Genomic DNA, 72,089 nt, shown 5'->3' on the forward strand with positions numbered 1-72,089 from the left:
CCGGGAGGCACTAAATAATACACTCTGTACTTTAAAAGACATGTTTTATGCTGCAGGCACATATGATGTTGACTAGACCAGAGTTAATGGAGGCAGATGCAAAGTGAGAAACCCAATTTAATCACTTTATGGCAGAGGGCGATAGTTAGACCCTAAGTTCTTATTCGGCACACACCTAATACCCCAAACAAGTTAACAGCAAGTCAAGCCATCCAGTCTTTTTTTTCTCATTGCATGTTTTTTATTTCAATAATGGAGGATTGTCTATCTCATCTCATCTCATTAGCCGTACCGCTTATCCTCATTAGGGTCGCGGGAGTCTGGAGCCCATCCGAGCCATCTTTGGGCAGTGGGCAGGGTACACCCTGAACTGGTCGCCAGCCAATCGTAGGGCACACAGAGACAGACAACTCATTCGGTCATTCACACCTAGGGACAATTTGGACCGGCCAATCCACCTGAAAATGCATGTTTTTGGAACGTGGGAGGAAACCGGAGTGCCCGGAGGAAACCCACGCAAGCACGGGGAGAACATACAAACTCCGCACAGGAAGTCTGGAGCTGGGTTGTCTATTGACACCTTTATTAATGGGTTGAGCGTATGGGTATCCAGAGTGAGGCATGCAATTATCTTGCCTCATGACAGAGGGCGATAGTGAGAGTAAAGATTTTGATTTGGTATATTCTATTCTATTTGGCGTTCTCTTCATCCCCCAAAAATATAACCTGTTACACTAGCAAGTAAATCATTCCAGTAATTTTTTTTTCATTGCATGGACTTTTTTTTTTTTTTTTTTTCAAAATCGAGCATTACCTATCTATTTGATCGTTAGTTTTCCTTGCCTTATCCCTGATTACACAGGGGTTGGCTCCCATACACACACGAGCAACTGTGTTCAGTAAACGATGTTACGATTGTTCTACACAACTTCTGTGTCGCAACACCGGTCGTTGGGAGTCATTAAGTGATCAACCCCCTCAATTATAACCCCGAATGCCCAGTGCCAAGAAGGGAAGCAGCATTACCTATTTATTGATGTCTATCAATTCCCACTGGTGAACTTGTACCAGATGATCTTCCCTCTCGTCTCAAAGTTACATAGCTACACCTCTAGTTGAAATGTAATTTTTATTGTACACATTTTTACAGCATTGGAAAATGCTAAAAGTGCTTCAGTCCTGTTTGTCCTCCTACAAAAAAACATATTAAATCAAAAATATGTTTCCTTCCCCCACCATTTACAATTTGTAAACATTTTTGTAAAAGTTCAAGGCAGCCACTCGGCAGTGCTAAAGAGCCTTATGCGGTTCATGAGCCACGGGTTGCCGACCCCCACTTTTGACAATAGTTCATATCTTCTGAACAAAAAAGCACAATGCAAATGTTAAAGCTTAAAGGCGTATGGCCAGAGATAGGTCTTAATATGCATACAGTAAGTGTTTCATGAGAGCAAATTATAAAGTCTAAGTAATGTCTGGGTAATACAGTGTAACAGAGGGAACCCCCCCTCCCCCAAGAGACTTTAATGCGCATAGCAAATGCACACGATTTGCAAGGATATGCACTGAACCTGTCACCTTAACTCAGTTCCCAGGCTTGAAATGTATGCATACTCGTCACGCTGTCCAATCAGATTGTTGACTCAACCCGTTTGCAGTCGTGGGACGCGTTTCACTGATAATTGACGGATGAGGCAAGGGAGAAATCATTCTTGGAAAAGCATTTTTGAAAAGTCTGTCAAGGTGTGTTCCAACTGAAAAAAAGAGGGTTGGAAAATAACAAAATAAATGGCTCTTTATGTTGATGGTGTCAAGGTTGTAACCCAGAATATATGCTGTGAGCAAAACTGTTATATCCTGTAAAAGATTAACGTATCCATTTTGTATAGCTGTGGTTCTAAACTGGTCTGATTTAAGACCCGTCATTCCACCCTAACGACAAAATGCAACCTGAACATAAAAGCATAAATCACTTCTTAAACTAAAACATTTAAAGGATTGCGCAGTTTAGAGCAGAGATGGTAGATTATATTCACTTTCCCCCCAAAAAAAATTACCAACAAAACCAAAGTGACCTCATTTACTGTATGTACTCGCACAAAAGCCTATACCACATAAATGGGACCCCCTAAAACTGATTTAGAAGAGCCAAATACTCAAGGAAATTCAAAATATTGACAAAAGAGCTTGTACCTGAACATAATTATTTTTTATGTAGTTAATAAAGATTCACGTAGTTGCAAAAAGCTGAAGGTATAACATTTTAAACCACTTAACGGAGTAGTGCCAAAAACATTGACCTAATATTTTATTATACTCAAATTGTAAGTTTTTCAAAGCAAATTTAAAAAAAACGAACATAACATGTACATATCTTCATGCATATTTATTCATATATAAAAATTGGGACAAAATGGATAAGTCTACAGGTCCTCGGTAAAAAACAGATGTGGACTATGACTTCCAAAAGTTGCCCACAGCTGTTCTCAAAAATAAAAAAGTAACCTTAAACTGTATTCTTGTTTGGGCGAAGGTTGTAGGTCTTCTAAAGGGAAAGTTGGTATTATGTTATATTGATAAAGACAATCTGAAAGGAGTGTTAAAGAGCATAAAGAAGAATAAAAACTACTGGGACTTAAAGTGACTGAATAGCAATATTTTTTCCTAATTCTTATTCCCAGCCTTTCACAAGGTTTTTCGTTTTTTGGGGTACCCATGGAAGCAAAATGGCAATTATGTCAGCATCCTCTATGTGAGGCTCATGCTATGTAAAATAAAAGCATATATGTTGACCTACAAGTATCTGTGTCGTTTAACCTAATCAATATTGTTCTTGCAATGTCTAAAGTTATTTTACCCCAATGAGACGCTAAATAATACACACTGTCCCTATAAGGAAACACTGTCAAGGGTCCTTTATATTTCATTACTCGCCCCAGGTTTAGTCTGAGTCTGATATGTTTTAATAATGTACTGTATATGCACAAAGGGAAATGCTACAAAGCGATACTAGGACAACCGTGAAAAAAAACGTTTAAACATTGTATTTAATTCTCTAATTTTTGGAAGGCGACTACAGTTATATCCCTACTTCGTGAAGAACAGTATATAGGTTTACCCTTATATGAAGCCATATGTGACACTAAATTGTATATAATTAAAAAAATAATTCCAGCAGTATTGATCAGTAGCACTGACCACCATTGTATAGCGTTGGATGCAACAGGAATCGAACCGGGGTCACGGGGGAGTACTGATTCCTAACTACACCAGACCCAAGTCATTAGGTTTTTTTCTCACTATCACAGTTCCAGAGATGCCTGTGGAGAAAAAAAAAAGTTGTCCTGTGAAAGATATGAAAAAAAAGAAAAAAGAAAAATGTGGGACAAGCACTATTTGGTAAATCTGATGATGAATCCGAATCTGAAATACATAACAAAATACGTTTAAATCATGGCTACATGTATTTAACGTTTGTCACATACGATTCTTCATTTGAGCCGAGAAAAGGTTATTCCAAATTATATATTGATTTTTAATACAAATTTAAGTGCGCGGTATACATGAACAATCTTCTTTTTTAATTGTGGCCTCCATATGCTATTGCAACATTCAATGATCTGGGTTTGAAAGGAGAAACGCATGCTATGTGTTCTTTAATTTTGTTGATGTATGGAGAGTCCACAAAAGACATTCTCCGTCTCCTTTTTTTTTGCAGACTTGCAACAACTGAAATCTGATTGCAAATTGGACAAAGACATTTCTATCCTGGTACATGTGCTGCTGCTTTACTTGCTAGTTAATGAATAAAAAATATCCACATTTATTCCCGATTGCCCGTGTCGTCCTTTCACCCCCGAGCATGTGTGCGGTCGCTGAGCGAATATAATGCGCAACGTCGCCTCCAATCCCCATTGGTGTTTTTCAGGACATTACTAAAATTAAAACGGCCACTTTAGAATTTCAAATCAGGTTTCATGGTTTCAATCACGCAAATGGGCTGTAACGATGCGTTACATAAGATTTGGGACGTCTTGGCGTTTACTCACTCGGATCACCCAGAAACGGCGATGACCAACGCTGCTATGTAAAGTGAATGACATCTGATGCTCCGAGTGCCCTCGCAAACAAGACAAACGGGGCCAGTTTGTAGGGGTTGCAAAGATATTATTGTGAGTTAAAACTTTGAACAACCTCCTTTTGATGCGACCACAGCCACTAGTCATTTTGGGTATGTCTCTATAGATTTTGCACAACTTGAAACAGAAATATTTACTCATTCCTCCTTACAAAACAGCTCAGGTTCCTTAAGATTTGATGGTTATCAATTGTACACAGCATGTTTCAGGCCTTTCCACTACAGGATCTAGAGGATCGAGGTCTGGACTTATGCTTGACCATTGTAACACATTTATATTTATATTTTTTAACCATTCCATTGTAGTTATTGCTTTATGTTAAGGGTCATTGTCCTGTTGGATGGTAAACCTACACCCCATTCTCAGGTCTCTTGCAGACTTAAAAATATTTTCTGCCACAATTGCCCTGTATTTAGTTTCATCCAACTACCCATCAATCCTAACAGTCCCTGCTGAAGAAAAGCAACCCCAGAACACGATGCTCCCCCACCATGTTTGACAGTGGGGATGCGTTTTAAGGTGCACAGTGTTACTCTTATGCTTTGAACTTTTGCACAACTTAATCCAGAACTTTCCTGGTGTGATTTTTTGCCATATCTTATCCTTTGTCTGCTTCCACAGACCTCTACCACAGAGCAAGTGCATTTAAACTGAGATTGAATGCACTCGGTTTGTCATTGTTAGTCATTTAGTTAGACATTGGATGATTCAGAAGTCATCAGGGAACTTCTGGAATCAGTTACCTAAGCTGGGTGAACAGGGAGGGGTAACTTTTCATTGTAAATATAATGTAAAATGTTGGAATAATTGGATTCCAATTCAAGATTGTGTCTCACTTCTGGATTATTAAATGATATTATCAGTTGCTTTAGCTGTAGGTTTGAACACTGAAATGTGGCAAATTGACTAAAAATTCTTAGGGGCACAATCTTTTTGCTAGGCATTGTATTTGCTCCAATTGGATTTCTAGTGCATTTTTAAATTTATATTGTTTCACCTGAAAGAAAACCGCATCATCTAAGAGTAGACTGTATATTTGCATAGTAAACAGTTACAAACTGGACGCAAGTGAGACGCAGTTTCAAGCCAAGGCCGGGTCGCTATGGCAACATGCACTTGGCGCATACAGATAATAAAAAGAAAAGGGTCTTAAGCTGTGTATATGAATGTGCATTGCAAAAAAAAGACATTATTAAACTACTGGAATGGGTTAATTTCGAGTACGGAGACACCTTGCCACTTTGCGCTTCAGGTATCACTGGTTCACTGCTTTGTGGATTTTCATCGTGCAGTGTGTTCTGCGTTCTGTTTGGCTGAACAGAGAAAGATGCTTTCTATTGCCAACAAAGTTGAACCTTTCCACTCGCTAAACTTTGCTCACAAGCCACACGCGAGTCTTTGGCGTTCCCTAGTGGCTCCTCATTGCATATGTATAACAGTACCAGAACGTAAACGCAGTTTTCCTTAACGGTCACATGATGGCGGCAAGTTATCATGTAAAGTGAAGTGAATTGGGTCTGTAATTAATGAAGTTGTTCATCAAAATCTAATTAGAATTTGACAGTACAGAAGTTATTTGTAGAAGATTTTTACAAAGTACAGTACTTTTATTTGTTAAACAAACACTTGAGCCTTTAAATGTTGTTTGTTATTGGATGAAGTTCTAGTAAATGCTTAAATTTGTAGCATTTTTTTCCTCTGCAGTCCGACCATACTTTAAATGAAGGAGAATACAACATAAAATAAGATAAGCCCGTTTGAAAATGACGCTGACACACCTGGTCAGGGGGCTTCTCTTTGCCATTGCATTGGTTCTTCCCTCGCTACAAATGGCAGCTGGCATTAGTTTGTATGGCAGTGTCGTGTGAAGCATTTGGACAGTAGCATCAGACCAAGATGCTGGAAAAATTGGAACTTTGGCTTTGAAAGTGATTAAAAGTGCTTGTATTTGGCCATGAAAAGGGTTTACAAACCCTGAGAGGATCTACAGTTTCTTGGAAATTTCTCGCATATATAAAAGCTTTCAAGCTTCACAAAAAAAGTTATTTTCGGGTCATTATAAAAGTTGAATCATACCCACAATTGTGATGCTCCAGACACTTGACTAGCTTTAAAAAAGGTCCGTTTTATAGCTTCTCTAACCAGGTAAAATGTTTTCTAGAATGTGATCAACCGCCATCCCGTGGTTTAGTTTTCATGTTTTTGCTACTTCAAAGATTAGCATCATGTAGGTCTTAGATCAGGGGATGGTGTAATAATAGTCCTTAGTTTGCAATAATCTGTGGTCTGTGCATCCCTTGGAGACTCTTGTGACGAATATACATGACTTGACTTGGCTTGAGTAATACATATCTAATTAAATAATTAAATTATATGTATATGTATATATATATATATATATATATATATATATATATATATATATATATATATATATATATATATATATATATATATATATATATACATATATATTTATATATTTGATTTTTTGTAGTAATGAGGAGGTGCTAAATAAAATAAGCAGTTTTGTGTCTGATTTTTTAGGATATTTTTTTGGATTAACTTTGGAATTTTTCTTATTCAAAAATGAGGGAAATCATTTTTTTAGAAGATGGAAGATAATTTTAATAGCAAAGGAGCTGGACGTAATTTAAAATGTTGTCATGAACCAGAACAGGATCAGAACCCAAACGCGTGACGTTACTCACACAAGCCTTTTATTATTATCATTATTATTATTATTATTTTTTTTTTATTCAGCCAGTACAGACCATAAACATGATATATACCAGAAATCATTTGGCACGCGAACCTCTCGACGTGACGCGTCGCCTTCTATCGGCGCCAGGTTTTTAGACCGAACTGCTGTGTCGTTAGGTGACCAAACCCCAAATTCCAACCCATAATGCCGAGCGCCAAACAGGGAGGCAATGAGTACCAATGTTGTAAGTCTTAGGTATGACTCGGCCGAGGCTTGAAACAGTGACCTCCCAGTCTCGGAGTGGGCGCCCTACCATCTAGGCTACCGAGCTGGTATGAGCGGGAAATGGGGTGTCATGCATGTTAGGCAACATTCTGGCGTGAAATGATAGGAAGCCAGAGGCCAACGAGATCGATACCGATTGCCCGAGTTGATATCAGACAAATGGGGTCAATACCGGACAGGACCAGACAGACAGGATAGATAATGAAACAGGATATAGAATATAAACAGGACAAACTAGACGGGACCAAAAACTGGAGAATACCAACAGGAAACAGGAAGGAATCAAAACCCACGTTTTGCGGGGCAGAGGTTTGTTGACTGACTGACCATGGAAAAATGAGAGCACTGAGCTTAAATGGCAACAGTGACAAAATGTTTTAGTTGAAGCTGCCTTCTCCTGGTTTGTGTCATCATATCAGCCTCTGTCAGCCTGTTTATGAAGCAAGTATATGCATTTCTTAATTACGCTCCGATAAACTCTCATTTTTTCATTCTTCTTACTTTCACCATTTTTATGCTAGGCTACCAGATAGAAATAAAGAAAACCCAGCTTTGACAAGCAAAATGTCACTCACCATACAAATAAGCATGACATGACTTAACTCTCCAGCACTCCCCCGCATCCTCCATTCATCTTACGTAATGTGTTCTGCCTTAAACCGCTTGGCTAAAAGTAAGCTAAAACCAAATGGGCTCATTGCAAAAAAGGGCTCTTTGAACTTAGTTGGGCTTCATTAAAACATACTGTACTGTAACCCATTCACTCCAAAGACAGCTATAGATGTAAAAGATCTATTTTGATTGGGTTGACATACACAGCTATAGATATCAAGCATCCATTTTAGCTAGAGTAGGCTGCCGTTGACAGCTATAGACATCAAATACTTAGTTTAGCTGGGGTGCCATTCATGGATACAGATGTCAAAAAGCCATTTTAGCTAGGCTTCCATTGACAGCTAGAGAAGTCAAAAATCAAAGTTAGCTAGGATGCCCTTGACAGCTATAGATGTCAGAGTTCCATTTCAGCTGGGCTGCCATTGACTGCTATAGACGTCAAAATAAATTATTGCTGGGCTGCCATTGCCGGTTCTAGATATTTTGGCAAGGCTGCCATTGGACAACTTATTTAACGTTCATCATTTGAGCAGACCTCAGACAAAGCAAAAAATGTCATTAAAGATTTATTTTCCAGTGTGAAAACATTGTCTTAAAACAAGAAATATAAAGATGAGCAAAAGTTTCTGCTAGTGCTGTATTTTTTTCTACGTTTTGTCCTTTTCTCTAAACAAAAGACAATTAGTTATTCTCACACAAGCAGCCGGAGAATACCCTTTGACTTGTTTGCTTGTCAGATCTGCGGCGTTATGTTGTTTAGCAGTTTCGTTAGGGAGAGGGGGGAAATTAGGCCAGATATGCATTATGTAAGCTCTAAGAGATGCGTGGAGCGAAGACAGTGTATGACTGTGAGCCTTTGCCGAGGGAGGAACCGTTACTATCGACTCACATCAGGAGAGCCGAGTCGGCAGAAACGCCGATGACTCAAAGCGTCTTGATATGCCCGCTATATATATATATATATATATATATATATATATATATATATATATATATATATATATATATATATATATATATATATATATATATATATACATTCGTATATAAATATATGTGACATGACTCAAAAAATCAGGTCATTGTGTTCATCTAATGGAAACAATATGTTTTGAATAAGTGGAAAGTCTTTTCTTGGACTCCCATCACTGTATTTGGCATGATCATGATTGGGTCCGTTATTTCTTCCACTTATCCAGTGTTGGTTCACAGATTTAAGAAACTGGTGACATCGTTAGCTTGCTCTCAGACATCAACTCGAAATCTGATTAGCTACACGAACTACTCTCTTCAAGACCTATTGTATGGGCCTGCAAATCTCATTCAGAAGGCCTCAGGGTAAATAAGCCGAGCAACAAGTCTTGGTAGAAATTGGTTGAAATTATTGGTTATAAAAGCAGACATCTAGAAGCAGCACAACCAGGGAGAATGGATGAAAGGAAGCTGACAGACAATTTAGAATTCTTAAAAAAGTATTTATAGACAAAATATAATTAACATCACATGATTCAGATCTTGTTGGGGCCAGCAGAGACGGCTCTCACCATCCGCCACTGATATATATGCAGTGACACAATTCAGTATTGCAATGATAGATAGATAGATAGATGGATAGATAGATAGAGAGATAGAGAGATATATATATATATATATATATATATAGAGAGAGAGAGAGAGAGAGAGAGAGAGAGAGAGAGAGAGAGAGAGAGAGAGAGAGAGACAAACAGACAGACTGGACAGAACAGATGGAAGGACAGACAAATAAATAAAATAATTGCACTTTAAAAAGACGGATCATCTCTTGAATGCATCAATGAGACTTGTGTAAGGGCCCTGGTTCTCACATTCTACAACAATCTGTTGTCTGATTTGCCATGCCAAACTTGAGTGTCTGCCGCTTCTCAGCCAAATTACCAGTGAATCATAATGTGTTCTCAGCTGCCTAACCCAGATACATAAAGATTAAATAACCAAATCAACCATGTGTTCGCTAACGTTGATCGGATTTAAGTAATTGTCATGATCTTAGGCAGTAGCAAATACATACAATCATTTTTGTTCGTTTTGCTTTCTGTAAAGGTGAAGTTGTGGGTTAGCTGTAGAGATTTCATTTTGGTTTTTTTTGGTGTTGATTTATTGTCAGAAAGAACAATATTCACAATGTCAGCGTAGTTTATGAAGGCTTCATTGTATCTTCTTGGAGTTGTTTGTCTTTTGCCAAACACGATTGGACACAGCATATTTACAAAAGGCCGGTTAAGTTTCTCCAGGTTGTATAAAACAGGGTTTGTACACAAATTCGAGCACTTTTTCAGGACTTTGAAAGCCAACTTTCCAATTTATCCTGTACCATTAAAAGAAGAATCCCGTGTAAATCATGTATTTTTCTACATCCACAAATATATCTGCGATTCACATATGCGATTTTTAATCTTGCATGTGCATTCATCAAGACATATGACTTTTGGTTCAAGAGTAAATTGCGAATACATTGTAGATCTGAACAAACGTGTGTAAAAAATGTAGAGGCAAATCTTTCCCTTTATATGTGCTGGGTAAAAAAGATGGTAACATGGAGCTTACATTTTCAGTTGCAGGAAATTTTTCCCATTCTACTTAAAAACCTGGGAAACACTACCTTAATTTTTTGCATGGCCCAAAATACTTGTCCATACATTATACCTAGTCTTTGAACTAATACACATTTTATATTGCCCTGTTTAGGTGTAGCATAAACATCTCCTCTTCGGCGCCGCTCGTCGGACTGAGCGATACAAATTAATGCGAGCTGCCGTTAGTGTCAAGGTAAAAAAGAGGAAATGTCAAAGTGAAGCCACCAGAAAGTAGTGTTGGCATCATTTTAAGCAGAATTGTTTAATTTGTCTTCATTGAATGCGTGGTTTTATCACGTATGACTGCCGCAACAGCGGATTCAAGCTTTTCTAAGCACTTTATGCAACTTGTGCAAGCACTCTCAAAACCTTGAAATTTCAAGCAGCCTCACGAATCCTGATATATATACTGTATATATAGTTCCTTAGTTTTGGATCGGCTCAGCTATGTATGAATGTGTAAGATACACTGCAATGTCTTTGTATCCAATTCGATGCATCTGGATTGGAGCCCCATCCATTTAGGATAAAATAAACAACGACATAGATTAGTAAACATATGACTATATGCAACCGTCCGAACAAGCCCTTCTGCATGCTGCCAAATTGTGACTAATAACCCCCCTCACAACAAGTTTCTCTGCTCATTACTTGACAGCTCCAGCCGTCATTATCCAGCCGACGTGGCAGTTGATCCGCGTGATTAGTTCAATGAGCCACTGTTGAATTCAGGCAAGCACATTTGCTAGACCCGCGACCTCCCTGGAAACTCAAATTCTCCAGAAGTCTCATCAATAAATGTCCCTGGCTTCAACTGACTAAAATGTTTTCCACAAACTGCAAAAAAAATACATATATATACACCACTTGCAGAGAATATTGCTCGTTTTGAGCATAGTTATTTTTGCTTGATTCCTAAGCATTCCGTCGGCCCAACGGCAGGCCGGCCGGCAGACTTTGTCGCCTTATTTTTGACCTGACTTTTTTTAGAGCATGTACGTCCTAAGAGAGCACACAATAAAAATAGAAATATATGCTATTGGCATTAAACCCATTTTGAGTATATATATATCGTCTACTAGTTTTACATGCATTTCTTAAACAAATTATCTTGTTATTACTATGTTCCTACTATGTCATTATGCCGTCGCCATTTTGTAATCATTATTAATATGAATGAATAATAAATAATCAGTCAACCACTGAGGCGGCAGTAGCTCAGGAGGTACAGCGCTCGTGTTGGGATCAAGCGGTCACAGGTTCGATTTCCTATGTCAAAGTGTCCTTGGGCAAGACACTGCATTACAAATGCTAATGATAAGCAGGTAGTTGCCTTGCATGTCTGACACTGCTATTGGTGTGTGAGTGTGTGTGAGTGGGTAAATTGTAAAGTGCTTTGGGAGGCCTTCAAAAAGGGCCATATGCATGCAGACCATTTGGAAAAAATCTGCCTTGTATAACGGCCTTGAGTGATATACATATAAAAAGTATTCGCCAACTTTAAAAGTAATGTTAAAAGAATTAAGTTAGTTAAAAAAAAATCATGCCAGTTAGAATTCAAATAACTAGAAAAATGGCAATGCCACAACACTAGGTAGTTATTTTCAGAACTGTTCCGTGGGCTACTCAGGTGTTCTTGGTTACCCCAGCTTTAGATAATCGACAAACTGAATTTTTTTTCGAATAAAAGCGACAAAAAACTGGTTTAATTTGTTCATTTAAAAAAACATTTACTGATATAGATATGTTGCTCAATTGCACTTTTATGCTCACTTTAAAGAGACACTGTGTATTTATTGACCACTAGATGTCACTGATAGTGGAGTCTAGATCTTTCATAAATATGGTCAATGGGCCAGATCAGGCCTGATGGATGATGTAATCCGGCACGCTGTCTCTAGCTCATTTCTTTCAAAAGTTATGATTTTTTTAAATAAATACCAACCTTTCCTGCAGATAGAGGGCAGTAAAAATGTAGAAGATATCATTTAATTTTAAAGATAACATTGTACAGTATTTTCTGCACTTCAGGAGGCCCGGCCCCATAGTTTGATATGACGATATTACCCATTCACTGCTAAATCTCTTATTTAGTATTGCTTTTTTATTTATTTCAAAGTAGTATGACAGAGGCAAGCATATTTTAGCATTCATGGCTCCCATTTGGGTTAGTTCATGTTTGTGATGTTTGTAGTGAGTTGGTTCAGATGTAAAATAGACTAGGATAGAATAGAATATACCTTTATATTATTGTTACAAAATGAGCTGAACATATTGTGACAACAAAATCGGACGTGGCACTCCAGTTCACATTTGACTAAGAGAATAAAAAAATAGATAAAAGATCATTTAGACAATATTTACACAGAAAAGTGTGGGTTTGTAGAGGCAGAAGATATTCACATTGGGTGTTTACGTACAGTTTTGGGATCGTATTAGTGCAATATGCGGTAGTGCAAAAATAGTCAACATTGTGCAAAGTAAATATAGGCATGAATACAATTTTACATCTGTATGAGGTAGTGTGTTTGCAAGAGTTTCAGTTTTTTGGGCACTGTGTTTAATTAACTGTTACACATTCAATGCCAAACATGAAAAAAAAAAAAAGTTTCCCATTGTTTCCGAATGTGTTGTGCTTAGAAAACATCTCTTATCACCCATGATTTTAAATTGTAGGGTAGGCTACAAATGTACGCTGATGGCAATGAAAAATAGGCGTTAATAGGCTAAATATTTGGCATGAACATTGATTTTACGGATCCTGCCCATTGGAGAACACCAGGTCTGGATCTGGCCCCAAACTGAGTTTGACACGCATGTTGTACTGCTAAAAAACAATAGGGGAGAATACAAACTACGGAGCAACTCAAGTGCGCCATATTTTTCTATTTTTTTTCTCAGCCTTTCTAGCAGAGTAGATCATTTTGCTGATTTCAAAGGGGACAGAGAGTAATATTTGACAATAAGATGTCGCTGTAATATGCAATGCAACCAAAAACGAGCGCTAAAAACAGCTAGAAGAATCAAAGTGACCCAATAGCACCAGTTTTCTTATCATTCTTTTGCCTAGGCTTTTACAATGTTTATGGTTTTTGAGGGTACCCATAGCAGCAAGATGGCAGACAACCATGTTAGTTCCCTTTAGGTAAGCCTCATGTTTTCCAAAATAAATACAAGTGTATCAACCTGTGATCAATTAAAAAACGGCACGTTTACGCAATGGTTCATCTATTTTTGTTATATTCAAATCATTATTGTTTATTTTATAGTGAATGAAGTACATGTAGTTTTTTGCCACTGAGAGGTGCTAAATAATGCACGAAGTCTCATTTATGGTTATTTCATTTGCACTGTTGTTCGTTGAATGTAAAATAAGGATACTGTACAGGCGTGGGTTAACATTGTTGGGTCAGATTCAAACAACTTTATTGATCTCTTTCTCAGCAATTAATTTACAGCTTCCGGGTGCAAAAGCATTTTCAACAAACACTTAAACAAGGGCATAGAAGACACGGTAATAGGCTTTGGGGCAAGTTGTGATAAATAAATTAAGAATGGGATAAAAGCAACGATATGGAAAACAAAAACATCAAAATCTCGGGGGGGTTAATAGGCAGTAACAGGATGACACATTTACCCACTAATAGGGGTGAAGGACATGCAATGCTGGCAGGAATTTTTGACTGACAACGTTTCTATCTTGGAGAAGACTGACCTTCACCAAAGCTTTACTTCTATTGTGACTTTTTGACACATTGCCATATTTCAGGCTTCAAACTCATAGATACTATCTATCTATACACCAAAGTCATGACGCCTTAGAGCAGGGGTCGGGAACCTATGGCTCGCGAGCCATATATGGCTCTTTCTATGAGTATCTGTGGCTCAGAGACCAATTTGATTGCATGCAAAATTTCTCCATCTTGTTCAAAACCGGGGTTGTCTATCCTATTCAGGTACACGTAAAGCCAAACCAAAGCTAAATTCAAAAGGCAACACTTCGCATTATATATTGGGCACGTTTTTCACTACAATTTACAGTCAAGGTGTCACACAAAAAAAGGGGGAAAAAAACTCGTTTTGGCTGTACAACGCTAAAGAATCCTTTATTTAAAAGTTCACTATATAATCTGTGTTCAGTGTTCAGATACTTTATGATGAATCCACAGAACTGTAAATACGCCAAAACACCGAAAGAGAACTTAGTCATTTGATTGGGTGAGTGGGAGGGATGGGTGGAGCTATGCAAAAAGTACAAGCATTCCCTCCCATTTCTCGCCAAAGGTAAGCACATGAGGCTCCCTATTCTCAGAATGTTGTGACGTTTTTACAAAATAAATGCTTGCATCTGGTTTTGAAACCAATATGTATGAAAAAAAAAGGTCAAAAGGAGTTTAACCGATCTTGAGTAATTGCAAGAAAGAGACAAGTTTAAAGTGGTCTGTTTGTTGAATTTGGGACAGGGGCTCTGGCATTATTCTCTTTTCATAATTTTTATCAAATCATCAAAAATAAGCTTGTTAAGCTTTTGTCTGGGGCGCCGGTTTAGCAATTTAGTAAATTTGTCTCATATCATATGGTGTGGCTCTTTCCCAAAATAAAATTAATATTTTTTGCTTTTATGGCTCTTTGAGTCAAAAAGGTTCCCGACCCCTGCCTTAGAGGGAGGTGGCTAGAACACGCTCACATTCACCAAACATTCATTCCACTTTGCTCTTTCCAACCTGACACCGAACATTAAGCCGACAGCACAAAAAGGGGTGAGTTGCTGTAAATACATATTTGCTCATTCCTCAAAACAGCTCAAGTTGTGGTGTCCAGCATGGCCGCCGTGGCGACTGGCTGGCCCCGCCCCCTGGGCACCGGCTGTAGTAAATCAGCTAATTTGTGTGTGTGCTACTTAACGGTGGGTTGTGGGTATTGCGGGTGCTGGTACATTGCGTTTTCTGTTCTGCATTAATCTGTTCTGTTTGTCCTTGAGGAAACCTGTGTTTGCACGTTCTGAGTTAAAGCCTGTTTTGTGAGTATCCCCGGTCTTAGTTCCTGTTTGCCTGAAAAGCCTGTTTTTGTTTGTTTTTTTCCCTGAATGTTGGACAACTTTTATTTTTCTAAATAAAAGTACTGATCGTCAGCGCAAATGAGTTCTCCTTTCCTGCCTCCTGCTTCCGTTCTGGTCCGGTCCCCTGACACAAGTTCCTTAAGGTTTGATGGTAACGCTTTGCATTTAGCCCAAAATATCCATTTTGCTCACATCTGTCCAAAGCACCTTGTTCCAAATGTTATTTGTGTCTCCCATGTTGCTGCTTGCCAGTGCCAAATGGGCCTTTTTATGGTATTCTTTCAGAAGGGGGTTTCTTGCCACTGTACTGTGTATCAGAGATGGGGTACGCCGGCCCTCGAGCGCCATATGTCCTGCATGAATTTGATGTTTTTCTTCTTCAACCTAGGTAATACGAATCATCAGCTTGTTAGCATGCTGTCAAGCCCTGTGTTGGAGAGAAGAAACCTCAGAAATTAGGCAGGACATGCGGGCCTCAAGGACCGGAGTGCCCATCTCTGTTCGATGTTAGTTGGCTGGCTACATCCTGCTCTAAGGAAGATGGATAATAAACTTGATAGTGGCTCAGTTATAAGGAAATGTTTGCTCTGTATATGTGAAACTTTAAAATGGGTAGAATAAACAACATCCAATAAAGAGGTAACAAAAATTCAAAATAAAATAGAAAGTTTTGACAACTTGGGTTTAGTTCTCCATCCGAGGAACAAAGTCATATTTTTTAAGAGTTGTCATTTTTAAAACCATAGTCTGCACCTGGCAGTAAACTTTTTCGGGCTAGAACGAACACGGATGTAAGCCGATGCCTACACATTTATGGTAGCTTTAAAACAGAACGGTCTCATTAAAGCAGGATTTTTCTTTCCCTTAATGTTTAAGAAAACGTCCACGTACGGGCGACAACTTTGTCAAAACAATCCCCGCTAGCACTAAGCCGTAAAAAATGATTGAAAACCCAAACTGCATATCCTGTCTCGGATTTTGAGTGATGGCAGTAATATGTCACTGTTGGTCACAGTAAATTTTCACTCGGCTGGAGAAGCGCTATCAAGCGAGCCTTGATTTAAAAAATATACATTATTTTTTGAATGGTTATAGGGAACTAAAACGTGATTGTTTTAACAAATGTTCATTTTTGAAATCTGTTTTTTTTTTCCATTGACATGTGCAATACAGCATGGTTTGTTCATTGCAGGCATTGTTAAACGTTGCTTGGCTTTGTGCCAGATCCACTCTTTCTGTTCTGAGTTGGGCGGGATCAGTAAAAAAAACTCCAAAAGCTTTGGTTTTCAATATTACACTTTATCATTCAGCCTACACTAGTAACCTATCCTACATAGTATAATCACGGAGGAGATCTTTTCTAAACACATTTATTTACAAACAATAGGAAAAACATATGCTCATGTTTGCTATTGAATGTGTTACTTACTTTATTTAACAGTTTAGAAAATACTGTTTTACATCTGAACCAACTCACTATGCTATACAAACAAAACACTGCCCTCTAGCAGCCGGAGAGCATTTGGTTTGCATGTATTTAAAAAAATAAACTTTAGATAGAAATGACCTAGACACTTGCTTCTTTCCTGGACATACTTGGAAATCTAGAGCTGGCTGGATTAAAAAAAAAAAAAGAATTGAATAGAATAATAGAATATACCTTTATTATTATTGTTGTTACAAAATGAGTAGAGCATATTGTGACAACGAAATTGGACTTGCTGTAAGAACATAATGTACCGTCCAGCAACGCTTCAATGGCAGACACAGGTACAATGTTTTTTATAATTTGTAACCATTTCCCTCAACCTACCTTTTCCTTGTCACCGTTTTCCACTTTTCCATCCCCTTATCACTAACTTTATTTGGACCCATTATTTTGGGTAGAAAAGGGAAATGAAACCAACAAAATCACAAAAAAAAATGAGAAGTGGTCCCTTTCAAACGCGCTGATTGACTGAACAGGGAGAAGATATGAAGCAGGGCATTATTACCATCTACTGTTTTATTTTCTTCTTAGCATCTTTATGCCAAGGAAAACGCCCTATACCCAATGAAAACGGGGATGTGACAAACTTTGGGGACGCTACCCACCAGTTCAGACACGCTTGTTGTTGATCAGTTGGTTTATTGAACCCGCAGTGTGCTTCAACATACTACAAATTAGAAGAAAAGAAAAAAAGCGTGTTCATAAGTTCGACAACGGGCAAACTAAAGATGGGTTTACAGCTACTCATCATGGAAGTGGTATTAAACATACAGACCTTGGGTTGGATTATGCCCGTCAACGGCCCTCGAGAAAACGCTAAGAGCAGCACAAATAAAAATACGAGATACATTGTGTCAAGAAATAACCTGCAAATCAAGGTATGTCTACTGGTGACGTAGAAAACGTTCTCAAACTCAATTCCCAGGCTTTCCAGCACTTTTCCAAACTTTATCTAGTTTTCACAAATGTTTTCATTCTATTCAGTACTTTTTCATACTTTTCATTTCTTTTTTTTTATATCTTAATACTTTTAGTACTTATGTTTGTTGGTACTTAATTATAAATATTTGTTCTTTTTCATAATCTTCAGTACTGTTTGTATATTTTTATTTCATATTGTTCAGTACTTTTTCTTACATTTCAGTTATATTACATACTTTTCAATACATATAACTTTATAACTTTTAAAAAATATTTTACACCCCAAATTTCACTTTGTCATGATTACTAATGGAAATCACCAGTGCCCGCTCATATGGCGCCAACCGCCGCAGCTTCTGATTGGCTCCCTGTCCCGTCTTAAACCCAGTCCTGTCAGTCCCCTGTTGTGAGTCCATCTGCGAAACTCTATACTGTATACTAGGCAAGCTTTTTTTCGACCCTGACTCCCACCTGTCCCGTTTTTGCTCCTGTCTATCTCCGGCTACGACCTGTTTTGATCCTGGCCACGTCTGCTCTCCTGTCCCGGCTTACGACCTCTTTTTTTCCCCGACTACGTTTACTCTTCCGTTCTGGCTAACGACTCATTTCCGACCCCAACCACGCCTTGCTCTTCCAGTCCCGGCTACCGACCAGTTTTTCCGTCCCTGACATCGCTCACTACGGAAGATCCACTTCCGTGTTCAGATCACAATCCGAGTACGAGAGCGACCTGCTTCCCGCGTCGAGTGATCGTGGGTGCAGCCCTTCCTCTTTCCTTCAATAAAGATCGTGGGGCGGCAGTAGACATGTTTTTGTGTTTTTATATTCCTAATTTCCTAACATGTTATCATCATCCTCTTTTTTTGTATTTTCTTTAAATGGTCCATAAAGATATAGTGTGTAGTAATCAGGGTTGGGTAGGGTTACTTTAACATGATTACTTTCAATTGGGGCGGCAGTAGCTCAGGAGGTAGAGCGATCGATTTAGGATTAAGGGATCCCAGTTCGAATCCCGGCTTGTCGGTGTTACATGCCGAAGTGTTCTTGGGTAAGACACTGAACCCCCAATACCCCCAATAAGCAGGTTAGCACCTTACATGGCTGCACAGATCACGGCCGCTATTGGGAAATGTGAAGCACAATGTAAAGCGCTTTGGGAAGTCATTGACTTGAAAAGCGCTATATAAATGCAGATCATTTCAAAACTTGTGGTAAACGCTACGCAATTGGGTACTGTTTCCGTTCACACACTTAACATTGCAGGATATAATTTTTAGTGCCTTTTACCTACTGTTCAAAACTATATATAGGGCAGCACGGCGGCTCAGTCGTTCTAAGGTCTTGGGAACCTCCTGTGTGGGTTCAAATCCAGCTACTGGACTTTTTGTTTGTTTGTATGTTCTCCCCGTGCTTGCGTGGGTTTCCTCTGGGCACTCCGGTTTCCTCCTATATTTAAAAGACATGCATTTCTGGTGGATTGGCCGGTCCAAATTGTCCCTAGGTGTGAATGAGCGAGCGAGTTGTCTGTCCCTGTGTGCCCTGCGATTGGCTGGCAACCAGTTTAGGGTGTCCCCTGCCCGATGATTGGTGGGATGGGGTCCAGCACCACCGCGACCCTACTGAGGATAAGCGGTGCAGCTAATAAGATGAGAGATGATATATATATATATATATATATATATATATATATATATATATATATATATATATATATATATATATATATATATATATATATATATATATATAAAACGCTGGAGCTCTGACAGAGTGACCATCGGGTTCTTGGTCACCTCCCTGACTAAGGCCCTTCTTCCCGATCGCTCAGTTTAGAAGGCCGGCCAGCTCTAGGAAGAGTCCTGGTGGTTCCAAATGTCTTCCATTTACGAATAATGTAGGCCACTGTGCTCATTGGGACCTTCAAAGCAGCAGATTTTTTTTCTGTATCCTTCCCCAGATTTGTGCCTCAAGACAATCCTGTCTCGTAGGTCTACAGACAGTTCTTTTGACTTCATGCTTGGTGTTTGTGCTCTGACATGCACACTCAACTGTGGGACCTTATGTAGACAGGTGTGTGCCTTTCCAAATCATGTCCAATCAACTGAATTTACTGCAGGTGGACACCAATTAAGCCGTAGAAAGATCTCAAGGATGATCAGTGGAAAAAAGATGCACCTGAGCTCAATTTTGAGCTTCTTGGCAAAGACTGTGAATACCTCTATAAATGTGATTTCTTAGTTTTCTATTTTTAATAAATTCAAAAAAAAAGTAGAAACATTGTCATAATGGAGTATTTTGTGCAGAATTTTAAAATAAGAGATTAAATTAATACAATTTGGAATGAGGCTGTAACATGACAAAATGTGGGAAAAGTGAAGCGCTGTGAATAATTTCCGGATGCACTGTATATATATATATATATATATATATATATATATATATATATATATATATATATATATATATATATATATATATATATATATATATATATATATACTGTATATATAATGCTTTTGCTCATTTATTTCTAATAGAGTACACATACAGTAGAAGAAGAAGGGAACTTTTTAGACAATGATGCATTCTATTTAACATTTTGTGGTTCCACCCTACACTTGATGGATTAGGCCGTGATCTTCATGTTTGCAAACGTGTCAATAACTTTTTGGTGTTGCACTTGGTCAAGCACGTTTTTTCAGTTGCAGGGTTCCCTTTCCTCCCTTTCCACCCCTCTCTCTCTCTCTCCTGGTGCTGACAACTTTATAAAAATGAGTTAGTAGGAGGTTTTGTATATTTCTTTATAGTTACTGTTTTTACAGAATGAAAATCGTTAATGTCCATGCTAGTATATAGCGCTTTTTAAGTAAATGAAAGTCTCCCAAAGTGCTTTTCAATGTGCTTTACATTTTTCCTTTAACATACACTAACTAATATCAGCAATTACCTGCTTATCGCAGGCATTAGGGATTCAGTATCTTACCCAAGGACAGTTCGACATATAACGCGGAGCAGTCGGGAATCGAACTTGCAACCTCTTGATGCCGAGAGCGCTATACCCCTTGAACTACTGCCGCCCCAAGTAATAAAAGGATTACCACAAACATGGCTTACAAACATGCAACAATTGAATGAGGCTGATTATTGTGGCATTTGATCAAAAGCAGCTAAAATGAGGACTAATATATGTTGATGATAACAAATTTGTTATATTGGGTGTTAAAATAACCGATGTACAATATACTCTCACCATAATACATTGGAGCATCCACAGACTCCGCCACTATGCCGCAAATCGCACTAGCCGAGCGTAAGAGGGGCGGGATGAGTGTGATGTTGGGAATCAAATGGACTGAACCATTTCAAAGCAGCAGAGTATTTCCGACGCTGTGTTCTTCACATTCACATTTAGCGTTCACTATCTCGTGTTTTTTTTAGCATATTTAACCATATCCTGTAATTTATTAAGGAGTAAAAAGTTTTAAAAGTACTATAATTTTTAGGGGTGCTTGGGTTAAAATATGGGGTGCTTGAGTGGCCTCAAAATCGGGCTGGTCGCAATGCAGGGTTATACATGAGTATATACCTTAAATTAAAAGAATAAATATCATTGTTTTACCCGACTTGTATAATTTATTTATCCTGAAGTTCTAAATGCTGAGCTGGATTTATGATTAACTGAATAAGATAACAATTTAAGACCTTCGCAGACAGTAAATCTAAACGAAAAAATTAAATTTGTTGACATGAGCACATGTAAACTGCGAAAAGGTGATTTACGACTCTAGTATATTGAACAGTTGAAACGTGACTTACGAGTGTATTTGGTTTCTGGCAGGATTCCATTCCAGCGCGGGTTTGTAATGTATATTGCGTTTATGTGTGTATGCGTGTGTACGTGGTTGAATAAATTATTGACTCCGAGTGAATTCATGCTTGCCTCCAGGATTGCAGACAAGCACAGTTGCTGCATCCTCTCCTCTTTTAACATCTTTGTTGGCCAAACAAGCATAAAGGGCAGTCTTACTTTTTTCTAAAGGATATATTGAACACAAACAGCAATTTGTCCGTGTCCGTCAAGTTTGTTTATGTCAGTTTGTTGTCTCCTTGCTGATTTGTGAGGGAATGACACGCTGCAAGGGCCTGGGTAATAAATGCAAAAGGCCCATGGTTGGGTGGGGGGTAGGGCTTTGCAGTGGAGTGTCGTTCAGGAACAAAGCGGCTCTTGAAAGTGAACGGTGCTTCAGACTTTTTTTTTCTCTTGTGAGTTGTCAATATGCATTTTTTTCTTGCATTCCATGGTGTAGAATATTCAACGTTTGGTTAGAATTCCGTTTTTGCAATGTCAGAAAATCATCAAACAATGTCAAAACATGTGAAGATATACCTGTACTGTGTTTTAAGTCAATCACATAGATATGTTATCTGACTGATACTGCTGGAATGTGAGGTTAGGGCAGGAGGCATTCTCTGCATGTCCGCATTAAAAGTATCCGTGACAACTACACTACCAGGGGGCTGGCCCCTCCCAGGAGACCAGAACCCAGAGCTGGTACACGTCTCACCTTGCAAGGGCAGTCTGATTTTGGCCATCAACAAGGCAGGAGGAATGTCCTATAAGGAAAAAGCTTGAACAAGGCCCTGGCCGGGCCTGGCCAGGTCTCAGCTTCAGCAGGTCGCCGGCGAGCCTTGCCAGGTCGGCAGCCAAGCTTGATAAAACTAGCGGCCAAACCAGTGGGACAAAGCCAGCAACCTCAGAGAAGCCTCAACCCACCAGCAGTCAACCTCTCCTTCAACACTCTGCATCTGGTGCTCCCCGTCCCAACCGGCTCTCAAGCCTACCAGGATTCCTCATCGCTCTACAGCCGAGGACATAAAGACTGGGCATTCATCCTTATCGACGCAGAATTTCGCAGAACATCTCGTTGCCAGGTATTGGTATTGGTGTGATGTAAAATGGGAAACTCCAAAAAGGCGAGAAGAGTTTTTAAAAGAATAAACTTGGCTCTTTCATTCAGTTGGTCAATAAATTGTTCAAATCATTTATTTCCCACCCATTTTCACTGCAATGTTGTTGAATTTAAATTTGTTAGAAGCTCTCCTGAACCCGCGATAGCGTTTACTGTGTTCTGATTGCTGCAAAACACATTGCATGATATGCTGATAACATTGACAATAAAGACAGTTCAACTCAAAATCCACGAAGCAGTGAACCAGCAAAGTAATGAGGTGTCTCTGTACATAAAGATTAAAATTATTTTCCATTTAATCTTTTTTTGTAAATATTCCAATGTAGGTTTCCTGTGTTTTTCATTAAAAATGTGTTTCACGATTAGCTTTATTTTTCCTTTAAAAAAATATATATATTCTTGTATTCCATATATTCATATATGTTGGTTTGTCCTTGCTTTTTTCTATTATTTTTCTTTTTTTCTGAGCTTTTTACTTTTTTCTTGATTTCATTAGTTTTTTTATTTTGTGTCTGTTTTTCCTAATTTTCAAAATCATTTTTTCTTGATCACTTTTTTTTTTCCTTCTATCTTTGTTTTTATTTTTCCTAGCTTTTAGTTTTTTTGTTCTGGCTTTCTTTTTACTCTCTCTTTTTCCTTTGCTATTTACTTTTTAATTTTCCAAGCTTTATTCTTACTTTTTCATTTTTATTCAATTTTTTTTTATTTTGTGACATTTTTTCTTGTTTTGTTTATTTTTCCAAGAATTTGACTCATTTTTTTTTCTGATTTCTTCTCCTTGTTTCCCTCTGTTTCCTACATCGCGCTTCGGTTATCACTGATTGCCAATCTAATTGGATTGTCTTTATTGTCATCAACGTATCATGCATTGTGTTCTAACAGACAGGAGACCGCACAGAACAGATAATCGAGGGCGCTTTGTGCTGGGTGAGTGTGAGTGTCTGTTTGAGCAACTGTGATAGGCCGTTGTATGCTGCGAGTAAAACAGCCAGGGCATGCACAGTCAACCTCTCCGAAACATAAAAACATACTAGGGAGGATTGCTTTTAGCAGCTCGCTACATTGAAAAGAAAATCATCAATCATATCGGACTCTAAAAAAAGTCAGAAGAAAACAAAGAAATGTTGATCGCCAGTGGGTGCTGCGTGGATTGTTATTGATTTCAGGAATAATCGACAGACGCGGCGTCAGAAGGCAAGCAATAGCCTGGCTGCAGGTACCGCCTACTGCTCGGCTACACTAACACCAGATGCTAGGGCGCAGTTCAGTACCCACACAGGCAGAGGGCCTTAGACCTCCATGACGGTGTGGCGAAAGTCCAAACGTGCTCTGATTTCCGCGTGGGGATCTCAACACCTCCAGTAGGTGAGAAACCCCGGACCATTCAGTGGTGGGTGTTCTTCACTTATACTTTAAACTGCGCTTGCTTTTGACAAATGTCCTCCAATTTCATATTAATTTTGTATAATGGCAACAAAATCATTTATTCAACTGCAATTGTGTTTTGTGCAATTTGTTGATCGATAGTAGTTGTTTTGTTACGGTTGTGTAACTTAGTCAGTAACAACATCATCTATGAGTAAGTTTGGCCAATGGGGGCTTTTTTTCAAGGTGCAACGCTATTTTGAGGGATCTCTGTATTTAGAATACAGCAACAAAAACAATCTGAGGAGCCGTTTGCAAGCCGAAAAAGACAGCTCTTTTTTTAACTGAGCCGAAAGAGGCGGTTCACTAAAAAGAGCCAATATTTCCATCAGCGAGGCTTTGGGCTTTGGCGGTAGCACCAGTTTATTTGCAACAACACAAAGCTGTGTTTGTTAAAAAGACACTAATATTCATGAGGGCTTATCCGGGCTTATGACTGGCAAACCTGAGAGGAGTGACACAATCCCCTCCTCATCCTCCCATTCCGAGAACAGATAGGACTTGAGAGACTATTTCATAAAGAAAAAGGGATTTGGCAACATTGCGAGCGGATGTTTGCACAAGGCTTTCCAAACTGTCTGAGCGCATAACGTAATTCCCTTGTATGCACACAAATTAATAACGTCCTCCCTTGTCAACACAGTTCAGAAATTGCCCCCTGCCACTCACTCGTGTTCAAGCTTCCCCCCTGGGTATTAACCTCTGCCTACGCCCCTTCCTATTAGCCCCGCCCCACCGCCTAACCGTCAGGCATATCAAGGGCAAATCGTATAGTGCCACTAATTTTCGTTTAGGAGTTTATTGGGACAATAAACACATGTACGTGAAGGGCATATTAACTCATTTAATGTCATAATATATAAATTTGTTTTCAGAAGAATCTTAAATGAGGGCCAAAACGTAAAATTACGTTTTCTTTGTTTCATTTTTTCTATTTTAAAAAATCTATTATAAAGAAGCTCATCAGTATGTATTATGCCTTTTGGAATGATTTCATCTTGATAATTCACCATTAAATCTCAAGAGTAGCTTTGCTCAGATCCCTGTTCACACATTGATGAAGCCCAACTTCATAGTGTTGCTTCCTGTATGCTATATATATCATACAGGTTAGCGCATGTTCGGCACAGTTCATGTCTTGGGAACCTCCTGCGTGGGTTCAAATCCAGCTCCAGACTTTCTGTGCGGAGTTTGCATGTTCTCCCCGTGCTTGCGTGGGTTTCCTCCGGGCACTCCGGTTTCCTCCCACATTCCAAAAACATGCATTTCAGGTGAATTGGCCGGTCCAAATTGTCCCTAGGTGTGAATGAGCGAGTGAGTTGTCTGTCCCTGTGTGCTCTGCGATTGGCTGGCAACCAGTTCAGGGTGTCCCCTGCCCACTGCCTGATGTTTGCTGGGATGGGCTCCAGCACCCCCGCGACCCTACTGAGGATAAGCGGTGTAGCTAATAAGATGAGATGAGATATATATATATATATATATATATATATATATATATATATATATATATATATATATATATATATATATATATATATATATATATATATTACACTAATAAAACAAGAACACCGTTTTGGCATTAAGGGTCAATACTTCTTAAAACATATTTATTTGTTATAGCTTTGAATGAGTTAATGGCCAAATTGGCTCCCTACTGATTGGGTCTGGCTTTCGTATGGTCAACCATTCAGATAAAGCAATCCCTCTTTTTTCGCAAAGCTTGCGTTCCAAAAAGTACTTAAGATAGTCGAAATCTGCAAAATACAATCTTTAATTTATCTATATATTTATTGATTTATTTTTGTATTTGTCTATTAAATACTCTAATAAACATTGAAACCAAATAACAAACTCGAATTATAGGCTCAAGCATTTGTTTAACAAAAAAAGTACTGTACTTTCTAAGTGTTTTTTTCACAAATAACTTTTTAATTGTCAAATTATAATTGTAAAAATAATATTGCAGCTATAATTAAGGCGCGAAAATAATATCAATACATCATTGGGGCTAGATATCTGAAAACAGTACTTTAGGGGAGGAAGTCTCAGTTCTGCAGATGGTTTCTACCTTGTTCTATTCCAAGGGTGTCTTCTCGAGCCGCATGTCCTGAATGTTTTGAAGATTTTTCTTCTCCAACTTGGGTGGTGCAAATGTTCAAATTGTTAGCATTGGAATCATCTACATTGAAGAAACCTCAAAAACATGCAGGAAATCAGGCTCTCGAGGATAGGGTTGGCCACCCCTGCTCTATTCAATTTTAATTAATGTTTGAAGAAGCCAAATATGCATGTATAAAACCTAAACATCAGACACTCTGTGCTTTTCACTGCAAACAAAATGTGTTTATTTTGATATATTTAGTAATACAGCGACACTGTTTACCTTTTAAATCAAGGTTGACCTTACTTTGTGTGCTTTACAAATCTCAGTGACATTTATTTACTTGCAAACCTTGTGTTAGGATTTTTGTTTCACCTGAATGTATTTTTTCCAAGATAAATAGTTTGAAACTATCTCATATTTTTTATGAAAACTGGAGCAAAACATTTTTTGCGGTTTTGCTGTCATTTGTACATGCAATATATAATATCAAATTTATGTGTGTTTGGTTCACTTGCCGTTCTGCTTAAGGCTCGTTGAGCTCTTAAGTTTGCCATTAAAATGGTCCTATTAATAAACTAAGGATTAACATAAAAGGAAAAACACTCCAAAGCTAATAAAACTTTATATTTGCAGTAATTAGCGGGAAAAGTGGAGGAAAAACAATGTTTACTCTGGTTGTCTGCCAAGATTTGTTAAAAATGTATTCTAAATCATAGTGTTTGTGGGGGGTCATTTTAGCACGAATAAGTGTTTTTGGCTGCCGACCCATCTTTGAATAGGAGGCAAGCATGTTTTTACAGGAAAGGAAGAATAAGACTTGGATCTCAACTGACAGTTTCATTAAAACCACACCGAAGCAGATTACCTTACACAGTTGCATTTTATTCCCTCAGATTTTTTTACAGATACGTCCTCTTTCCACCCACCAAAAATGCAGCCCAATTTGCCGCTGCGACATGTATGAGTGCATATTGCAGGCGCAGAGAATTTAATTCCCAACCGTTCATGGAGCAAACGGCGTTCCGCAAACTGGAGCGAACCGCTCGGCCGTATATGAAGTTGACCCCAAAGAGCAGCAGTTATTCACTCATGTCCATAAGTGGAGAAGACTTCTGTACTTAGAGTGGGGGATATTTATGACAATAATCACACCCTTTCCGATATTTGTGAGGCTCTACATGACTTCAGCCTTGCATTTGTGTTAATGAGGCAACATTTCATCTCCTAATAAATGACTACTTGAGTTTAAAATGCTTTACTCAATACTAATGGTCAGCAAACTGATCAGTAAAGAACGAGGATGTTGAAGTTGTAAAATAGCTTTTGTTTTATTTTACCTTCTAGATATGAGCTTGTAAGTCGCTGCAAGAGAAATTTATGAATGCGAAGGCTCTTTAAAACTTAATAGACTAGCACATAAAAGCACAATAGAAGAATAAATAAATCACAAATACAGCAACATAATAATGTCTTGCAAAAAGTTTGTATTGAAGTCATATATTATTGTTCTGGATTCAAAGGAATTGCATTTTTCAACCTGCTGCCAACAGTTAAAAGGCTGCAGAGTCTCTGAGCCAGAACTAGCAGGCTCAAGGACAGCTTCTTCCATCAAGATGCCAGGATTCTGTGCTCTCTGCCTGACCTACCACGTCCGACCCCTTTACCTTCTGACAAATCAATAAAGAACTGTTCCTATTTAGATAACGGAGGTACTTTGCACATTTTTTATGTGCAAAGTACAGCCGGAATCTGTATATATATACATATATATATATATATATATATATATATATATATATATATATATATATATATATATATATATATATATATATATATATATATATATATATATATATATATATATATATATATATATATATATATATATGTATATATATATATATATATATATATATATACACACATATACATATACATATACACATTCCAATCTGCAAATGTCACTTGGGTCGTAGTTTGATCAACTTCACCTCTGCCTAAATCTTCATTACCTTGTTGAATTTACATTTACATGCAGGGTATAGTCCGATTGGGACCAAAATTTGGATTTTGGAGAAAAATCCAAAATCCTTCACATCCCGACTGACAAACGGATAACCCCCTCAAATATGCTGTTTGAGATTAATCTGATCAGATGGGCGAGTATGATTAAATAGACATAGTGTTCACATTTTACTTTATTCATGTCACTCACCAAAATCAACGAAGTACCGTGCATGTTTACTCTTGGCTGCAAAAGGTACTCGATTGCTGTGCCCCCTGTATTTACAAGTTGTGCTTGTATGGGGCTTGCCAGAAGCATCGACTATAAAGTATATGAATGAATAACTGTTTTCGCAGTAAAGGCAAGAGTAACCCGTGAGTTTGTTTTTGTGCATAGTTCTTTGTGGCACTAACGTACAAAAAATACCCCGGATGGGAAAAACTGAGTATCTGTAGTAATCGGCGTTTGCATACCTTTATCATGTCGAAATTCAAGACGTTTCAAAACCAGATTTCAATTGTATCCAGTACCATTAAAAGAAAAAAATGTGAATCTTGCAGAGCCTCAAATATAGCTGTAATTTACATATGTGATTTTTAACCCTGTGTGTGTATATCAAGACATATTCATTGTTTGATCTAGAGTAAATTGTGAACATATTTGTTTTTGAGACAAATCTCTCCTTATCTAGGTGTTGGGTAAAAATTGAATATTTGGCTTACATTTTCAGTTGCAGGAAGTTTTTCCTATTGCATTTTGCCACTGGGAAATGCTACCGTTACTCTCTGCATGGTCCATAACAAGTGTCCATAGAATTCACATTTTATAGTTCCCTCTTTAGTTGTAGCATGTGCCTGTCCTCTCGGGCGTGACCCGAAAGGGGCGTTGAGGCTTCATAGGGCAATGCCATGCAAACTAATGCCAACTGCAGTTAATCACGAGGAAGTAAGACATGCAATGGCAAAGCGAAACCACCTGAGAGCAGTGTCTGGGTCATTTTAAGCAGACAGGTTGAGTATGGCAAGAATGGCAACAAGTTCAATAATTTACAAGCACTTTACCCAAATTTCAAGTAATTTCCATCCCTTAATAATAAAACATTAAAATTCAAGCATTATCAAGGATTTCAAGCACTGTTACAAATCCTGACTTATGCACACACACAATATGATCATATGAATGCAAATACTTGGACGAGTAATCTAAAAAAGGAAAGGACAAACTCAACCATTTTAATCGGACTATTCGCGGATGGCCTAGATGATTATAATTTATTTCTTCATGTTTAGATGTCAGAACTTGAACAGACGGTAGACCCAAACGCATAACGTTTTCACACCAAGCTTTATTTACTTAAGCAGGGCAGTCATGCGCAGGTAAACAGGAAGCCAGGGGCAGACAAGCAGAATACCCGACAGGACGGGACAGACGGGATCGATACCGGATACCGGATGGACGAGCAGGATACCGGACAGGACGAGACAGGCGGGATCAATACCGGATGCAGGATACAGGTGAGAATGGGACAGGCGGTATTGATACCGGATACACAAGCAAGATACCGCACACGACAGGACAGGCGGGATCGATACTGAATGCACGAGCAAGGTACCGGACAGGATGGGATGGAGGGGACCGATACCGGATACCGGATGCAAGAGCAAGATACCGGACAGAACGGGACAGGCGGGATTGTTACCGGATGCAGGATACACGGGCTTCCCATTCAGCTATGTCTGCTTTGACAATAAGCACCTGGGCACCCACTCGGGTCAGGGTGACAAAACACACTCTTCCAATGTAGGATATACATGCAGGATACAATAGCGGGATACCTGACAGGATGCCAAACGAGTGGGCACAGGTGAGGGAAATGGGTAATCGTGACATTGCATGCCTTTGCATAACCAGAATAACGGTAATAGTCAGATTTATATTGCCGGTATTACTGACATGTAAACGTACCAATTGTGAATGAAAATATTATTTTGCACAGTAGGAAAAAACAAAAAAATGCTGTGTCCAGGCAAAAGAACCCAATATGCTTTGCCTCAGTGCAGTGTCACAGAAACGAGACTGAGCCAATAAGAACTCGGGCTGAGTCTCGCTATGGGCCAACGTGGCATTAGAACGGACACTTGGGGCGATACAGTGACCCGTGTAGTAGCGCAGTCACACACATGCTTTTGGCATCTGGTGCGTAACATTACAGCAAAGTACATACATGCCACACAGGGTACTGTCTGTTTAAATCAAGCTTCCCCGAACGCCGCTTCATGAGAACACTCCAAGCCAATCGAGCGAGACATTTGTGTGATTTTCCTCTCTTGTTTTTCATTTTGCTGCATGTGAGGAAGCGCTGAGATCAAATTATCAGGATCATGACCAATTATTCACTCGAGAGTGGGCATATTTTCTCGCAAAGTTTTGCAATTACATGTCCACCAAAAGAAGAACCAATACAGACTACAACCATGGCTGACACAGCACATATGTTAATTTACAAAGTGATTTATTTCATAACTGTTATGTTCATAGTTTAGTAGACACTCAAAATAAGGCGAGAGGACATCAATGGATTTTGAACTTGAAAGAAGAACAGGGGAGAGCCCAAACCTCAGATGAGAAATTCCAACCTGTTCTAAAAGCCCTCCCCTGAGGTCTTTATTTTTAAGAATCCTCCTAAGTTACCAAAAAATAATAATGAAAATCCAAAACTGCTACATGTTTGCAGACAGTGTATAAAAGTCAAAACAACGAACGACAGTGATGTGTAATAGTTGAATTAACAAACTGGCATCCTATCCAAACTCCCTTGCATGTGTCCAATATTATATATATATATATCCTCAGTAGGGTCGCGGGGGTGCTGGAGCCTATCCCAGCAATCATCGGGCAGTGGGCAGGGATATATATATATATATATATATATATATATATATATATATATATATATATATATATATATATATATATATATGCCCTGCGATTGGCTGGCAACCAGTTCAGGGTGTCCCCTGCCCACTGCCCGATGATTGCTGGGATGGGCTCCAGCACCCCCGCGACCCTACTAAGGATAAGCGGTATATATATATATATATATATATATATATATATATATATATATATATATATATATATATATATATATATATATATATATATATATATATGTAACGGGTGTAATAATAACTTTTATTTTATTGAAATTCCTGCTAAAATATGTGTATAGTTTTTGGTAAATGTCCTGCAATGCTGAGTCCAACAGTGCCATCTGCTGGTATGGGGTGGGGTTTGGTTTTGGCTTCTAACATGTGACCAGGAGGCGGGGTTTTGTCAGTTTAACCAGAGTACTACAAAGGTAAGACATATCTTTTGGTGCTCCACAAAATAAGTTAATTTTAAACATTATAACCCCAGCTGACAAATCTCTTACCATGCATAGTAATGTGATTGATATTGTCAAGCTGTTTTGATTTATTTTCGTTTTGTTTCTGTTTTACTAAATATTAATTCCCCTTGTAGAGATCAAAGAGATCAAACCCAGCAGAAAAAGCTAATGTTGTGACTCATCCATTTGCAGGTAAAGTGTACCCATTTTTATACTCATTATTGTTTTTATTCCTATTTTTTCATATACATTAAAAAAGGATGATGTTGGTTAAAATTCAGAGTAAAGAAAAACATGTTGAATTCATTGTAAACGTTAAAAATCCACTATACGATCTCTTGTTAAAAGTATCTTGTTAAAATGCAAAGATTTATAAATGTATTGTGATATTCTAAAATGTATTTTCTGTAAAGTGAAAAGACAGCTCTTTGATATGCTTTGTTGTCAGTTTAACCAGAGTACTACAAAGAGATCAAAGAGATCAAACCCAGCAGAAAAAGCTAATGTTGTGACTCATCCATTTGCAGAAACTGTAATAATAAAAACCTCATCATCCAGTCCAGCGTGAATGTGGATCTTTGGTGGGACACGTACAACGCGGTTACATTGGTGCCGTGACCCGTGACTTCTATCAAGCTCTCCGAACCGAGGACTGTCCTACCTGCCACATCATTTCATAAAGCCATCAGCTCACAGTATTTAAAACTGCTATACAGTGACGTGTTACGCAGGCGATTTTGACTTATTTACATCTTTGAAACATGTTTACTCAGAGCACAAGTGACGTTTCTGAGGGTGTAGCTGATCAGATGACAAATATTATTCAGGAGATAGGACATAAATTGGCTGATAGCATATTCACAAATATACAGTCACGTAATATAGTAGCACCTAACGCTGCTGCCACACAAGATGAAGCAAACAGATTGAGTCAGGTGGTAACGCAGAGAAAGGTTAAGGAACCGCCGTCATTTATTGGGGATGGCTCAGACTCAATAACAATACATGAGTGGGAAGATCTAATGAGGACATTTATAAAAAGGAGTGATGTGAGACTTGAAGAGCAAGCAGAGGAAATCCTTATACATTTGAGAGGAAAAGCTAAAGATGTAGTTAGGTTTAGCATTAGAAACAGTAATATAGACGTCTATACCCGCCCTGACATGATTTATAGTCTTCTCAGGAAATACTTTAGCTGTACCAAGTACTCTGCTGTCCCTTTAGCTGACTTTTATTCAACTTTGCCCAAAGACCAGGAAGACCCCTATGACTACTGGCTGAGACTAAACAGAGCAGCTGACCTTGCCTCTGAGTGCTTGAGTGAGCAGGGCAAAACATTTGACAACCCTGAAATAGAGGTTACTCGCATGTTTATTCGGAACTGCCCATGCAAGGAACTGGCACTCACTTACAGATCAAAAACCATCGAAAAGTGGTCAGCATGTGAGGTACTAGAGGTGCTGAATGAATACCACGCTGAGAAGAGCTACAAAGCAGATTCCCTACAACAACCTGCGAATAGAGCGGAAATTGCCGTACACAAAGCTGAGGTGAACCATGGTCCAACCCTCGTGCACGAGCCACCTCAGACTTCGAGCCCACAGTATGTCTCTCTAACGGACGTTATTAGTATGTTGGAGAAAGTTCTGATACGTGTTACTTCGAACCAGTTTCAAGAGAGAGGGGGAGCTCCAACCAGGCGACCTGGAGCCAGAATAAATGGTTTCACTGCCAAGCCATGTATCATTTGCAAAGAAGTCGAACACAGTGCTCTCTCTCATTGCAGAGACAAAAACCTTTGCTTTCACTGCCATGCCCCAGGGCATTCTCGACGTGATTGTCCAGTGACGAAAGTTGTCCCGCTGCCTCAGGGAAACTAACTGATCTGCGCTTAGGGGAGAACAGTGCAGATCAACTGAGTAAACCTCCCACCACTAATGTGAAGCCTGACATGCAAGACAATAAATCAATTTATGAGTTGTATAGCAACAAGATACCTCCATCGAAGAAGCTGATCTTTCAGGGGTTTCAGAGAATAGCGGAGACTGACGAACTGTTTTACACACCTGTACTTGTGCAAGAAGGCCCCACTTTCAGAGCGCTGTTGGACAGCGGGTCGATGGCTTGTACAGTAAGTGAGGACACGGCTAAGTCCCTCCTGCAGCAATTCCCTGATATGATGAGTTACACGGCCGATGATTATGTCATTGTAGGCTGCGGTGGACACCAAGTTTCTCCCAGAGATATGTACGACATTCACGTCACAGTTTACGGGTGCCAAATGATAATACCAGTAATGGTTGTGCCAGGCCAGACCGAACAGATGATCCTTGGCAGCAATGCCATCAAATATATTTTGACTCAATTGAAAAGTACTGATGGCTACTGGAGATTAGTTTCCACTCCTGACAACGGTCTGTCCGATAACCACAGTCAATTCCTGTCAATGCTTTCTAACACAGAGAGATGGAGAGGTGACTGCATTCCAGACAAAGTAGGGACAGTAAAAATCAAGAGTTGCGTGACGCTGAATCCACGGACCGAGTACGTTATTTGGGGCAAGTTACCTGAGTTGGCCGGGGCATCAGCGGGCAGCACAGTGGTCGTTGAGCCAACCCAATCAAAGGCTGCGCCCAGACAAGTCCTTGTCGGACGAGTTGTTACTCCACTCTGGGGAGATGGATGGGTGCCTGTTAAAGTCTTTAATCCCACGGACAGAGTTGTGGTGCTGAGAAGAAACAGGAAAATTGCAGATGTGTCTCCTTGTATCGCAGCGGAAGACCTGCCCAATGCAGAGGAGGTCAAGTGCAACGTGCAGAGTGTACAGAGCAAAGAGGTCCGACCCAGGTCAGAAGAGGACATGATGCGTGCATTGGAAGCTCTGGGACTGCAAGACATTGACCTGAAGTCATGTGAGGTTTCGCTGCAGTGTAAAGACAAGCTCCTTCATATCATCGAACAATTCGAGTCAATCTTTTCTCGCCATAAGATGGACTGTGGAGAGGCCAAAGAGTTTGTACATCGTATCCACCTTGTTGATGATAAGCCGTTCCGTCTACCCTACAGACGTATACCACCAAGTCAGTATGAAAAACTGAGGACGACTCTGAACGAGATGGAAGAGAAAGGAATTATTCAGAAGTCGACTAGCGACTATGCATCTGCGCTTGTTCTCATATGGAAGCGGAATGGAGAACTAAGGGTATGTACTGATTTCAGAAGGCTTAATGCAAGAACCATAAAGGATGCCTACCCACTACCGCATCAAGCTGATGCTTTGGCCGCACTTGGGGGAAATGCCTTTTTCTCCACAATGGATCTGACGTCAGGCTACTACAATGTCCCCTTGCACCCTGACGACAAAAAGTACACGGCATTCTCCTCACCATTCGGCCTTCACGAGTACAACCGGCTCCCTCAGGGACTTTGCAACAGCCCAGCAACATTTATGAGGATGATGATGTCAATATTTGGTGATCAGAATTTCATGAGCCTATTATGTTACCTCGACGATCTGATGGTGTTTGCCCCCACAGAGGAAGTTGCACTCCAACGCCTGCAGATGGTGTTTACTCGCCTTAAGGAACACAACCTCAAGCTCGCACCCAAAAAGTGTTTTTTCCTCAGACGGACTGTGAAATTTCTTGGGCATGTCATCAGTGAGGATGGAATTCGGACTGACCCCGAGAAAGTGAGAGCGATAAATGACGTACAAGTCACTGATCTAATGGAGTCGGATGGCAAGACGCCATGCCCTAGTAAAATCAGATCTTTTCTAGGCATGGTGATGTATTTCCAAAGCTTCATTGAAGCATGTTCTGCGAAGGCAAAACCTCTGTTCAGGCTCACATCTGAATCTGGTGACAAGCATAAGCGCAAGAGAGCCCGCAAGAAAGGTCAAGTGAAGCTGACGCCTGCAGATTGGTCCGATGCATGCCAGAACGCCTTTGAAACACTGAAGCACGACCTTGTGACAGGTGTCACTCTGGCCCACCCAGATTTTGATGCGCCGTTTATTCTGGCTGTCGACGCATCCTTTGATGGGATTGGAGCAGTCCTGTCACAGCTGCCACCTGGTGGAAAAGTAGCCAGACCAGTCGCCTTTGCAAGTAAGACGCTCTCTCGCTCCCAGCTCAACTACCCTGCACACAGGCTCGAATTTCTTGCCTTGAAATGGGCGGTATGTGATAAATTCAGCCATTGGTTGAAAGGAAGACACTTTACCACGTGGACCGACAATAACCCACTTACATACATTTTGACCAAACCAAGACTTGATGCGTGTGAACAGCGGTGGGTAGCGAAGCTAGCTGCATACAATTTTGACCTGAAGTACATTCCTGGACCAAAGAACATCGTAGCCGACGCTCTGAGCCGTGAGCCATTTGTACGGTCATGTGTGGGTCATCGCCTTGTTACCGAGCCCTATACTTCGCTCTTGGACCAAGTCAACAGGGTGAACAACAGTACTGTGCAAGAGGTGTTCAGAGTATCCAACAATTGTCATGCTGTTGTAGACGAGAGTGCTGGGACATCAGACGAGTCAGTAAAAAGGGCTAATCCATCAGGCTCCAATGGTTCTGTGACATCAGAAGAGGTTGCTGCTGTCTTCAGTGCTCAGTCCACTGGTGGCGTGGGTCAAGTGATGGGAACAGACGCCAACTTCAATCTTCTGCAGAAGGGAGATCAGTCAACGGCACTCCCACAGAGTCAGCTTGTTGGTTTACAAGAACAGGACAACACAATAAGCAGGACCATGTACTTTGTGCATAGACACAAGAGACCTACCAGGCGTGAGAGAGCTGTCGAGTCGCCTAGTGTGATGAAACTACTGAAGCATTGGAGCAGACTCACCATACAGAATGGCATGCTCTACAAAATAAGGAAAGATCCTCACATGGCCAAGAAAATCTTCCAGTTTGTGGTGCCTGATTCATTGAAACAGAAAGTCCTTCAAGGTTTACATGACTCAGCAGGTCACCAAGGCCAGAACCGTACTTTGTCTCTGGTGCGGCAACGATTCTTCTGGAATGGCATGGAACGTGATGTTGTGAATTATGTCAAATCCTGTCAGCGCTGTGTAGTAGGGAAAACACCGGAACCACACAACCGTGCACCACTCAAGAACATAGTCACCTCTGAGCCTATGGAGTTGGTCTGTATAGACTTTTGGACTGCTGAGCAAGAGAACAAGTCTGTAGATGTCCTGGTCGTAACTGATCATTTCTCCAAGATGGCGCACGCCTTCCCTTGCAGAAATCAAACCGCCAAACAAGTTGCTCGCCGTCTGTGGCAGGATTTCTTCCTTGTCTATGGTTTCCCACGGCGTATCCACTCTGATCAGGGAGCTAATTTTGAGAGCAAACTGATCAAAGAGCTTCTAGAGATGGCAGGGGTGCAGAAATCCCATACCACTCCGTACCACCCCATGGGAAATGGCATCGCAGAACGATTCAACCGAACATTGGGAGATATGATCAGAACCCTTCCCCCTCAGCCCAAAGCAAAGTGGCCACAAATGCTGCAGCAGCTCACATTCTGCTATAACTGCACAGAGCATGAGACAACAGGGTTTGCACCGTTTTACCTAGTGTTTGGTAGGATCCCTCGTCTCCCTGTCGATGTCATGTTTCAACATGCTAATACCAATGATGCTGTTGTCAGCTACTCTGACTTTGTACGCCATCTGAAGAAAGATCTACATGAAGCTGCTCAGATTGTACAGAGGAATACTCTCAGAGAACAGACTCGTCATGCCAAGCTGTACAACCGTAGGGCCAAAGGATCACCTCTCGTCGTGGGAGACCGGGTGTTGATCGCCAACAGAGGTGTCCCGGGGAAACGCAAAGTTGCAGACAAGTGGGAGTCAACCCCGTATGAAGTCATATCAGTCAAGCCTGATCTCAATGTCTACAGAGTCAAGGATTGTCTGACGGGCAAAGAGAAGGTAGTTCACAGGAATTTGCTGCTCTCTGTTAGCTTCTTGCCCTGTGAGGATGATCTGGCCAGCGAATCTGAACACTCAGAGTCTGACGCCGCTATGCATGGAAGTGATGTATGCCCTGATTTACCTGACGCGGTTGAAGACAGTGATGTCCGTACAGTAAACTGGGTGATACAGGCAGGTGAAGAGCAAGTTCATCCAGAAGTGAAGGATAACTCACTAGACAGCAGATCTGATGCCCAGTCCGACTCTCTCACAGATGATACATCCAGTCGAGGAAGTCAGCACATCCCCGAACAAGATGTTGACCATACTTCAAGTGACAGTACGGAAAGCCCATCACAGTGCTCTGAAAACATGATCCCTTTGGGTATGGGTCTCCCAGACGAGACCCCATTGAACACTGACCATCTGGACGCAGACTCCCCTGATACTGACTGTTTAGACTTGACTGCCCCAGACCTTCAAGCTCAGGTTATTTGTGCTCAACCTAACCGTTATGGTCTTAGGGTCCGCCAGTCCATCAGGCCTCCTAGTCGTCTTATTTGTCAGATGAATGACCATGTGGTAGGTGACAATCATCTGTCCGCAATATCTGCAAGTTCCTAGTTTAAGTTCAGTAGAGATGCACTTTCAGTTTGAGTAACAAAGCTTGAGTAAGAAACAAGAATTGTGCCTATGTGAGCACTTACAACTACAGGAACAATGTTTGATATTTCAGAGATGTAACAGGCATCTTTGAGTCTGTGCTTAGTTAGGAGTTTGCTCGCCTCCTTTCTTTTCACACTCCTTTTTGGGAGAGTTTTAGAACTGACATGCACTTCAGTTTGTTCCTTGTAATACTGTACCAGTTTTCGTGTCCTCTTTTTCATCAGTATTTGCCTTTTTGGCATGTGATTTTTTTTCTTTTTAGTGTAGCACTCCCATATTTAGCAGAATTTCAGGGGGGTGTATGTAACGGGTGTAATAATAACTTTTATTTTATTGAAATTCCTGCTAAAATATGTGTATAGTTTTTGGTAAATGTCCTGCAATGCTGAGTCCAACAGTGCCATCTGCTGGTATGGGGTGGGGTTTGGTTTTGGCTTCTAACATGTGACCAGGAGGCGGGGTTTTGTCAGTTTAACCAGAGTACTACAAAGGTAAGACATATCTTTTGGTGCTCCACAAAATAAGTTAATTTTAAACATTATAACCCCAGCTGACAAATCTCTTACCATGCATAGTAATGTGATTGATATTGTCAAGCTGTTTTGATTTATTTTCGTTTTGTTTCTGTTTTACTAAATATTAATTCCCCTTGTAGAGATCAAAGAGATCAAACCCAGCAGAAAAAGCTAATGTTGTGACTCATCCATTTGCAGGTAAAGTGTACCCATTTTTATACTCATTATTGTTTTTATTCCTATTTTTTCATATACATTAAAAAAGGATGATGTTGGTTAAAATTCAGAGTAAAGAAAAACATGTTGAATTCATTGTAAACGTTAAAAATCCACTATACGATCTCTTGTTAAAAGTATCTTGTTAAAATGCAAAGATTTATAAATGTATTGTGATATTCTAAAATGTATTTTCTGTAAAGTGAAAAAACAGCTCTTTGATATGCTTTGTTGTCAGTTTAACCAGAGTACTACAAAGAGATCAAAGAGATCAAACCCAGCAGAAAAAGCTAATGTTGTGACTCATCCATTTGCAGAAACTGTAATAATAAAAACCTCATCATCCAGTCCAGCGTGAATGTGGATCTTTGGTGGGACACGTACAACGCGGTTACATATATATATATATATATATATATATATATATATATATATATACATCTCATCTCATCTCATTAGCTGCACCGCTTATCCTCAGTACAATACAAAACACAGCGGAAAACATTTCAGATGCCCTTCTAGATGACCAATCAGTTGATGTTTTCCCCAACATTTCTGCAGGTTGTTGGCCGGACCTGGATATCTTGAAATCTTGTAGGTTACTACAGCAGATCCGCCCTTGAGCCTCTGGGTATCAAAGAACAGCAACATGACTGGGAAATAATGACAATGATGTAAAAATTGCATAATAGTCAAAATAATGAATTGGCATCCGATGCAAGCTCCTTTGCAGGTGTCCAAAATTGATTGATTGATTGATTGATTGATTGAATGCTTGATTGATTGGTATTTTTCTTTCCACCGATCATCCTCTACAAGTCAACAGATTTGACTAACAGTCGCCAAAACAGAGGGGGTAAAAAGGCTTAATCAAAAAAGGTAGAACTTAAAACAGAATACAATTATTATTAACTCATTGAAATGTAAATATTTTTAACACTTTGTATGACTTCTGTTTCTGTAGGCTTGGCTGTTTGGACAGTCACAGAGTTAAATCATCATAGCTATTCACAGCCCATCACATTATATATGCATTAAACGCATTAGTCGAGAGATGTGAACGCTAACAAGCAACAACAAAGGAAGGAAATGAGGACATTTTCATATTTCATCTCAACTGCGAGGTGGCAATTTAAAAGTTGAAGACCAACTTTCACAATTGGGGAATGACAACATGGCACTCACTGACTCCAGACAGCACATTGCCATTAAAATGCAAGATGTTCCCATGCATGAATATGCATTGTGATTCATCTACATATCAATATATCAATCTTCCCATTCAGCTATGTCTGCTTTGACGATATGTTTGACAGTAGCTCCTAAGAAACAGGAGAAAAGTTGTTATTTGAGGTCTGTGTATGAATTGAGGAGACGACACCAGTGAATGTTCTGAAATACACGAATAACTCAGTGAGATCAGAGTTTGTGTTTCTATTTGAGGAGGAAACCACTGTTACTGTAGAGTGCAAAAAGGAACTCATTGCTATTGTGAGCACCCCGATTGAGTTTGTATGACACCTTTTAGGCACCTCTAGGCTCATTGTCAAATATACTATTTGAGTTCATATTGTTTTTCATATGTCTAAATAATTTGTCTAGATATTTCCTGTTTTTCTGTGTTTAACATTTTTTTACAATCAAATACAAATTACATTTAAATACAAAATATATTCACTGGCTGAGCTGTGGTGCGAGGTCATTGTAGCCTAGACAAGAATGATGTTTACAGAAAAACAACAAGAACGGGGACAAAGGGCTGACGCGGGAAAAGGCTGATGTTGGTGTGAGTCCTTTAGACATGGTGGCGCCTTTCGGCGAGGAGGTGGCGAAGCTGGTTCCTGGCCCGCCCATGACGAGAGATGGGAGAGCAGATCGGAGATCATGAGAGGGAGGCTCGACGAAGACTAATTAGACTAATTCAACAATAATTTGGCTAAATTCGATGGAATTCACTTCGTTAAAATAAAATAAAATAAATCTGCCCCCAAGTGAAAATGCCGGCTATCTTTGTTCATTTTCCCATTAAGAAACGAGCATGCATTGTTAGGAGAATAAAATTTGTGTTTGGTTGATGGAGTCAGATCACTAATTTGAACAATTTGGTAAACGCTACATTTGTAATATAGTTTTTTCCCTAACAACAGTTAAATCAAGTATGCTGATTACATCCATTGGGATACTGAAAACCACTCCATTGACGATGTTGTACTGAAACTTTTAACATTTTCACAGAAACAGGATAACTGTAAACTACAAAATCTGGTTTCAGAAAAGATGCTCATTACATAAGTCAGGATCTACCGGTAGATTGCAGAGATTGTACAGGTACATCACAGGAAAGTGTGTTCAGTTCTTTGTATGTCTTAGGACAGACCACCATGGTCAAATGTTGCATGTATCATGAACTTCATTGTTGCTCGGGAACAACGCCAATAACAATTTGGAGACCTCCAAATATTTTAATAGAAGGTTTAATTTATTACAAAAATGTGTCTTAAATGTGCACTTCTGATGTGATATACATCTAAAGATTAAGAGTTGAAATAAAACGTAACATATACATTTTATTAACGATTATGTTTTGTAAAATATACGATGTTGGAATTAATAAATATGACTGACAAATTCAAAACACATAATGCTAATTGAATTGCTTTTTGAGTGTATGTTGGATGTTTTGCTATTGGCTCACATGTTTGTATTTGTATGATTTTAGTACTGGTCATTTAATATTCATCAGTTGCACGACAGGGTGGCTGTCCTGGGAAATTGTCCGGTTTTAGTGAACTGTCACTTGATGATCTCAAACAGGTGGTGAATGCGGCCAAACCGACAACTTGCCAGTTCGACCCGCTCCCAGGTTCACTTATTAAAAGTCTTTTTGGCGTCCTTGGGCCTTCAGTTCTAAATATTATAAACATATCACTCTCCTCAGGTGTAGTTCCAGCAGCTTTTAAGTCCGCCGTTATTAAACCCACACGGAAACGACCCAACCTTGATCCAGAAATCCTAAGTAATTATAGACCTGTATCAAACCTACCTTTCCTCTCTAAAGTACTTGAAAAAGTAGTGGCACAGCAGCTGAATGTTTTCATATCCGAGAATAACCTTTTTGAATCCATGCAATCAGGATTCAGGGCTAACTACTCTACTGAGACAGCTCTGATCAAGGAAACAAATGATCTCCTACTGACAATGGATTCTGGCGCTTCATCACTTTTGCTGCTGCTGGATCTTAGTGCTGCTTTTGACACAGTGCACCACAATTTCCTACTAGAACGGTTGGAAAAATGGATTGGTCTCTCAGGAACCGTCCTCTCGTGGTTCAGATCCTACCTCTCAGATAGGACGCACTGTGTTAAATATGGTGAAATGACATCTGAGCCCTTTAATGTTACCTGCGGTGTTCCGCAGGGTTCAGTGCTTGGCCCCCTTCTTTTCAGCATTTACATGCTTCCATTAGGTGATATTATTCGCAAGTACAATATCAGCTTCCACTGCTACGCAGACGACACTCAACTATATCTTCCGTTGGAGGAATCTACCACACTAAACTGTGGAAATTTGGAGGCCTGCCTCATTGAGATAAAAGAGTGGATGTCACTCAATTTCTTGCGTCTTAACTCTGAAAAGACCTAAATGTTAGTCATTGGTCCATCTAAATGAAGTGACTCATTCTCAAAAACTGCTGTGAACATTGACAAATGTCACATCACACAGAGTGACTCAGTTAAAAATTTAGGTGTCATATTTGACCCTGATCTATCCTTTGAAATGCATGTAAAGAAAATTACTAGAACTGCTTTCTTCCATCTTCGTAACATTGCTAAAATCCGTTCAATACTGTTTCAATCTGATGTGGAAATTATAATTCATGCATTTGTTACCTCCCGTCTCGATTACTGTAATGCACTACTCTCTGGTCTCCCGAAGTCTAGAATCAAGTCTCTTCAGCAGGTACAAAATGCCGCAGCGAGGCTTTTAACTAGGACAAAAAAGTACGATCACATAACACCGATTTTGGCTAACCTGCATTGGCTCCCAGTTAGCCATAGATGTGATTTCAAGGTTCTCTTAGTATTGTACAAAATCATACATGGACTTGCTCCCTCTTATCTTTCAGATCTGATTTGCCCCTATGTCCCGGTCCGAAGCCTACGATCTGAGAGTGCCGGTCTTCTGGTGATCCCAAGAGCAAAGAAGTGTTCTGCTGTTTCGAGAGCGTTCTCCATCCGGGCACCGGTGCTGTGGAATGCTCTTCCCCCTGAGATCCGATCTGCAACCTCAGTGGAAATGTTTAAATCTAAACTTAAAACTCACTTCTACTCCATAGCATATGAATAACCTACTCTTCTCGTTGGCTGAAAAATAGTCTGTGTAATATAGTGTAATAATCTGTGAAGCCCTTTGAGACTCTTCGTGATTTAGGGCTATACAAATAAAGATGACTTGACTTGACTGTTTGTTAAACTGGAGTAGTACAATGTTACTAACTATATGTTGCAATAATTAACTAGGCCAAATTGTATCTGCAAGAACCTATTTCACAAAATTTCCACAAGGGCACATTAAATACTAACAAATTCATAAGAAAAAGCGTTAAACCTAGCAAAGGGGATGAAATATATATTTTTTTTTTCACAAAAATAAATCACACAGAAGTATGAGATAAAAACCAGTATACCTAAGTCCAGAAACAATGTACATGTCTAAAAATAAGAAATGACGTCTCTTTCAGGTACAGCGTGTTAAGGACCAGTATCTGCAGTAGGCAAAACAAATGTATCATAAATCAAAATTGTAAGAATTTTCGATTGTGATTGATTGAAAAATTTGATTAAATTCAAGAAAAATCTTACGGGTTGACAGCTATGCCAAATTTTGTGTTTTGTATGCATAATGCTGCAAACATCCAGGACTTCCAACTCGCTGACATAAGAACAGGTTCTAATTCACCCTAGTCGTGGGAGGAAAAAGGGTGTGTAGCAGTTACTAAAAGCACTTTTCTGTGTTCTGTCTTCACTCGCTGTGCACATCCTTGTGGGCTTTGCAGCCAGCTACAATGGAGTCGGACAGATGGCGAGGTGGGTGCGTTGGGTAACCATCTCCTGAACCCCTGGGAGCACCACCATACTCAAGCTGTCAAGCAAATGTCTTCACCCACTGTTACATGTGTCATAATATCTCGCGATGCTTTGACAAGCAGGGCTACAGATGCTCAACACCCAAAAACGCGAACGGAGACATTGACATTGATGAAAAGATTTGTTTTGGATGCCATCAAGAGTGGGTCCTCACTCCGAACATTCACCGAATTTTTAACTGAAGGACACCTGTCATCGAGCTCAAATGGATTTCCCTCTCCCGTCCTGATTCAGAAAACATATTGTCATCGTAGAAAAGCCCGACAAAACGTTGTTTGTGGCATCCCTTGGGGACTGGTCAAAGAGAGAAAAGACATACGTTTTGTCTTAGCACATCTGGTTATCAGAACTACTCAATGGCCAGGCTAGAGAAGATGATGATTACAAGTTCCAGCTTTCTTTACAACGCTTTTCCTGATTTCCAGGCCAATGTAGGCACAGAGCTATTTTAGGGGAAATCTTATTGAGTTTGCTAATGAAGTCCCTTTCAATTAAAAGTCTGAATGCCAAAGGTGGCCTGGAACAAAACCCCAAATGGCCAAGCCTGTGACCAGGCTTGCTTGAATTCAATGTTGGCAGGGTTACTTTTAAAATGTAATCCGACAGTTTCTAGTTACCTGACGAAAAGTCTAATCAATAACATTATCTGAATACCTTATTACTGCAGTCATGTAACTTCATTACTTTTAATTACCTTCGGGTTACTCCGATACCAAATATTCTAATAAAATACAAAACAAGTATTATTTACACAAAATGACCAAATGTTGTTAAAGATAAATACACAATGTAAGTTGGAAAAATAATTGGAAGAATTCAAGGTCAGGTTGTTTCTTGTGGTCCTAAAAAAGTGCCCTAATGTTAACCACGTAGTATAAATAAAAATAAAACATGCTTTTTCACATGGTAGAAAATATATATTATGTGATACTTCACATTTAAAGTCCCCATAATATAGTGGATGTATACAAAAGTGGATTTTGAACAGTTAACTGCAAAATACTAAAGATAAATCAATTAAATATACTAAATCACTAGCGCACTATTACGCACACATAAACCACGAAACTGCAGGCTTGTGCCGATATAATAAAAGGAGTGCTACGTCGAAGGAGAATCAATACAGACAAAATGAAAAAATGTTTTCACCTTAACACAGTGTGACAAACATGCAACCTGTACAAATTGCGCAAGAGATATTGACATTACTAAAATCGACTCGCACAAGGTGTTTAATCACCATCTCTCTGTAGTGTCATCTAATGTAAATTGAAATAATCCCAATTGATTGATTGACACAATTTGTTAATCACATTTTGCACATGAAAATACACTTTTTAATAAATATGTAATCTGCCAATTCATACTTATTTTAAACAAATATACCTGTAATCTGATATGATATGTTTCTGTAACTGTGACCAATTATATTTACCTGTGTTTGTGTTCTAATTAGATGATGCCATTTCAAGTATTCTGTTACTCCCCCAACCTGCATGAATTAGATCTTATTAGAGAAAAAAAAAAATCAGAGGACCTAATACAATTTAAAACATTCTGACGTGGCGGCACGGCGGCTGACTGGTTAACGCGTCCGTGGCACAGCTTGAGGTCAAGGGATCAAACATTCCTGTGTGGAGTTGGCATGTTCCCCCCGTGCTTGCGTGGGTTTCCCTGGGGCACCCCCACCTTCCCAAAACATGCATTTCAGGTTAATTGTCTGGTTCAAATTGTCCCTAGGTGTGAATGAGAGAGTAAGTCGTCTGTCTCTGCGTGCCCTGTGACTGGCTGAGGATAAGCGGTAAAGATATTTGATGGATGGATGGACTTTCTGTCGTTGTTTGAGGTGCCAAATGCAACACAGAACAGTTTGACATATATAAACAACCAATTATTTATGTGTGCATATTGGAAGCGTTTACCATTTACAGACATTTTCCAAGTAATAAATTCATATTACTTTTATTTCAGTAAAAAAAAAATCAAATTTTACAAGAGTTTTTAATAGTGACATTGATATCACATTTTCTATTTTTTCTATTCCAGAGTTGGTGAAACAGTTTGACACAAAGAGCCGAATTTTTTAACTGTGAGAATCAAAGAGCCACACTACGCACTGACCTGCCATGACAGACAGACACACACAAACACACAAAATTAAAAAAAATTATTTCCCATAACACACCCCTCTCCTTACAATACAACAAGTATTGTTCTTGTGTTGATTTCAAGGAAAGTGTCACCTTCAATACACACACAAAAAAAAAGAACTAAACATGTAACAAGGCAAAGAGCCACAGTATATAGAAAATATGATGAGGCAAAGAGCCGCATTCTTATTGGCCAAGAGCCGCATGCGGCTGTAGAGCCGCGTGTTCGCCACCCTGGTCTTTTCTATTAGTAAAACCATTTCTTCCAAAATTAACACCTGTAGATCTGAGGAAAAAACAAAAAGACTCCAGCACCTATCTCTGCAAACAAAATACAGCTGGTCCTCTTTTGCAAAGAAAAACTGGCTTGAGTGGGTCACCCCAAGGGTGATGACCTTATCTGGAGCAAGGACAATGCTTCTTTTAACTTTACGGTCTTCCTTTGTTTTAATGAATAATAAATGTATTAAGAATAACCCCCCGAACACTCCCCCGAAGACCCGTATTCCCCCTTCCATCGACCCCACTGTCCCCTTTCTTTCTGGACTACAGAGTACGCAAAATGGTAAATGGTCTGCATTTATAAAGAACTTTTCAAGTCACTGAAGCGCTTTACGATGTGCTTTACACTTATCTTTTCACATACACTCACACAACAATAGCAGCATCAGCCAGCCATGCACCTACCTGCTTATCAGGGTTATTAGGGGTTCAGTGTCTTGTCCAAGGACACTTCAACATTTAACTTGGAGGAGCAAAAAAATTGAACATCGGACCTCTTGCTCTCGAGACAAGCGCTCTACTTTCCAAGCTACTGCCGCCCAAAAAAGGAGGACGGATTGTTTTATGTCTGGGTTGTTTGTCAAAATGATGAATCATTTCAAAACATATTCAATTGTGTCTAATAATACAATATTGAATGAATGTTGTAATCAGATAAATACTCCGTGTTGCTTGTTGCTAGGTGCATTGCTAAGGGGCCGGTCACACAGCCGTTTGCGGCTGAATCACGGCCAGAAATTTCTGCCTGTGAGGCGGACGCTATTGGACGCTTTGAGATCGCCATACAGACGAGATACAGCAGTGCTTAACACGCGGTCGCGCGGGTGGCAGCGCGAAAAAGTTTTGCGCTACTCAATTCTTTAGAGCGCGGGTACACAGCCTTTCACGGGCGTATCGAGGCTGAACCACGGCCAGAAATTTCTGGCCGTGAAGCAGACGCAGGTGGGCGCTGTTGGGCGCTTTGAGACGCCATATAGACGAGATACAGCAGTGCTTTACTCGCGGTCGGAAATTCACACGCGGTTGGCCGCGCGAAAAAGTTTTGAGCTGCTAACCCTAACCCTAACCCTAACCACTTTGAGCACGTGTTAACCGCGGGCGGCACACGAGGTAATGACGCGGACATGATGCGGAACGACGTGCTCTGGCCGCGGCCAGGGCGTGGTTACACATGGGTAGGACGGGAAATTTCATCGGGTAATCGTGGGTGGAGCATGGTAATAGCATGTTCTGCGCCTGTATCGCGGTGTTATTACGTGAAATTAGCGTGTTACGCGTGTGACGGTCAAACGCCTTTCTCCGCGTATATACAGTGCGATTTGCCGAGCACATGTCAGTTGTGCTCGAGACGTCAAGGGGGTGAACATGGATCCCCGTCACCGAAGTGACCTCGTCTTAATCCATTTTTATTTCTTGACATTTCTTTTCATTTCATAACAAGATAATAAAATCAAAATGAAAAACTTTTACAATAATAACATATTGGCTTCTTCGGTGCCATAGCTTGAAATCTTGATCTTCACGGGACTGTGTCTTGAGCGGTTATGATTTCTACAGCCCGGTGTTATGCCGAGAAATGCATCCCTGCCGAGATTTGCATCCCCTCGCTACTACAACCACTTTTACCTTGTTTTATCTCACTTTTATATCACTTTTAGGGAATGTAATGGCGAACATATAACCAAAACCACTTCGTCTTGCATTTGTTGGGAATGTAATACAACTTAAACCATTCCGTCTTTGTTTTTGTTGTGAACGTAATCGAACGGTAATGCACACCGTATATAAAACCCTCCCCCCCTCGCGTGAACGCGCATTCTGCTGCGCTTCCAACAAAAGCGATCGTATTCTATATAAAACGCTTATTAAAACAATAAAGCGAGCTAATTATAACAATTGGAAGATCCTAGTCTATATAACACGTTTATTTAAACAATAAAGTGTGATCGTATTCTACAAAATGAGTTTGTTAACGCGGATGAAAAAGTCACCAACGTCAATGCACGCTTCCAACAAAAGCGATCGCAGCAGAATGCGCGTTCACGCAGGGGGGTTGCGTAGGAGTTGGATTTGGGCACAACATCGGCTCAGGAGCTTTTATACCCGTGGTCCACACGAGAAAATGACGCGGAAATGACGCGATGAGGAAGCGGAACAGTCGCCGGCGTCTGTTTTGCGGGCATACCACCGATGAACAGCGGGTTGGCCAATTTTGCGCATTTTCCATTGCAGGAAACCACGGGCAAAAAAAAAAAACGCAAAATTTTAGCCGTGATTCAGCCGCAAACGGCTGTGTGACCGGCCCCTAAGGAGAACGACCTGCCTCTGCGCAACAGAAGGGGGTCCAAGTACCAACAACTGAGTTGTTTTTGGGCCGAAGAAGTAACCACTTGTCAGGGAACAGGCTAGCAAATCGATCCTTTCAAGACCTTCTCGCTATTATTTCAAATTTGTTTTATTTTTCCAGTTACCTTACTCCTTACGTAGTTACCTTCGGCTGTAGTAAGGGGCTAAATTGCTAACAAATGCTGCAAGAAGTCGACTTGCCGGAACCAGGTAATATGACCCACAGTTTTCTTCATCTCCAGCTTGGTTTTGCCGACAAGCATTGTAATTTAGGTCCCCGCCAGTCCATCGGACTCAAACCCAGAAAACGAAGTTGTCAACGTGAGACTGCTTCCTGATTTTACTTTCTTTGTTTGCCTATTTTGCCCGACCTGGACCATCAGGAACCAGTTCTTTAACATCCAAGCAAAAAAAGATAAGAAAGGAATCATGGCATATAATCAGATATACGAATTGGAACGCTCTGGGGAATATTTATCTGATGAAAATAACGCCCAATTGCCTAACTGTTCCCCTAAAATTTCCCTTAAGCCAGTTTAAGCCGAACTCTGTTGCTCTTTCCTCTTCATTTGTTTACTTATATCCCACGTGGGACTATCTTACCCTCTGTCCCTTAATATTAGTATTTTGTTCAACTTGTCATGTTTTATTAATTTTTTTCTGTAGGTTTGTGGTAAATGAGTTTTCCATGCATATTTGACGATATGTGTCCTGTTTAAGAACAGGGAAGCTTACCTTGTAAAATAAATCATGGTTAAATTAAGATTATGACATAGATCCAGTTTTCAACAGTTGTCTTGTTGAATATATCTAAAAAACTGCTTTCGTGCTCCAAAGACGATTTAAAATAATTTGTCTATTGATTATTTTTTTAATTATCTATTGACCTTCAAAAAATGCTGCAGTAATTTAAAATGAAATACAGAGCCGTTGAAAATCAGATGTTGTATCTCAGAGCGCTATCCTACACTTACTGAAAAACGATTCATCTGGACTAAAGTCAAATATTCGCATGATTTTTTAGCAGCCCTAAGAAGTTCTTTGAGGGACTGTTTCACAATGTCACTGCAAGACCTTATTGACTTCTAAGCTAAAACTGCCAAAGGAGTGCAGCTTTAAGGTCAGTGCACACATATGATATTTTTAGTCGATCAGTCCTCTTCAACTTCCAGGGATTATTTCCCTTTGTTGAAGTCATACTTGAATCTAATTTGATTATTGTCACAACATAAGCAAGACGCTCTCAATAGCTGGTGTCAAGGATGCATCGTTGCATAAAAGTTACATTGTTTTTCATTTCAAAGCCTGGCGGAAGACACCGTTTTCAAACGACGGACTGCATAATCTCCTTTTGAATGGAAAGGCTTGTTGTTCATCGCGCTCACGCTCACGTTCTCCCGAATTCCGCCGGGGCGACGCGGCCATCAAGAATTTCCATAAAGTGAAGTAGCAAATAGGTCATGAATGTCATTAATATTCAAAAGGCTTCACTTCAAAGAGCTGCGCGGTAACAGCGGCACGCCATGTTTGACCATTCATATCGTTGCTCATTAACTGCACGAGGGGAGCGTTATATGCTGCGGGAGCCTACGTACCGGCGGTTGGTGGCGAGGGCATCAAAACATTTTTCGGCTTTCAAGTCGCCTTCCTCCTTCCACTTCGAAATCCGGCGAGCGTTTCCTAACGAGCCGGCGGACTCAGACGACCCTCCGCCACAACGCGTGTCTCGCAGCGTTAGGTTAATCACGATGGAGCAAAGATACACTGCCTCAATAACGAGATAACTGTCGGTATCCTTGCCCGATTTGCAGGATTTCATCTCGGTTAATTTGCCGGGTTGAACTGAGGGGGAGGTAGCTCCCGATGATTTACATGTGGATTTCAGGTCAAACTAATTTCTATATACCAAAGCCATATCCCCCTAGTGGGATGTGGCCAGAGTCAAGAACACACACACATTCACCAAACATTCTTTCCACCTTGCTTTTTTTCCTGTCACAAGCCAGAAACGGAGACAGGACCCAGTAGCGTTTGTTTACTCAGTTTTATTGATAAAGAGGGAGAGCAAGGGCTTGCTTCCACGATCCGAGGATCGACGGACAAGGGTAGTAGGTGGCGGAAACGCGGAAGTGGCACTTCCGTGTCGAGCGAGGACGATCGTAGATTTGCAGGAATACTAGTCGTTAGCCAGGACGGGAGAGCAAGGGTGGTATCGAGTTTGGAAACGAGGTCGGCAACAGGTATCAGGCAGGTATCTCAAATCAATAGCAATATCCATCCATCCTTTATAAGCACCGCTTATTCTGCGTAGGGTCGCCGGGGTGCTGCAGCTCATCCCAGGGGGACACCCTGAACTGGTTTCCAGCCAGTTGCAGGGCACACAGGGACAGACAATTCGCTCGCTCATTCACACCTAGAGACAATTTGGACCGGCTAATTAACCTGACATGCATGTTTTTGGAATGTGGGAAGAAACCAGAGTGCCCTGAGGAAACCCACGCAAGCACGGGGACAACATGCAAACTCCAGACAGGAGGTTCGATCTCTTGACCTCAGAACTGTGCTGCACATGCGCTAACCACTGCGTCCCCCATCAATATAAACATACCACTTAAAATGGGTCTCCCTCCCACAGTTACTTAAGAGTGTTGAAGCTCATTTTAACTTAAATAATGGTTTCAAAACAAGGTACAAGCAAAGTTATCTTTTAAAAATGTCTCAAAATACTGCCAACAAGGTGACCAACATTTGTGTATACTAATTGCTTTAGAAGGCATATGGATGATTAGAAAATCCTTGTGCAATTATGTTAGAAAAGCTGAGTACAGTTTAGCTGGTTGGAGAAGCTCTAAAACAGACCTTCTTTTGAGCTAGTCGAGTACCTGGAGCATCACATTTGTGGGCGTTATTAAACTTTCAGAATGGTAAGAAAAAAATAACTTCACAATAAACTCAACAGTCTATTGTTGTCCTGAGAAATTAAGGCTATTCAATGGGAGAGAGAAATTTTCAAGAAACTGAAGCTATTCAACAACGATTTGTACTACTCCTTTCAGAAAAGAGCACAAACAAGCTCAAGCCAGAGTAGAAATAGAAGTGGCACAAGCAAGAAAAAGTCTTTAGTCTGAGAAATAGGCGCCTAACATGTCCTCAGCGTGCGGTCGGGTCAAAGAGTAGCTGCAAAACACCGGTGTAAATATCGAATTATTACTCCCCAAAGATGTTTCCACAGCACTAATGCATATTAAACATAACAAACAGAACATCCAGCAGCAGCTTACATCAGGTTTCACTCATTTAAGAGAAGAGACAGACAGATCCCTTCTAGAAGCATTTTTCCCTCTGTGATTTGTTGAGTATATAAAAGGTTAATATTGTTTTGTATTTTATCGTTTGTATTTTAATTTGTAAATGATTTTGTGTTTCCAGTGTGTTTCCGGGGTGTGCTTTACCATTAACTTAAAAAAAAAACCTCTTCAGTTTATTCATTGCTGCATTGAAAATTCATATGTATTTCAAATTTACATTTTGCTGTTGTACGCAGTGATTCCAGTTGCTTGACTTTAAAGTTGCTTGGTATAAAAAAGTTTGAAGTTTAAATGAGTTAAATGTTCACAGGAGAATTAAAATAAATGCTATTATGTTTTTGTAGAATTTGATTTTTTTTTTTAAATATTTGTCAGAACCAGAACAAATGGTACACCCAATCGCATAATGTTACTCACAAGTTTATTGAAAAATAGAGGAAAGGCAGCGCCAGCAATCCGGTGCTCGCTAGACCCGCGAAGAAAGCCACTCACGAGATCGGAGTGTGTTCCGAATGTGGTAGATCGTAGCGTAGTAAGACGTAAAAACAGCTCGATAGCCGGGACGGGAGATTAGAACGTGGTCGGAATAAAAAAACGGGTCGTTAGCCGGGACGGGGGATCAAAATGTGGTCGAGGTCGAAAAACGGGTCGTAGCAGGAGACAAACGGGGAAATCAGGAACGGACGAGTGGAAAACGGTTAAAAAAATGGGAGTTGCGGGAGTCAAAAATGCTTGCCTTGTGAAAAAGGTTCGCTGAAGGACTGACAATAGGCGAGTTAACGGACGGAGCTTAAGTAGGACGGGAACCAGCAGCGGATGGCACCAAACGAGCGGGGACAGGTAAGATTAATCAGTCATCAAGACAATATGACTTGCATTTCTTCCCTTGTGATTAATGGCAGCTGGCATTAGTTTGTATGGCATTGTTCTATGAACCACCATATGGATGGTGCCCAAAAGATCAGGTGAATGCTACACCTAAACAGGGCACTATAAAATGTTTACTATTGGATTACATATTAAGCCCATTCCAGCCATCTTCGGGCAGGAATGGTTGGTTGCCAGCCAGTCGCATGGCACACAGAGACAGACAATTTGCTTGCTCATTCACACCTAGGGACAAATTCGACCGGCCAATTAACCTGACATGCATGTTTTTGGAATGCGGAAGGAAAGCAGGGTGCCCGGAGGAAAACCACGCAAGCACGGGGATAACATGCAAACTCCACACAGGAAGGTTGGTGGCTGGATTTGAACCCATGACATCAGAACTGTGCCGCACACACGCTAACCACCGCCCCGCCGTGCCGCCTTCTTCTAATGGTAATGAAATAATTGAAAACTTGGCTTTGAAAATCCTTAAAAAGTGCTTGAATCTAGCCATGAAATAGGTGTACAAACAGTGCTCTCATCATTGTCTTGTGGGCCACATAAAATGATTTGGGTGGCCACATAGGCTCCTCGGGCCATGACTTTGACACATAGATATTTTTCGTCGCTTAGTCAGAGGCAACCAGGACAAGACATTTTTTTCATGTTCTTTCCGATGTAAAAAAGGCGTAATTTTACAACGCTCTCATCGAATGACATTTCGAGGTTACGATTAGCATGCGGCATAAAAATAATGTTGACACGTTGCAGAAGGAGGCAAGCGCAGTTACATTGCACTTAACTGTTTAAGCACAAGTCTGAGTTACATCACCGCCATTAAAATAGAAGCGAGTCCTAGACAGGGCCGACCTACATACAAAACTGAGTTTCTCACATTATGTGAAAATTTAGTTTTTGGCTGCCTCAGAATGTATTTTCTGATTGACATATACTAAATATTACGTAGACAATAAACTGGCAAAAATGTTAAGACTTTTTTTCAAAGTTGTGATTTTTTTAGTTGTTTTTCTGGTATAGAATGACAACCCAGGTATATCATTTCTTTTGTTTTTTTCCAAATCAAAATTGCATCTTAATGGTTTATCATAGAGGTATTTAAACAGTAGAAGTAAAACTGTATAAATGTGTAAATATGAAATGCAACGTTGCTGTCACACAAAAATATATTCATAGTCAATCTGTCATTCTACCTGTCTAGATACTTATATATATATATATATATATATATATATATATATATATATATATATATATATCCATCCCTCCATCATCTGCACCACTTATTCTCAGTAGGGTCGCAGTGGTGCTGGAGCTCATCTCAGCTATATTTTGGGCAGTTGGCAGGGGACATCTTGAACTGAGGAGCCGTTGCTGTCATGCACTTTCTGGACACATTTCTACATATTACCTATGTTTTCTTTCATCTATGTTCACTATGTTTTGTGTACTGTTACCCAATGCTAAATCTGTTGCACCCTGGTCATCCTGTAAGGGGGATAACCACTTGTGAGGCCCCTTTTCAAGGTTTGTTATTTTTTGAGTTTTCCTTGCCTGCATGTTGGTTTAAGATCAGGGGATTGTGTAATTGTAACCTGTGCGGTCCATTAACGGCTATACAAATACATGTGACTTGGTTGCCAGCCAGTTGCAGGGCACACAAAAACCCAGTCTCTCATCCACACCTAGGGACAATTTAACCTGACATGCATGTTTTTTGCAATGTGGGAAGAAACCGGAGTGCCCAGGGGAACTCACGCAAGCACAGGGAGAACATGCAAACACCACACAGAAGAGCTGGTAGCTGGATTTGAACCCATGACCTCGGAACTGTGCCACGGACACACTAAGCTGCCGAGAGAGAGAGAGAGAAAGAGAGAGAGAGAGTGTTTTTTTCATCATCCTGGGAAAAATGTTGGAGAAGAGTATTTTCCATGACAGCGACGATATGAGAAAAATAATGAGTTTAGAGTTTTTCTTTTTTTTCATCCAAGGATAAAACCTGTGTTTTCTTTTCCTTTTAAATAGTTTTTCGATTGAAAAAATAGACCTAAAAAGACAGAATTGTCTGATAAGGTGTGGCGGATGAGAGTCATTTTTTCTTTTTTAAAAAAGGAATAATATTATAAGAATCTCACCAGGCATTTACCATATTATTTTAATATATATATATATATATATATATATATACAGTGGCTTGCGAAACTATTTGCCCCCCTTGAACTTTGTGACCTTTTTTTCCACATTTCAGACTTCAGACATCAAGATATAAAACTGTAATTTCTTGTGAAGCATCAACGATAAGTGGGACACAATCCTGAAGTGGAACACACTTTATTGGATGTTTTAAACCTGTTTAACAAACAACAAATGAAAAAGCAGGTGAGCAAAATTATTCAGCCCTTTTACTTTAAGTGCAGCAAACTCTGTCCAGTAGTTCAGTGAGGATCTCTGAATGATTCAATGTTGATTTAAATGAATAACGATGATAAACGGGATCCACTTGTGTGTCATCAAGTCTCTGTATAATCTCAGAGTTCTGTTTCAAAGCGCAGAGAGCATCATGAAGAACGAGGAACACACCAGGCCGGTCCGAGATACTGTTGTGGAATTTAAAGCTGGATTTGGATAAAAAAAGTATTTCCCAAGCTTTAAACCTCCCAAGGAGCACTGAGCAAGCAATAATATTGAATTTGAAGGAGTATCAGACCACTGCAAATCTACCAAGATCGGGCCGTCCCCCTAAATTTTCAGCTCATACGAGGAGAAAACTGATCAGAGATGCAGCCAAGGGGCTGATGATCAGTCTGGATGAACTGCAGAGGTCTACAGATGAGGTGGGAGAATCTGTCCATAGGACAACAATCAGTCGTATACTGCACAAATCTGGCCTTTATGGAAGAAGGAAGCCATTTCTAAAATATATCCATAAAACGTGTTGTTTAAAGTTTGCCACAAGCGGCAGTAGCTCAGGAGGTAGAGCGATCGTTTTAGGATTAAGGGATCCCAGTTCGAATCCCGGCTTGTCCGTGTTACATGCCGAAGTGTCCATGGGTAAGACACTGAACCCCCAATACCCCCAATAAGCAGGTTAGCGCCTTACATGGCTGCACAGATCACGGCCGCTATTGGGAAATGTGAAGCACAATGTAAAGCGCTTTGGGAAGTCACTGACTTGAAAAGCGCTATATAAATGCAGATCATTTCATTTCATTTTCAGATCATTACAAGCCACCTGGGAGACACACCAATGATGTGGAAGAAGGTGCACTGGTCAGATGAGACCAAAACATTTTGGCAAGAATGCGAGACGTTATGTTTGGCATAAAAGCAGCACGGCTCATCACTCTTAACACACCATCCCCACAGTCAAACATGGTGGTGGCAGAATCATGGTTTGGGCCTGTTTTTCTTCAGCAGGGACAGGGAAGATGGTTAAAATTGATGGGAAGATAGATGGAGCCAAATACAGGACCATTCTGGAAGAAAACCTAATGGAGTCTGCAAAAGACCTGAGACTAGGACAGAGATTTGTCTTGCAACAAGACAATGATTCATAACATAAAGCAAAAGCTACAATGGAATGGTTCACCCAAAAATATATCAAGGTGTTAGAATGGCCAAGTCAAAGTCCAGACCTCAATCCAATTGAGAATCTGTGAGAAGAACTGAAAACTGCTGTTCACAAACGCTTTCAATGCAACCTCACTGAGCTAGAGCTGTTTTGCAAGGAGGAATGGGCAAAAATATCAGTTTCTCGATGTGCAAAACTGATAGAGACATACCCCAAGCGACTTGCAACTGTAATTGCAGCAAAAGGTGGCGCTACAAAGTATTAACTCAATGGGGCTGAATAATTTTGCACACCCACTTTTTCGTTTTTTATTAGTTAAAAAGGTTTAAAATATCCATTAAAGTGTGTTCCACTTATTGTTGATTCTTCAAAAAAAAATACAGTTTTATATTTTTATGTTTGAAGTCTGAAATGTGGCAAAAGGTCACAAAGTTCAAGCGGACCAAATAGTTTTGCAAGCCACTGTAACTTAGTTCATTTTTAGGGGATTTTTTTTAATTTCACTGAAGAAAATATAGTAAAATTAAAAAATATGTATTAATACATATAATGAGCAACAATTATTTAACAGAGATATTATTTTGTTTTGGAGTATTGTATGCCTATTTCTGGTCCGTATCTTCATCTGAAAAATTGCGTTACGTGCAACTCAATTAAACTCTGAATCCTTTTTTTTTTTTTTTCAAAGTTGCACAGATTCAGGTGTAAACAAACAGTCCCAAGTTATGTTTCATGTTTGTACTGTTATCCTTGATAAGCTAGCATTTATTGCCACAAACAAAAAGAGAAAAAGTGAAAATCTGTATCGATATTGATTCGTTTATTTGGCTTGTTTCTGCTTGTATTAATGGACACCTGCAAAAAAGATAGGAAATGATGCCAGGGTTTTCTGTTATTTTGATTTTTATTCCTAACTGTTGTTCATTTTTTTGACTCTTATGCACTGTTTACATCATAATGTTGCTTTGAATCCTGCACCCTTTAGGGAGGAGCCAAGAGATTTAATAAAATGAAAGAGCTCAGAGGGAGACTTTTAGAACAGTAAGGATTTTTTATCATTAGGATGTGCGTACAGTCATTTCCTGTTCTTGTAAATTCAAAATTTCCGGTATATCTCTCCTTATTTTGACTGTCTATTAAACTATAAGCTTGATGTCAATTCACATGTGCAGGGAATTGGGAAGGTACCGATCCTAACTGGTAAAAAAAGTGAATGTTATATTTTGATTCTTCGTTTCAAATCAGTTTAACTGAATTTTGGTGTATTTTTGCAGTTCCTGTACTATTTTTATCCAGAAAAAAATCCAATATCTGAACCCAAAAATTGCAAGTAAAGCCAAAACAAACAGTGGAACTTTTTTTTCCCTTTTAGAGTGTTGTTCACAAATTATTTGCATGCACTATTCTATTTTTATCATTGAGAGAGAACTTGTTTTAAGGGAGAGCAAACAGTGTTGTTTCCCAGTATGTAGTCTACAAAAGTGTTTAGTTCCCCACTGCTTTTTATATCAAAATGCCACTTAAGTTATTTATAGCGTGCATTAGCCACCTCTTAACAAAAATGGATGAACACCATCGAAGGAGTCCATTTGTGAGCTATCACGATCCATTATGCACTTATTTTACATCGTTCAAGAATCGACTACAAGCTCATTTAAGGCTGAGCCCATAAAAGCAACACCGAGATGCGCTTTGCATTTGTCTGGGAGAGAACCTATGTCGCCTATCACTAAAGCTCAAACACAAGTCTCGATGGTTATTTGTTTGATATCCACAACAGAAAAAACAACCAGACCTCCTTTGATGACTACACAAGTAGACAAAAAAAAATCAATAGATGGAACTTCCACAGTCTCACAAAGAAAACTTCAAATTAGAAAATCCAAACTGATTTGGGACTTGCATTAAATTCAAAAGAATCAATGCCTCATTCTTAGCCATTTTCATCTTGTTTCGATCATTTCTATGCAAAGTTGTCCCGTACTCCCCATACTTTATACAGGTAGGTAAAATTTTAATTTTGGGTTTTCAAGGATTGAAAAGTTCTTGTAGGTGAAGCGCTTGTAAATGCTTAAAACTGTTGCCATGTTTCTCAACAAGTCTGCTTTAAAATGACACCGTCATGCTGTCTGGTGGCTTCACATTGCTATCGCATTTCTTTTTCCTTCGTGATTAACTCCAGCTGGCATTATTTTGTACGGCATTGTTCTTTGAAACGTCATCGCCCACCCTGGGTTCGCCCAAAAGGACAGGTGCATGCTACACCGAAACAGGGCCTATAAAATCTGTATTAGTGGAAGGAATTTATTGTATTCCATGGAAACAAGAAGATAGTGTTTCCCATTGGTAAATAAATGGTACGTATTACCGTAGGTTTCACTCGACACGTATACTGCCACGGACCAGGAACAGAGACGGGACCCAATTGCGTTCGTTTTACTCAGCTTTATTTAGAAGGAGGAAAGGGCTTGCACCCACGATCCGGTGATCGTCGGTCACGGGTAGCAGATTGCTTGGAACACGGAAGTGGCACTTCCGTGTCGAGCGAAGGCAGTGTTGATAATGAGAAAAAACAGGTCGATGGCCGGGACGGAGGAGCAAAAACGTTAAGCGGGTTCAGAAAAGAAGTCGGCACCGGGAATCAGATGGGAAACAGGGCAGGATAGAGTCAGGAGTCAAAAAGAGCTGGCCTTGCGAGTAGCTAAGGTTCGCAGACGATCTGACAAATGTTGACAAGAAGGCGGGGGTTTAAAAGAGGTCAACAGTCAATCAGGGTCCGAGCTGTTGGCGCCAACGGAGCACACTCAGGTGCCCCGCATCAGTAATCATGACACTGGGAATGATTTGTCTCGAATTACACTTACAATTGTATTGTTAAGGTCCACAAATATATTCGCGATTTTCTCATGGTCTAAAGGACATTGTCTAGATAAACGCACACACAAGATTAAAAATTGATTAGGTAAATTGCAGATATATTTGTGGCTCTGCAAAATACATGATTCACACCAGGGTTCTATTTTTGATAGTACTGAAGAAATTGGAAAATATATTTGAGACTGGGTGAGATTAAAGTACTCTGCCTCTCGCCAAAAGCCAGCTGGAAAAGGCTTCAGCTAAGCCCCCAATCTAATGAGGACAAGCTCAACAGAAAATGGATGGATGTAATACCCAAATTGATTAGCTGTCCAACTTACCTGGTTTCAATCTGGGCCAATTCCCGTACACGAGTCACAACACTGGAATAGGCCCAAAAAGCTTGACTTTCTACCAAATTGTTTAGCATTTGTCCTTCAGGCCTTCCTGGGCATCCTTTTAAGATGATCTTCAACACACATATAATTACACAAAGAAACATCTTACTTAACTGGTCAAATGTTCCAATAAAAAGCTAAATTTGGAGGCAAAACTGAAAGCTCAACTATTTGAAGTTAGCACAAAAATTGTTCATCAGTCGTCCATCTATGATGCCGTGTTAAACGCAGCTGCATTTCTTGCCGCTGCAGCATCAGCAACAGCAATGACCGCAAATGACCGCCAGCCTGACACACTTGCTACAGATCACTTAGCAAAGCATTCATCCGTGACACCCAAAAAATAAAATAGTAAAGTAAAAGCGCAAATGTTGGGCAGAAAATTGTGTACATGTTGACGTATGCAACAAAGACAAGATCATCATTACTGTACGTACTCTCATATAAGCCAAATTTAGGACTACATAATACAATACAGGAAGCCCTTGTTACTTTGCGCTTTGGTTGTCGCTGGCTCACTGCTTTTTGAATTACATTGTATTTATTATCATTGATATCAACGTATTGTGCATAGTGTTCTAAAGCAGACAGCAGACAGCAAATGCTATCACAAGGGCAGGTTGTATGTGTGTGTGTTGGATGGACGTAACTGCCTGTGTGCACAACTGTGGTCGAATTCTGTATGCTGTCAGTTAAACAACAGGCACGCGCTCAAGACTGTGGCCACCAAAACAAACTGAAAAGCATAGCGATTAATAGCTCTTAGCGGCTCATGAGATTGACACGGAATTTGATGAAATTCAAAAGGGCGCAAAACAATGATAATCACCAGCGGGTGCTCTGTAGATTTTTATCGGGTTCGGAAAGCAACTGAGGCGCCGTCAGGAGAGAAAGCAAGAGCCGTGCCGCAGGTCTGGCCTACTGCAGCTAGGCTATGTAAGACTGAAGCGGTGTCAGGAGAGAAAGCAATATTTGGGCTGCAGATCCTACATGTCTTACAAGCCACCCCTGCCAAGCCTTTATCTTAACAATGCCAAATCCTTTACCCATGAAACGGATTGAACGGGATCTACGATTCCTGGGAAACCGCTAAATTTGGGACGGTTATCATTTTATCATTGCGAAACACTGGCTGATTTCGAGAATAACCGGATGCTAGCAAGAAAAATTATGTTTTAGGGTCACTTTAAGTCTATGTAGTTTTCATTCTTTCTTGTGATTATTGGCACTTGTTTTGTTGCACAACAGAATACTACAACATTTATTGGTCAAATAATACAAAGTGTTCCTTTATATTCCTTGTTAACATTATCAAACTATCTTCCTGAGGGCCAGAAAATTTTAGATCGCTGGTATTGTTCAATTTGTATCTCGTTTACTAGTTTTTGAATGTTTATTATCCGCACATTTAAATAATTATTATTGTTTTAGTACAAGTGTTATTAATATTTCGGGTGTGTATTTATTCCAGTTCTTGGCTATTATAAAGCAGTTTTAGGGGTTCGGCTTATGCGCGAGTATATACAGTAAACACAAAAAGGTGTCATGACTACCGATGCGAATCACCTGTGCCCGTTCCTTTGGCGCCAACTGCCTCAGACGCTGTTCCTATTCAAACACACTCTTTTCTGTCCCCTTTGTCAGTATGTCTGCGAACGTCAGTTAAGACTAGGCAAGCCTTTTTCGACCCTGACTCCCACCGGTTTTTTGCTCCTGTCTGTCCCCCAGCTTCGTCCCGTTTTTTTTTTTTATCCTGACCACGTCTACTCTCCCGTCCTGGCTTTTGAACTCTTTTTGTTTCTGATCACGTTTATTTTCCTTTCCAGGCTTACGACTCACTTCCGATCCCGACCACCATTTTGCTCTCCTGTCTTGGCCACTGACTCGTTTTTCCGTTCCCGACACCGTCATGGCTCGCCACGGAAGATCCACTTCCACATTCAGAGCGACCTGCTTCCCGCGTCCAGCAATCACCGGATCGTGGGCGCAACCCTTTCTCTTTCTTCCAATAAAACTTGTGAGAAACGCAACGCAAGTGGGTCCTGTCTCCGGTCTGGTCCTGAGAAAAGGAGCTTTACATGGTAAGAAAGCTAGTGTATAAAGTAAGTGATGGCAGTAAGGAAAATGTTATTTGCATGTTTAATACCAGCCCAGTCACCCGCTACAGCTGAACTCATCCTCACAGCTTTATTTTATGATTTTTTTTATTGCAAATGAAGTTGTCTGCGTGTCAGAAGCATGAGAATAGAAATGAGATTTTAAAATCATTTCTTTGAAGGCACGTTTCACTCGCGGCTTTACATGGTGAAACTCGAGAGAACATGAAATGAATTATTCAAATAGGCCATTTTGTAATAACTCTTCATAATGCGAGCCATATCTTCAATATCTGAGAATTTCTTTGCAAGGAGATTTCCGTGTATGCGCATTACCAATTTTAATTAAAATTAGTGTGTCATATATCGAACCTGGTCTCTCTTTACGCAAGTCAACTCATCGGAATTGAGACTGCCTGGAATAGTACTACCAGGCTATAGAACTGTAATCAACATTTGAACTTTGGAGATGGCAACCTACAGTGTCTGGAGGGTCACTTCCTACAAAATGATTAAATACATAGAATTTAATTATTTTACACATACAACACGTTATGTGTTTTTTTCTGTTTTATTCCCACTCCACAAAACGGGAAAATCTTAAAGGGAAAGTGTGTATTACATGACCACTTGATGTCTCTATATTGGGATGTGTAACCGAAAAGTGCCAAAAAACACAAGGAAGAATACAAACTAGGGAGTCTCAAAGTGACCAAACCGCTGTCCAGCCATATGTGGGTTTAGGTGTGTTTGGTTGAACGTTGCAGCAATATGGTAGAAAGTTTTGTCAGTTCCCTCTAGAAGAGGCCGGGTTATGGAGAATAAATGCAAAGTTTGCAATGTTGTTTGTTTGAATTTACTTTTTTTTTATCAGCAAGAGGCACTAAAATATCAAACAAAATCCCTTTAAAAAATTATGTAGAGTGACTGGCAAGGAGGAAAAAACTATTGATTTTTAAGGTTCTTTGTATCTGCCGATACCTCGGAAAGAGAAAGATACCAGAGAACTATGTCAGCTCCCTCTTGATCATTTTTTTCTCAAGGGTGGGTCGTTTTAAGAGGGTCAAAGGCCATTTCCAGGCAAAATAATGCTGTGAAGGAGAAACGGGAAGGCGATTTCACTCCTTAACAGCAGATGGCGATAATGCCCCGCTTAATCTGTTCTACCTGTTCAGTCAATTGGCACGTTTGAAAGGGTCAACATCTCATTTTAAGATTTTGTTGGTTTTAATTCCTCTATCTGCCATAATAATGAGCCCCAAGAAATTTAGTGATAAGTCGAAAACAGTGCCAACAACAATCGAGTCGAAGAAGGGAACAATTGCGGCATAAAAAGATGGTGTACTTGTGTCTGCCGTTGAAGCACTGCTGGAAGGTACAGTAAATGGTTTAAGAATGTTTTATTTTTAGCTTTCAAAAGTATATTTATTTTTATTAACGAGATAATTGAATAGTTTTTGATGTTTCAGTTAACACTTTATTTATATTTAGAAGTTATTTTATTTTGGGGCTATTTTAAAACAGTTTTAGGGGGTTGTTTATATGGAATGTAGGCTTATATTGAGTATAAACTGTACTTGACGGCGTTTTGCTAGTTGTTTTGTTTTTTTTGAAGAAACAAGTCAATATATTATACTATCTTTCCTTTAAATTGCTTGATCATTTCCTTGGATACATTTGAGAAGTGGAAATGTTTTCTTGATTCGGGTCGTAGCTTTTCGTTAGCGCGAATGGACAGTCAGACTAGTTGAGAACTAATGCTCTAGAAAAGGCATGTAATATGTAAAATAAATGCATATTTCTCAACCAACAGTTATCTAAAAAATGCATTTTTAAATCATATGTGTTGGGGTTTTTTCATAACAAGGCTGCACCAAATGATACACACTGTTTTTTAAAATAGGAATAAATAACATTTAATGGGGTAAAATGTAATCCCCCTCAAAAAAAATCATTGTGGTCTGAACTCTTCTCCATACAGATCAATCCTAATCCCAAGGATGTTGAGGATAAATAATTCAGAGTTTTCAAAGACAGCGGTGTACAGTGATGACATTTCATTTCCTCTTGTAAAACATATCGACTGCATGGCTGCGTCTCTCCTCCGAGAAGAGTCTCCCAGTGGTTATGGCACAATTAAATGGATCACCTAGCCGCTGGCTACCCGATCAAAGCAGCATCCACTCACAGGAATACAATCGAGTGGGGAAAGGGCTTGTTGCTATAGCAACTTATGCCACTTGTGTAGTACGCACAGTACGCAGGACGCAAGAACATATTAAGAACATCAAACAATGTAAGGCTCAGCTTGTATAGCCTCAGTGTAGCCGGGGGGGGTTTGATCGGATCGCATTTAATTAGAGATGTTTCCGAGATATTCAATCACAATTAAATTGCTGGCACCAACAGGAGTTAATTTATTTATTTTTTACAGGATCGTAATAAAAGACTCTGGGGAAATATATTGAGACACTTTTGAGGGTTGACCGGGCATCCGTCCATTCATTATACTGGTTGACCCTGAGTAACTAAAATGTGTACAGGTCAATGTAAAAATCGTTTTTTTTTCCTCCCTAAATATCTCTTCATTTTGTCTTTTAGGATTTTATCAAATCATTGTGAAAATGAATGTCAAACCTCAATGTTCACGGACCCCTTAACCACAGAGTCGTAGGGACACCACCTGCTGTGGGGTGTCTTGGGCAAGTACCGATTTCTTGGGTAGGGGTTTGCTCCCTTTTACATGAAACTGATAAAGCCATGAACAGGAGAAGCCTCCATATCTGACTCAGATACAGCAACTTCATAATCTGGTCGCAGTTGTTTTTCAGTGTACAGCAGCATTTGTATGACAATACTGATACTAGATCCTAAACTCCAAACTAGTATGGCCATACTTGTCAACCTTGAGTGACTAAAATGTGTGCAGGTCAAACTAAAAAGAGCATGCCCCAAAAATCCAGAAAAACCTGCGTTATCCATTTCCCTCATGTTTTTCTAAAGTATTGGATTCAAAATTGTATCTAAGATTAAACAATGTAAAATTAATAAAAATTTTTCCTTTCGGATATTTTGACAATTTTTAACCCATTGCAGCACACCTTTCAAGCAAGAGCAAAGAAAGACAGTATTTTGTTGATTTTGGTGAGTAAGATAAATAAAATCATTCCATTGTTAATGTCAAAAGGTAAATGCAGAAACAACCTTTGCTTAATGATGGTGCTTGTACGTATCCCTCTGACTTGAATGATGGCAAACGGCATATATAGAGGGTTATCTTATGCCAGTAGACCTGTGAACAATTCATTCTGATTGCTCCAATCAGCGCCCATGTAACAGAAGCCAGTTCTCCTTTTGTTTTGCCTGTAAAGGCGCTTGTAAAGTGACGCTGTAATTCAGAGAGTTACGTTATTATCCGTGGAATGAAAGAATAAATGGCCTGTATTGTCATTATACAGAAGTACAGCGAGATACGGCTTCTTCTAAGGTAAGAGAAAGGTAAAAAAAAAGTTTGAAAGAGTCTGAAGTTTAATGTAGAGTGAAATAATAAATGCTATTATAGTTCAAAAGAATTATAGATTTTAGACTTTGTGATGTTCTTATTCAAAATGATTTTGTTTCCTTCCTGGTTGTCACAGACACAACTGCCTCCTAGCTGACGTTTCCAGAGGCATTCCAGAAGTACATGACTTTCCAACTCAAAATCTGATTGGCTAAGCCAACAGCTCTCTCAAAGAGTGATGGTATTGTTTCATGGCGTTCACAAGTTTCTGTGAAGGCTTCTAAGCAGATAACTGATCCTGGCAACAAATACTGGCTGAAATGTGACTGGTTAAAAGCGTAAATATGAAAGCACGCAACCCGAAGCAGCGCACCCATGGCAAAAAGCAATTAAAAGAAGCTGACTGACGATTTGAAATAGTTTATTAAGTGTTCATGGACAAAATACAATTCCATCAAATAATTCTGATATTTTTATTCCCACCACTACAGGTATGACTCATTCAACATTAGTAACCTAAGACATTATGATAACTAACAATTTCTATTACTGAATCGCTACAGTGTTGAAGGGGGTTATGACAATCCCTAGTGATTTAGTGATTGAAATGATCTGAAATGATCTGCACTTATATAGCGCTTTTCAAGTCAATGACTTCCCAAAGCGCTTTACATTGTGCTTCACATTTCCCAATAGCGGCAGTGATCCGTGCAGCCATGATTGCTTTTGTCTTGATTACTGATGCGAGGCACCTTTGCCCGTTCCTTTGGCGCCAACAGCCCTGGTTGCTGATTGGCTCCCTGCCTCTTTTTAAACTCCCGGCTTCCGAAAGGAAGCTGTCAGACCATTCTGCGAACCTATACTTTCAGCTAGGCAAGCTCTGCACTATCCTGCCTGATACCTGTTGCCGACCTGTTTTTGGACCCGTTTCTGCCTTGCTCTTCCGTCCCGGCCATTGACCTGTTTTGCCCTGTTTCCTCCCTGATACCTGTTGCCGACCACTTTTCTGGACTCGTTACTGCCTTTGCTCCTCCGTCCCGGCCATCGACCTGTTTTCCCGCTGCCTACGACTACCCTCACTCGACACGGAGGTGCCACTTCCGCGTTCCGGCCACCAGCTACCCGTGTCCGATGATCATCGGATCCTGAAAGCAAGCACTGCTCTCTCTTCATCAATAAAACTGAGTAAAACAAACGCTATTGGGTCCTGTCCCTGTTTCTGGCTTGTGACAGCTTAATATTCAAAGATTCAAAAACTCAGTGTTTATTGTCGTATGCACAGTAAAGAACCACGATTCCCTGCACGGTGAAATTATTACTTTGCTCTCCACACAGTTGCCAGCGTAATAAAACTAAGACACTATATACATTTATACATAAGAGTATTATGAATATTAAAAAGATCCAAATACAAGATTAACTAAATATGAGTTCAGGCAATAAGATAAAAAAAAAGATAAAACACAGTTGAAAGTGACTGTAGTGCATGAGTAGTCCAAGTATGGTCCAGTTTAAAGTGTCTGTAAAGTAATAAAGTGGCTGGAGTGTGCTGAAGGTGTCTGTGGTGTATTGTTCCATCAGCAGCCGTTTCAGAGTTTGATAGCAGAGGGGTAAAAGGAGCGCTTTAAACACGTTGTCCTGCATTTCACACTCCTGTACCTCTGTCCTGAGGGTATGAGTGTAAACAGTCCGTGTTGTGGGTCGGTGGGGTCCTTAATGATAGAAGCTTTGCAGAGAGGGCAGTGGAGTCCTGGTGATCCTCTGAGTGTACTTAACCACTCTCTGCAGGCGTTTGTGGTCCATGGCTGTGATACTGCCTTACCAAACAGTGATGCAGCTGGTCAGGATGCTCTCCACGATGCAGCTGTAGAAGTTGCTTAGGATCTTGCTTGACATTCCAAACTTCCTCAGCCTCCTCAGGAAGTACAGTCACTGTTGAGCTTTCCTGACCAGATGTGTGGTGTTAAAGGTCCATGTGAGGTCCTCAGCGATGTGCTAATCGAGGTACCCAATGCGACACTGTTGGAAACATTCGAAAAACTACAATGATTTAAAATAATGATTTAGTTTAGTAGTATTTTTTTTAACATCTTAATTCGTTCAAAAATCAGAAATCCCTACACATGCGAAAAGAATTAGTGATCGTTTGCATTGTACTGAAATTTTACAAAACAGCACGCATACAAATATCCACACTGATTTTATTTCCACAGGGACTCCTGTAAGAAAAGGCAAAACAGACGCAAGAGTAGTAGTAGTAGCAGCAGTAGAAGAAATAGGAGATCCACTAAACTGATATCTTGTCATTGTTTTAAAGTTACCATTTCAATATATTGTGTCGGATGACTTGCAAGGCAGCTATTTTACAGTAGTAGTTGGGTTTGTCTGTTCCAATAGATCTAAGGAGCTAAGTGGGGTAGCTCTTCCTCCCGCTGTAAGTCTCACCTCTATGAAATTAGTCCACAGTTATCTATAATACATGCATGAATGCAAAATATTTTATCAGGTTATCTTTTCTGTGCTGTTCATAATCATAAAGAAATCAAGGGACTACATAAGGGCGCTTGTGATTTGCTGCTTAGTCGGCATATTCTCACTGGTAGGCACTCTCGTTATTGTTCATTAAAATTATGAGTGTTAGTTCTACATGGAGTTTTTACACGTTGAATCAGGTATTGGGCACTTTGTGGGACAGCCTTGACAATAGGGACCTCTCTGAAACCTTTTCGGTTGTTTTCTGGAAAATAATTTATTTGAAAATGTTTTCTGTAAATTAACCATTTTTCAAAACCTTCTTGTATCTTTTAAACGGAACGTTATGTATTGGACATATTTGCTTTGTATTGCCAAAGTGGAGGTTTATTAAAATTACAATTGCCTTTGGTGTAACTGATTACAACATAGTGAACATTGTTTACAATTATATTGGACATGGAACTTCGAGATAAATATGGGATGGCATAAAAAATAAAAAAAGAAGAAAAAAAGAATGTTATGATGAATAGACAAAAATATTTACAAAGTAGTGCTTGGAAACTGTTCTAAGTTGTAAATGCATCATCATAATAGTTGAATGAAAAAGTACAGAAGTGCAATGACATTAAGCAGCAACATGATTCTAAAATAAGATCCAGTAAATAAAAATTTCTGGTCGAGTAAATGTTGGTCAGGACATATTTGCCCTCAGAGAAAGATTACACTCTAATGGTTTCCACATGAGTCCTTTTGCACCCAAATAATCTGTGCTTTGCGGGCTAGGAAAATGACTTTTTCACATGATCTTTCCATAGATCTGTCATATTTACGGCACGGTCCTTGAAAAGGACTGTGTACCAAACCACTTTTATTCAGTATTTTGTGGTACTTCTTTTTCGTCTGTGTCCCCTTTGATTTTAGACTGAGCTTCTGCCTCAAGTGAGAGGTTCATGTATCTTAGGATCTTGTTCTGGAGCATCTGCAGAATGAAGTTCTGACTCCAAATTCCTTTCCATGCAATCCTAATATTCAAAGTGTGCATTTATGAATTGGATAACTACCCAGATTAATTTGATATATTGCCCAGTCCTACTCAAAGGCCAATGTATAAAGACAGATTACGTGTGTCCTAACCTCCCATCCTTTCTGCTTCTGAAATATAGAGTATATTCTAAGACGTTTGTCTGCCCTTTTGCATCTGTCAAAAGATGCTACATCAAGTATTCACATTTGGATTCACTGCTTATGGCATAGGACCGTCCTTGACAGTCTAACATCTGTATAATTAAATTGCATGGATTAAAAGGAGAAACTTGGCTTAATCGGCACCAGAGTAGTTTGATAAGCGTTAAGTCACACTTTTCGATCAGAAGGTCTCTGAATGCTTTCGTTCTTTCGAAATGAGGTCAACCGCTTTGGGTTTGCAGTCAAGTCCATTAAATCAGCCAAGATGACAGCCACGCTGCAACATCTAAATTGGTGGGCAAAACAAAGAAATGTCCTTCATTCTTGCAGTCTCGCTGAATTTGCAGTAGGGTTTTCTCAAACTTGCACGTCAACACGCTTGAGAGGGAAAAACGGTAGCTTTGAAGAGTTTTCATCCAAGGATAACATTGCTATCTTTCAAAAACATACCTATTGTTTCTACAAATATGTGCAAACTATGTCATGACTAGATAGGCAGGTTGATGGATTGGTAGGTAGGTAGGTAAGTGGGTGGCTGGGTACTTAAGTAGGTGGGTGGGTAGGTATTTAGGTAGGTAGTTAGTTTGGTATCTAGACAAGTAGATAAGTAGGTCGGTAAGTAGGTGGTTGGTTAGGTAGGTAGGTAAGTGGGTGGATTGCTATTTAGGTAGGTGGGTGGCTAGGTATTTAGGTAGGTAGGTAGGTAGGTAGGTAGGTAGGTAGGTAGGTAAGTGGGTGGATGGGTATTTAGGTAGGTGGGTGGCTAGGTATTTAGGTAGGTAGATAGATTGGTATCTAGGCAAGTAGGTAGGTGGGTGGGTAGGTAGGTATGTAGGTGAATGGGTGGGTTTTTAGACAGGTGGGTGTGTAGATAAGTAGGTAAGTAGATAGGTGAATGGGTGGGTTTTTAGACAGGTGGGTGTGTAGATAAGTAGGTAAGTAGGTAGGTGAATGGGTGGGTTTTTAGACAGGTGGGTGTGTAGATAGGTAGGGAGGTAGGTGAATGGGTGGGTTTCTAGACAGGTGGGTGTATAGATAGGTAGGTAGGTAGGTAGGTAGGTAGGTAGGTAGGTAGGTAGGTAGGTAGGTAGGTGGGTGGGTAGGTGGGTTTGTATGTATTTAGTTAGGTGAGTGAGTAGGTATTTAGGTAAGTAGGGGGTCAGTATTTAGGTTGGTAGGTAAGTAGATAGGTAGGTTCCTGGCGTGCAGGTGGGCGGGCAGACTTTCAGACAGGTAGGTAGGTAGGATGGTATATAGATAAGTAACTCAGTAGTTGGTTAGATATGGTGGTAGATATGTAGGTAGTTGGTCAGGTAAATAGGTAGGTACATAGTTCGGCAGGTAGGAAGTTTTGTTAATGGGCAGGTAGGTATTTAGTAAGGTACTTAGGGTGTTGGGTAGGTAGATAAGTATACAAATTCAAAATCAATTATTGCTTTGTAACTCTGGCTTAATGAAGGGTTATTTGGTGTATGTTTAATTACTATTACCCACGTTTAACTATTGAAAAAGATGCTATAATTATACATGTTCTATCGAAAAATCAGAATTCTATAAAGGTCACAATAGAAACTAAACATCAAAATTACCACAATTTTATGAGGTAACATTGTCATTGATTTTTTTTTTTTTTACAAAAATCATAGTGTTAAAATAAACTCATAGAAAATAGATAAGGTTGTAGTATTATGATCCATGTAGTTTGAAATGTCCATTTTCAATTGAAGTTCTTTTAATAGATATGATTAAAGAATAGTTGCTTGTATATTTATCTAATTTTAACCACTGCAACGGCCAAACAGTCTTATAAAGTATGCACCGGAGGTTACTGGAATCACCTTCTTAACAGATGTTTTAATATTGTGACATGGCAACGATCCAGCAAATTTAATATTTCAATTACACTATATTGCCATTGCTGTTACATCCCTAGCTGTTAATATTATTCTTATCATAATGAGATATGTGGTCAACCTTCATTGCCGTTGGTTCTGGATGACTCAGAGGCTGTAATGAGTTTTTTCGTATATAATTTCGCCGTGCTTCCTCTTGTAAACGAAAGGCGCAGATGTTGGAGTGCCTTTCATGAGACGGGAATGTTCTCAAACAATGCGCAGCAGTGCACAATGTTTTGCAATGTCAAGTCAATGTGAATGTACTGTAAAAAGCATCAATTATTAAAAAACAGAACTTGGTACACTGGAAAGATTTTAAATTCCTACAGCTCCTTCTTTCGTCAGGCGTCTTCCTCAGCGCACCTCCTGACAACACAACACCCCAAGGACACAATTCAAGAACAAACACGTTGACCGCAATTTTTCGCCACGCGTGCCGGTGTGGCGTTTGCGGGTCCTTGGTGAGTTTACACCGAACAGCTCCATGAGGAGTTTTCACCGGTGTTTGAGATAATGTCATGAATAATTACACAGCACATCACTTCACATTTGTCGACAGGGTTACGAGGGGGCTTCTTACAGACTAAAATATGAATTAGCATTAAGGAGACGAAGAGTTAAAAGCAAAGGAAGCGGGCACCTTGATGTATACTTTCAGGTTAGCGCGAGGTCCTCTTGAATATACGACAGCAAATCTGGCCCGTATTGAGTTTTCTCTTAATTGTTGCAGATATACTGGCACAATTTAATGAAAGCCAATACTGGAGCTGAAAGGGAAATATTACCCTAACACAATCCATCCATTTTCTTCCACCTATGCCAGTGATGTCAATCTCTGTTTGGCTCTGAGGGCCGGATCCAGACTTTCTCTTCACAGACAGTCCGGATCAGTAAAAGAATATGAACTCCAAATTTTTAGCTTTGTTTTTCAGTATT

This window comes from Urocampus carinirostris, chromosome 14 (genome assembly GCF_059441175.1).
Source record: "Urocampus carinirostris isolate Australia breed hairy pipefish chromosome 14, RoL_Ucar_1.0, whole genome shotgun sequence".
NCBI classification, from domain to species: Eukaryota; Metazoa; Chordata; class Actinopteri; order Syngnathiformes; family Syngnathidae; genus Urocampus; species Urocampus carinirostris.